The 71,513-nt window shown below is 49.3% G+C and overlaps 1 protein-coding gene across 1 annotated transcript; it reads left to right on the top strand.

Annotated features, from left to right (window-relative positions):
* Positions 1–15,921: 15,921 nt before the first annotated feature.
* On the top strand, positions 15,922–64,548 carry LOC309890758 (olfactory receptor 14C36-like; the record flags this gene model as incomplete). The annotated part of the gene is made up of 3 exons (XM_082785163.1): positions 15,922–16,215; positions 37,758–38,108; positions 64,261–64,548. The coding sequence occupies 3 exons, from the start codon at positions 15,922–15,924 to the stop codon at positions 64,546–64,548; spliced, it is 933 nt and encodes a 310-aa protein (XP_082641289.1).
* Positions 64,549–71,513: the final 6,965 nt, after the last annotated feature.

The raw sequence follows: 71,513 nt of genomic DNA, 5'->3' as shown, positions 1-71,513 counted from the left end.
GCAGTGCTTACTCTAAGCCATGGACTTTTCAGCTTCTTGCTCTGTCCTGCTAGTGGGCAGGCTGGGGGTGCAGCAGGAGCTGGGAGGGGACAGACCCAGGACAGCTGACCCAAACTGCCCAAAGGGGTATTCCATGCCATCTGACATCATGCTAAACAATATATAGGGGTGTCTAGCCAGGATCAGGGGGGCGGCTGCTCGGGGATAGGTGGTGGTTCGGGTCAGCAGGTGGTGAGCAATTTCATTGCGCATCACTTGTTTTGTACACATTATTAGTAGTAGTACTATTATCATTTTTTTCTGTCCTGATAACTGTTTCTATCTCAACCCACAGGCTTGATTTTCTTGTTTCTCTCCTCCATCCCAGAGACGGAGCGAGGAGGGTGACTGAATGGCTGTGTGGTGTTTAGCTGCTGGCTGGGTTAAACCGCAACAGTGTGAAACACAGCCTTTCACTGCCAGGTACCAGGTACCAATGCTGGCCCCAAACTGTGAGGAAAAAAAAAAAAAAAAAAAAAGAAAGTAAAAATGTTACATACAGTAGATGGATGTTGAGGATACAAGACTGCAGGCACCTGTGGGCAGTACAGACACTGACCTGTGGTCTCAAGGCTCCCTGGGTGGGGTGAGGGGAGAGCAGAGGATGTTGTCTACTTTGACTTCAGCAAGGCTTTCAACACTGTGTCCCATAACATCCTCAAAGATAAGCTCAGGAAGTGTGGGATGGACAAGTATTCAGTGAGGTGGATTGTGAGTTGGCTAGATGGCAGAGTTCAGAGGATTGTGCTTAGTGGAGATGAGTCTAGTTGGAGGCCTGTAGCCAGCAGTGTCCCCCAGGGACCTACACTGAGTCCAGTCCTGTTCAACTTATTTGTCAGTGACCTGGATGATGGAATAGAGTGCACCCTAAGGAGGTGTAAAGATGTGCTGTGTTTCAGTCAAAGTGCTCTGTTTTGAGTCAAAGCTCTTCTCAGGCTCTCCTCAAAGCTCAACTCAGACTCTCTTGCTCAGATACCTACCTCAGGGAAGCTGGGGCACTTGCGTGTAATGTTTCTTTAGTCTTAGGTAGTTTCGTTTTCATTGTGTTTTCCTATGTGCATGTATTTCAAAACTGTTTTTCATTCTTTGGAATAGTATTCCAATTAAAATATTTTTCTTCATCTCACTTCTATTTTTTTTATTTTTTTTTTTTTAACAAAAAGACCTCTAACAGGTGCTGGCAAGCTCTTTCTAATTAACCATATAAAGTAACCATATAAAGTAACTAGAACGTAGTCATTTTCTGTGACTCTTTCTTCTCAGAATTTCTCTTCAGGTACAGCAGAGGTGGTGGGATGAAGAGCCCTGCTGCAATGAAGAGGAAAAGCACAGACGTGGCTGAGGACTTGATGTTTTTTTTCTGCAGTAATCTGTAGCAAAAAGTTCTCCTATTCATCTGAACTCAGTAAAAGAGATCAAGGATGAGAAGAGTATGTATTGACAGGAAGGCCACGAAAAGTCACCAGGACAAGGGACATTTTCTGCCCCTACAGAGGACTAACCCTGGGCAAGGCCCAGCTTGGGAAGCAGCCTTGTTGGATGTTGTTGGTGGGCAGTGAGCTGGGAATAAGGCAGTCATGTGCCCTGGCAGCACAGGAGGGAAGGCTGAGGGACACCTCACCGCAGCCTGCCAGGAGCTGCAGGGATGTCAGGAAGAGTCCAGGACCAGGCTCTGCTCTGTGGTGCCCAGGGAGAGGCCAAAGCCACAGGGTGTGAGTCGAAGCAGGAGCTGCTGGGCCTGCAGAGCAGGAAACACTTTGTTCCCCAGCTCAGGGCTCATCCGCAGGAAGGTGGCCATGAGCCCTGCCTGCCCTCCTCCTACCACGCTGCATGCGGTGGCTGCAGCAGAGGGGACCCCCAGCCAGCCCCTGCATGGGGCTCTGCCACCTGCCTCACCCTGGCCCTCTCCAACGCCCTCCTTGCTGCTCTCTGATGCACACCAGCACCTCCCCATGTATGCTGCTATTAGAAAAATGAAGAATATTAAAAAGGACTTTGCATCCCTGGGGAGGTTGTTGAGGGGATTGGCGGTGCAGGTTGTGTTCTCCTCTGTCCTCCCGCTGGGTGACTGGGATGCAGATAGAAGGAGCAGAACAGGACAGGTAAATGACTGGCTGAGGGGGTGGTGTCTGGACCAGGGATTTGGGTATTTTGATCTTGGGCCATCCTTTGAGAGGCCGGGTATGTGGGCTACAGACAGACAACAACTGAGCAAGTGGTGACACCAACTCAGGACATTCAGTGATTCTATGATTCCAGGATCCTTCTGTTTACCCTTCTTGTAGAAGATGCCTTTCATGTCTGCCTTTTCGAAATCCTGAGGAACGTTTTTCATTTATCTGGCCTTTCCAAGGTCTTTGAGAGAGGTCCTGTGGTGATATCTGCAGCTCCACCAGCACCTCTCTCACCCTTCCCACACCAGCTCTAAGCAACCTGAGGACTGACTGGGAGGATGATGAGGATGATGATTGTGTGGGAAAGGGCTTGGTTAAAATCTCTGAGGAGGGAGACCAAAAGTTCCTCTCTCTACAAGAGAAACTGTAATGCATGCTTATGAGTATGTCCTGTTCCTGTTTGGAAAGACTAATGTTATGATTGCTGCAAAAACAATGCTGCACCAAATGCCTGAAGGGAATAAGAGACTGATTTCTTTTTTTGACATACAGCACAGGACTAACCATAGGACATGACCCCTAGCAGGAAGTACTCCGGTCATGCAGAAGGTGCAGCTGATAGTGCTCCCACCTCACGTTCACAAGCTCTGGTCCTCATGGGGGACTTCAATTACCCTGACATCTGCTGGGTAAGCAACTCAGCCAGGCACGAGCAGTCCAAACGGTTCCTACAATGCATTGAGGACAATTTTCTGACACAGGTGGTGGAGGAGCTGATGAGGCAGGGGGTGCTCCTGGACCTCTTTCTTACCAACAGGGTTGGTCTTGTTAGAGATGTGAAGGTTGGGGGCAGCTTGGGGTGCAGCGACCATGAGATGGTGGAGTTCCACATGCAACTAGGCAAAGGAAGTAAGAATAAAATCAGGATTGCTACCCTGGACTTCCGAAGAGCCAACTTCGACCTCTTCCAGGACCTGCTTGGGAGTATTTCATGAGATAGGCTGCTAGAAGTCAAGGGCGCTTGTGAGAGCTGGGCTACATTCAAGCAGCACTTCTTCCATGCTCAGGATCGGTGCATCCCGAGGAATAGGAAATCGGGGAAGGGGGGCAGGAAACCCGTGTGCATGAGCAAGGAGCTCATCAATAAGATCAAAAGGAAGAGGATGGTCTATGAAATGTAGAAAAAGAGCCTGTCCTCTTGGGAGGAGTATAGATGTATTGTCAGGGCCTGCAGGGACACGACGAGGAAGGCTAAAGCCCACCTAGAGATGAGGCTTGCGAAAGAAATAAAGGATAATAAGAAGGGTTTTTTCAAGTACGTAAACAGAAAGAGGAAGACTAGGGATAATGTGGGTCCCTTGCTGAATGAGGGGGGTGTCCTGGTCACAGGAGACTCTGAGAAGGCGGAGATACTGAACGCTTTCTTTGTTTCAGTCTTTGCTTCAAGGACACTGCCCCTAGGATTCCTTGCCCCTGCCAATAGGACAAAGGGTCTGGGAAATGGAGGGCTCCCCCCTGGTCAACATGGGAGTGGTTTGGGAACATCTGAGTGGGCTCAACGCACACAAATCCATGGGTCCGGATGGGATGCATCTGCGTGTGCTAAGGGAGCTGGCAGATGTGATCGCTGAACCGCTCTCTATCATCTTTGAAAGGTCCTGGAGAACAGGTGAGGTGTCTGAAGACTGGAGGATAGCCAAAGTCACTGGTCTTCAAGAAGGGCAGGAAGGAGGATCTGGGAAACTACAGGCCAGTCAGTCTCACCTCTGTCCCTGGAAAGGTGTTGGAGCAGCTTGTTCTGGATGCCATCTCCAAGCAATTGGAAGAGAAGAAGGTTATGAGGAGTAGTCAGCATGGATTCACCAAGGGGAAGTTGTGCTCGACCGACCTCGTTGCCTTCTATGATGGCTTCACCAGCTGGGTAGATAGGGGGAGAGCGGTGAATGTCATCTACCTTGACTTTAGCAAGGCTTTCGATACTGTCTCCCATGGCATCCTACTAGCAAAGCTGAGAAAGTGTGGGATAGATGAGTAGTATCAGTGGACGGCAAGGTGGGTTGAGAACTGCCTGACTGGCTGAGCACAGACGGTGGTGATCGGCGGAGCAGAGTCTGGCTGGAGGCCTGTGACTAGCAGTGTTCCCCAGGGGTCGGTGCTGGGTCCGGTCTTGTTCAACATCTTCATTGACGACCTTGATGAGGGAATAGTGTCTGCACTCAGCAAGTACGCCGATGACACAAAGCTGGGAGGAGTGGCTGACACTCCAGCAGGCTGTGCTGCCATTCAGAAAGACCTGGACTGGCTGGAGAGATGGGCAGGAAGAAACCAAATGAGGTTCAACAAGAGCAAGTGTAGAGTCCTGCACCTGGGAAGGAACAACCCAAAGTAGCAGTATAGGCTGGGGGATGACCTGCTGGAGAGGAGCTCTGCGAGAAGGACCTGGGTGTCCCGGTTCATGACATGTTGACCATGAGCCAGCAGTGTGCCCTGGTGGCCAAGAGGGCTAATGGGATACTGGCGTGCATTAAAAGGAGCGTGGCCAGCAGGTCAAGGGAGGTGATCCTTCCCCTCTACCCTGACTTGGTCAGGCCTCACCTGGAGTACTGTGTCCCCAGTACAAGAAAACCAGGGATCTCCTGGAAAGAGTTCAGCGGAGGGCCACAAAGGTGATACAGGGCCTTCCGTGGGACACCCCCTGCTCTCCTCTCTCACCAGCATGGCCTCTGCCCTCAAGCCCCCGGTGTCCCCACAAGGAGCTGCCTCCTCTGCAGGCAGAGGTGCAGCACAGGAGGGTCTGCTGAGTGTCCATCTGTCCCTCCCTGGCCTTGTCTCCCATGGCAGCAGCACGCTGACATTCCTGCTGACTTCTCCACCTGGCCATGCTGCTGTTGTTCTTGTTCCCAGGCTGGCTGGGGATGGGGGTTTCACATGCCCATGGAGTGAGTCCTCGGTGTGCTTGGGTGAAGGGGAGTACGGGGACAGGGTGGGGGGTGTGGAGATGGGCACTTTGAGCCTGGATTCCATTGCTCCCAGCAGTGTCCAGGTTCTGTAGGCATTGGAACAAGCACCACAGGGAAGCGGTCACAGCACTGAGGCTGTCAGAATTCAAGAAACATTTGGACAACCCTCTCAAGTACATGGACCAATATTTGGGAGTTCATGTACAGATTTAGGAGTGGGATTTGAGGATCCTTGTGGAAACCTTCCAAGTCAGGATATTCTATGATTCTATGGCTCTATGAACCTGTTGGCTAACCTTCCAAGGTACATATTGTGGAAATTTTTTTCTCTCCTGCTCTTTCCTACTACCAAAGAAAGCTCCATCAGGGTGGAAACCACTCCTGAAGTAGGTATCCCAACCCATCAGCCTTCTTGTGGCCTGTCAGCCAACCAGACACAAATCACCTCAGCAGCATCTCCCGAGCCATGGGCCTGCTGCTGGCCTTGCAGATTCTTGGCTAGACACACCCAAGCCTTGAGTCCATGACTGGCCTCCTGCTGTCCAGTCATGGACTCAAGCAGAAGGGACAGGACAACCCATATGGGGGCCTTCTTTCTGTCTGGGTCTTCCTGGGTCTGGAGGAAGAGGGGATGCCACAGTCAGCATGCCAAGCAGGTGTCTTCTGCTGGCCTAGCAGGGCCACTGGCACATGTCGGCCAAAATGTCCGACACCCATGTCGAAGCCAAGGGTGACCTGTCAGCTAGTCTAGATGGAAGTGACCTCATAGGCCCTTTCTGTGACATGTTGCTGCTGCTGCCCTATCCACTGAAGAGACAGAAGTGACCTCACAGTCACTGCCACGGTCACATTCCTCCTGCTGGGGCAGGAGATCCTGAGGCAGAATTGAGGTCATCAGAGCATTCCCACCCTTCTCCTCCTTGTGGCCCACAAGCAGATCAGATCCATGGCCCCTCACATTCATCTTTGAATGCCATGTGACTGCATGGAGTGGGTTTACGTGGTAAGGTTTTGGTAGTGGGGGGCCATAGAGGTGGCTTTGGTGAGAAGGATCCAGAGGCTGCTCCATGTTAGATAAGGGCCCCACTGCTGGCCAGAACTGGGCCAATAAGCAACATTGTTTGCACCTCTGTGAGAGCATATTTAAACAGAAAAAAAAAAAAAAAAAAAAAAAAGCTGTTGCAGAACAGCAGCTGGGAGAGAGAGACGAGTGAGAAATAGCCTTGCAGGTGCTAAGGCCAGTGAAGAAGGAGGGGGAGACGTGCTCCATGTCCTGGAGCATGTTATAAACGGCTCAGGATTCAAATTAGGATTAAATAAAAAATAGGATTTATTGAAAGAATATAAAGGAATAGAGGTAAGCAAACAGCGTTGGGTGCACCGGGAGTCTCCGCTCCACCAGGACGCACACCAGTTACATCAAGCAGCTGATTTTTATGCTCCTAGACTAATACATATTCATTACTACTTCTAAAAAAAATAGATTATTATAATTAGTTTCCGGGGTGCAGTCCCTCCTACTGGAGCATGCGCAGTCTCCTCTGGGGTCTCTTCTGGGGGTCTCTAGGGGTCTTTCATGCTGAAGGCTCGTAGTCTTCCTCTCCCCCTTTTTACTTACTGGTTACCATACCAAGTTTATAGAACATCCTCTTCAAGTCTTGTCTCCCAGCCGTCCTTCAGCTTCTTTCTCCTTCCTCTTTATCTCTCGGCCCCCCCTAACCAGATACCAAAGATCCACATACTATCCCATAACAGTCACTAGTTGCTATCAGTTGTTCTGAAACTCCCAGACACACGAGTAATTAAAACATTCTTCCCCAGCCATTCACAGACACATCTATAGCAGTGTTAGAAATAGAAGTCCGGAATAACAAAAGCAAACAGGTTCATAAATTTAAGAAGTGATAAATTGACTAGAATGAGGGGGAGACTGGGACACACTGCATCTGTGGTTCAAGAATTAAATTGCCAGTGCAGGGCCCAGGGGCAGACAGGATTCAAACAGAATTGTTCTTTATGGACACGAATTGTTAAAACATTCCTCACAATCCCTTATCTTCTTTTTAATATCAACAATTCGTGTCACTTCTGTTGTTAATAACTGGATTTCATCAGTCCGTTCTTGGAGGGTCCAATTCTTAAACATCATAATTGACATATCCCCTTCCTTTTTTAATGAAGTTATTACAAATGTACTATTTATCACCTGGTGTATTAATAACGTAAGGCAAGGTATCATACAAGGTATATACAATAACATAATTACACCACATGACAATAAAAATAACACTCTTTTAACCCATGGTCCACCAGGCAGCCATGAAAATAAATCCCATTCCATATCCTTCCAGGTTTGTGTTTGCTCGCTCACCTCCCCCCTCCTTCTCTGGGATGGGAGAGAGAAATGGGAAAGTGAAGCCTGTGAGTTGAGATAAAAACAAGAAAACAATAACAATAATAATAACAATAATGATGATAATAGTACTACTAGTAATAATGTGTACGAAACAAGTGATGCACAATGCAATTGCTCACCACCCGCTGTCCGACGCCCAACCTAACCCCAAGCAGTCTGGCCCTCCTCCCAGCCTACCTGCTGGCAGGACAGTGAGAAGCTGAATTTGGCTTGGTCCTTGGCTTGGTGTAAGCACTGCTCTGTAACAATTAAAAACAATTAAAACATCAGCATATTATTAACATTCTTCTCATCCTAAACCAGAACATAACATTCTATCAGCTACTAGGAAGAAACACCCTTTTTATCAATCTTTAAACAGCAATTACTAAAGCTAAATTTTCCACAGACTTCTCCTTCTTGTGCTAGTAAATAATCCAAAGCTAGGCAATTTTGATACAAAGCAGTTCTCATCTTTATAACTCATTTAAATCAGTTCTCATCATTTATAACTATTTCTATTACAGCTAATAACCTAATTATTCTATTAAGTATATATACTGAGGTCCTATAGCCCCAGGATCTGTCTTCTGCCCACGTAGCTGGATCATAATAGGCAAACGCCTTCAGTCAAGGAGTTAGGCCCGCTTTCAGGGTCAATTCAGGCTTGTGTTACCGTTCGGCCTGTCAGGGTGATCCAGCTCCTGTAAAACGAATCACAATTTTATATAGGTTTAAAAAAAGAGTTTTTTTTTATGTTATTTTCTCGGGATAACCTGATCTTAGTGTGGGAGAAGTCCGGTCGAGGCCCTCTCACTCGGCAGTCAATACCCATAGGAGTTGCCTCCCTCGGTAGACCATACACACCGCAGTGGAGGGTCCTGCCCCAGTCTTGCCTTCTCCCTTTTCTCCCTTTAGGCTTGTCCCCTTTATTTGGCATCCTTAATTCATGCAGAGCCTCGTTGCCAGAATATTAGTTCTTCCTTAGCTTGAGTTTCAGTTTCCCAGAGGCAGACAGGATTCAAACAGAATTGTTCTTTATGGACACGAATTGTTAAAACATTCCTCACAAGCAGAAGTCCCCTGCGGCTTGTGATGAGGACCATGGTGAAGCAGGCTGACCCCTTCAACCTGTAGAGGAGACCATGGTGGACCTGCACTGACAGAGGTTGTAGTCTGTGGAGGACCCTTGCCAGAGCAGATTCCAGGCCAGACCTGTAGCCCATGGAGAGGAGCCCACGCAGGAGCAGGTAACCTGGCAGGAGCTGCTGCCCATGGGGGACCCAGGTTGAAGCAGTTTGCTCCTGAGAGATGGGCCACATGATATGGAGCAGTTCTTGATATCTTGCCTCCTGACCTTCCCAAATGTGTCCTCATATTTGGGGCAGCTTTTCAAACATTTCTATGACCTGCAAGGACCTGTCTCCCTGCATGGGGACGGTCAGTTTCTGAGACAGAAGTGACCTCTTAGTGGGATGGAAGAACACAGCATGCTGTAGGCAGGCCCTGCACAGAATGCTTAGCAGCCCTGCACAGCCCCTGAGGGGCCTAGCCCCAGTTCATGCCTCCCAGCTTGTGCTCCAGAAGGGCTCCCCTAGGTCCTGTGTCACTTTTCCCACCTGGGTCCCTCAGCTACCCAAGGAAATCTTGGAGGCAGTGTCCACCTCTGACTGGAAAACTGAAACCAGACATTAAAATAGATTGAGGAAACAGTTCAAAGCTGTGCAAAAAATGAACGCTTTCTTGAACAATAGTTTTATGCAAACATTTAGGAAAATACATTTTACATAAACACACATTTACCAAAACACATTTCCCAACAATGCTATTGCTTCTTTCTTTTTTTCTTTTTTTTTTTTTCCTCCATTTCTTCTGTCCTCGAAGAGTACTCTGAGGGAGAGTCATTGAATTAAAGAATAATGCATGTTTAAAAGACTGAGATTGAGAAATACGCTCCATGCCATCTTGAAGGGAGATAACAAAGAGAGTCAACAGTGTTGGCCTAAGTGCCCATCACTGAGGGATGCTGCTGGTAACTGGCTGAAAGGAGGACTTTGTACCACTGATGTCCAGACACCTTGTCCCTGAAAACATCATCCCCTTCTTCAGTCCAAATATCACCAGTGTGGCTAAAGGGAACCCCAGAAAACCATGGCAAAGGCCTTGCTAAAGTGCAGGTTCACCTTGTTCCCTTCTTTCCCCTCCCCTTCTGTTTCAGCAGTTCCTTTGGTTCCTCCAACTGCCTGAAGATGGCTGTGGCAGGACTTTCCCTATCACATTCCCAGGGTTAGAGGTGACAATTGCAGTTCTGCCAATCCTTTTTCTTGCCCTTCCTGAAGAAGTGTTTGATGCCCACATTTTTCAAGTCCCCAGAAATTGCACTGATCCAAATGCCTGACAGCCCGGTCCAGAAAGGTGTGGTGGTTTTACCGTGCTGGGCAGCTAAACCCCACAACCGCTCTCTCACTCCCCCTCCTTTAGATGAGGAGGGGGAGAAGTAAAGCACAGAACAACTCACGGGTTGAGATAAGGATAATTTAATTAAAGGGAAATAATTATAATAATTAAATAAAGACTACCATGAACTAAACAATTTAACTAAGGGGAAATAAAAAGGGAAAGGGGAAAAGGGAGGGGAAAAGGAAAAATAAAAAGAAGGGAGAAAAACAAACAAACAAAATAAATGAAGGCTATATGGAAGTGCAGAGGAAAGAAATTACTCTCTACTTCCCACAAATGAGCGATGATTGACCACGTCCTTGAAGCAAGGCCTCAACGCACGCAGCCGGTGTTTGAGAGGAGGACCGACGTTTCCCAACGAGAGCCCACCCCTCCCCTCTTCTTCCTGTTTCCACCTTTTATTGCTGAGTGTGACACCACATGGTATGGAATATCCCTTTGATTGGTTTAGGTCAGCTGCCCTAGTGATGTTTCTCTCCTCACTTTTTGCCCACCCCCTAGGAGGGTTAGAGAAAGGCCCAATGCTGTGCCACTGCTGCTCAGGAGTAGACACAACACTGGTGTGATAACACTGCTGTTCCAACTACAAGTACAGAGTATGGCACTGTATGGGCTGCTGCAGGGAAAGTTAACATTCCAGCCGGACCCAGTACAAAAGGCAGGGTAGTGTGACATAGCAGAGAAGGGCATCTGCAATGAACCCGGGACAGCCCATCCAGCCTATCCAGGTCCTTCTGCAGAGCCTTCCTACCCTTGAGCAGGTCGACACACACACCTAACTTGTTGTTGCCTGCAAACTTACTGAGGGTGCACTCTAACCCCTCATCCAGATCATTGATAAAGATATTAAAGAGAACTGACCTTAGTTCTGAGCCCTGGGGGACTCCACTAGTGACTGGCCTCCAACTGGATCTAGCTCCATTCACCACGACTCTTTGGGCCCAGCTATCCAGCCAATTTTTAACCCAACGAAGTGTACACCAGTTCAAGCCTTGAGCAGCCAGTTTCTTGAGGAGAATGCTGTGGGAAGCAGTGTCAAAAGTCTTACTGAAATCAAGGTAGACCACATCCACAGCCTTTCCCTCATTCACTTGGTCATAGAAGGAGATCAGGTTCAATCAGGTTCATCAAGCAGGACCTGCCTTTCATAAACCCATGCTGACTGGGCCTAATCACCTGGTTGCCCTGTAAGTGCCGCGTGATGACAGTCAAGATAATCTGCTTCATGAGCTTCCCTGGCCCTGAGGTCAAACTGACAGGCCTATAGTTTCCCAGGTCTACCCTCCAGGCCTTCTTGTAGATGGGCATCACGTTTGCTAGTCACTGGGACCTCCACTGACAGCCAGGAGTGCTGATAAATGATGGAAAGTGGCTTGGCCAGCTCTTCCTTTAGTTCTCTCAGTACCCTCAGGTGTATGAGTCCCCTCAGTACCCATCTGGCCCCATCAACTTGTGTACATCTAAGTGCTGTAGTATGTTGCCAACCATTTCTTCATGGATTATGAGGGCGATGTTCTGCTCCCCATCCCCTTCCACCAGCTCAGGGTACGGAGTATCCAGAGAACAACTGGTCTTGCCACTAAAGACTGAGGCAAAGAAGGCATTAAGCACCTCAGCCTTTTCCTCATCTCTTGTCACTAAGTTTTCCCCTGCATCCAGTAAAGGATGGAGATTCTCCTTAGTCCTCCTTTTTGTTTTATGTATTTATAAAAATATTTTCTGTTACCTTTAACAGCAGTAGCCAGATTGAGCTCCAGATGATCTTTGCCTCTTTCCAGGAGATCCCTGTCTTTTTTGTACTGGGGAGCCCAGAACTGGACAGAGCACTCCAGATGAGGCCTGACCAGGGCAAAGTAGAGGGGGAGGATCACCTCCCTTGACCTGCTGGCTATAGTCCTTTTAATGCACGCCAGAAAAGAATAAACTTAAAGCAGCCATCAGAAAAGATAAACAACATGACATGGGAGACATACAGAAAGGAATGTGCTATACAACACAATTCTGAAATCAAGCACAACAGACCTGAGATTAAAAAAAAAATGAATAAATTCAAATTTGTCATCAGCAACTATTAAAATCAACTAATGTTTATAATAGCTTTCTTTTAACATGCTGTGGTCAGATCTGTCACTGGCTCAAACTTTGTGCTCCATGTTGGGCACCAAAAAGAGTATGGTTTATCCCGGCAGGCAGCTCAGCACCACACAGCCATTCACTCACACACACACCCTGCTACACCCCCAGAAAATGCAGGAAACAATGAGGAGGAGAAAAAAAAAAAAAAAAAAAAAAAAAAGGGTTGAGACAAAGACAGCTTAATAGGACATAAAGGGAAGATAAATAATACAAACAATGATGACGAAGATCATGATGATGATTGCGTGTCCCGAAGCAGTGGTACCCCCTACCCTGGGCAGCCACCCCATATTGATTTTTCAGCACGATATCATGTGGTCTGGAACATCCCTTTGGCCAGTTGGGGTCAGCTGTCTTGCTTCTGTCCCCCCCAGCTTCTCAGGCACCCCCAGCCCACCACTGCTGGGCATCAACTAAGCCATCAGCATGTAATCAGCATTCTTCTCATGCTAAATCCAAAACACAGCATCATACCAGCTACTAGGAGGAAAATTAACTCAATCCTAGCCAACTCCAGGAAACCCATAGACTAAAGGCATGATATCTCTGTGTGAATATCGAAAGGGGAAAGGTGGTGGTGATTAATTGGAAAGTACTGGAGCTGAGCACAATGCAGATGATATAGAATATGGGGTGGATATTGTCCATGTGTTGGCTGGGATAGACTTAGTTTTCTTCCTATTAGATGGTGTTAGATTATTAGGTGCTGTGTTTTGTATATCGGATGCAGTTCGAGACAAAATAACAGCATGCATGAGAAGGAAGAACAAAAAAAGTGGAACCTGGCAGCCTTCCATCCCCTACCCTTCAGTGATTCTGTGCTGCAATTCCATTCAACTACTTCCTCCTGTATTGTCCAAACTGTGCTACAAACTTCTGCTACTGTTATGTTGTGAGAGAGAGCACAATCAGGGTGAGCCATCTGCCTGCAGACATGAACAGCTGACAGAATGGACCATCAGTGTGGAGGAAACCTTGAGAAACTGCAGGATTTTGCCTACAGAAACTTCTTGGCATTTACAAGGAGAAGAGCTCAGTCCTGCACCAAAGGAAGAGGAACCCCACACATCAGGGCAGACTGGGACCATTATGAGTGATCAATGCCCAAGAAGAGGAGGGCCTGGGCACCATGAGGGATGCAATACGAGCAGTGGTGCCTGCTTACCAGGAGCCAGGCCAGCTTCCTACAGAGCTGCCTTACGAGGAGCATGGCCACCAAACAAATCTCAGTTATCATACTCATCTCAGATGCCCTGAGACACCACACAGACATGGGTCTAGAGACAGCAGGAAAAGAGGTGCAGGTGTGAGAGTCCATTGGACAGCATGGTGTGGAGACGAGCAAGGGCTGTGGCAAGGCTGAAAGTCCCAACAGGACGTAGGTCTCTGTGCCTGAGGCTATGGCTCTTTTCTGTGCCACTGAGGCGTATGAGGAGACAACTTATCATTAAAGCACCAGGGCTTCATTGCCTCCTTACCTCCACCCATGAACCAGGCAGGCGTCATAAGATCCTCCCGCACTTGGCCATGCACATCCCCATCTCCTACTGCCCCGGAAACAGCCCTGAGCAAGGTCAGAAGGGAAAGGATTGCCCTTCCCAGGGGCTGGAGGTCCAGGCCTGGCCCTGGTGCTTGGTGACACACATCCAGTTTGTCTACACATCAGTGTCACCTTCACATTGCCTTTGTCTCCTTGTCCTCACTGCCTCCAATGTTCTGCTCTAATGAGCTCCAAGGGAGGCTGTGTCAGTGCTGGCCCTCAGGGGGACACTGCAGGAAACTTGAATGCGACTTGGACTTCTGGAGAGATGCCTTCAATTGTCTCTCAGTGCCTGAGGTTCGTGGACTCATCACTGAAGCCCCCAGAGGAGTGATTCCAATGCCTTGGGCTGGGCCTGTGCTTCTGAGCTGGGCCGGACTCCTGGGACAGAGAGAGCTCGTGGCAAGAGGGCCGTGGTGCAGAGAGACAGCTGTGCCCAGGAGCAGCTCCTTTGCACAACTCAGCATGGCTGGAGGCTCTGACCGCAAGCACACAGGAAGACAGGGATTCCAGGCAGCCTGGAGGGTGCGCGCAGAGGAGAGCTCTGTACAGGAGAAACCTTCACAGCTCTGCCCACAGTAAGTATCTGGCTGCAGGACAGTGCAGGGGAAGTTCCTGGAAGGGGCTTCTGGATGCGGGATGTCTCTGCCTGGCCAGGAGCTGCCAGGATGTCTCTCATGGCTTGTGCAGTGTGGAGGAGAAGGTGCCGCAGGGCAGCTGCAGGGGTGCCCAGGGCTGTGGTGCAGAGCAGGGTCCCTGCTGTGCCCCAGGGGCTGTGTGCTGGGGCAGGTTGTCTGCCGCCTGCCAGGCTCAGCACTCAGCCTGCCTGGGGAGCTGCCCAATGGCTTGGGAAGAGGAAGGACATGGGAAGGGGCTGCCCACAAAGAGAAGGCTCTTTCTGTAATGTCTGCCTGCCTCTTCCTGCTCTGATTCTGGGGCACGCTCTGTGTTAACTGGGTGGTTGGATTTGCACAGGTAACTGAGCTTCCTACTGCATTGAATCACTAACTCAAGTTCATCACTAACCATAAACAGGTTAGTGATGAACCTGAGAGTATTCCTTCCCTTCTCTCTGCTTACAGATTGCACCAGTTTTTTTTTGTTTTTTTTTTTTTTTTTTTCTTTTTTTTCTGAGCTGTTCTTTAAGACCTTCAGACCGGGAGAGGTCCCCAGAACTGTCCCCATCCCCAGGAGGTGTCTGCAGGACAGATATGGGCACACAGCAGGTGGGATGGGGTCTGTGAGCATGGATGGGAGGAGGCGTGGGGACAGAGAAAGAGCTGCTGGCAGGGACAGCTGCAGACAGCAGGGACATGGGCAGGCAGTGAGAGGGAGCTGCTCCCTCCCTGCCATCCCCTGCAGTGCAGGCACCTTCCTTGCAGCAGCCCCTGGTCTCCTCTCTTCCCCTCAGAGCTTCTATCATGGCTTTTATAATATGGGGGGCTGAGAATATGGGATGTCTGAACCCTAGATCTCTGTGTAAGTAGTCACATTCACTGCAGGCCCCCTCCACCTTCCTCCATGGAAGCAGGCACAGAATCATTGAATCATAGAAGAGCACAAGTTGGAAGGGACCCACAAGGATCATCAAGTCCAGCTCCTGGCTCCACAGAGGTCTTACTCCCAAATTCCTACCATATGACAAGGAGCATATTCCAAACGCTTCTTCTACTCTAGAGCTCTTGTCCCTCTGCTGTCTGTGCCAGCCAGAAGGCACAGGGCTGTGAGGACAGGCTCTACCTTACCAACACCGCAGCCTCTGCACTGGGTTGGGTCTGCCCTACCTGCCCATGCCTTCTTCTCCCCCTTGCCCAGCGTGGCAGCTGGTGGTGTCTGATTCTGACAAGGAGTGCTGTGCACGGCAGGTGAAACAGGAAGAGATGCTCCCTGTTCTCTCCGGCCAGATACACACGATCCACCTGCTGATTTTGTCTCCTGGGTATTGAACAGGGAAGACACACAGAGTTGCACAGCCAAACACCCCTCACTCAATAGAGGGAGCCACTTTCCAGGAACTTTCCCTCTTGGAACCTCAAATGGAGCAGAGCAGGCTCACTGGGAACTGATGGACAGAGGAGGCTGCAGTGTACAGGACACTCAGCAAGAACAAAGCAGGGCTCCAGACATGGAGATAGACAATGGTCCTCTTGGAAACAGGGAATGTAAGGCTTTCCTTGGGAATTAACTGAATTGTGCTCACAGACTTTACTCATAACATTCTATTTCTATATATATATTTTTTTCTCATTTGGCAGTGTCAATGTCCAAAGACAGAAAATGCCCAACATCAGCTCTGTGAGCGAGTTCCTCCTGATGGCATTTGCAGACACACGAGAGCTGCAGCTCCTGCACTTCGCGCTCTTCCTGGGCATCTACCTGGCTGCCCTCCTGGGCAACGGCCTCATCCTCACCGCTGTAGCCTGCGACCAGCACCTCCACACCCCCATGTACTTCTTCCTTCTCAACCTCGCCCTCATCGACCTGGGCTGCATCTCCACCACTGTCCCCAAAGCCATTGCCAATGCCCTCTGGGACACCAGGACCATCTTCTATCAAGGATGTGCTGCACAAGTATTTTTTTTATTCTTCTTGATTGGATCAGAGTATTTCCTTTTGACCATCATGGCCTACGACCGCTACATTGCCATATACAAGCCCCTGCACTACGGGAGCCTCCTGGGCAGCAGAGCTTGTGCCCAGATAGCAGCAGGTGCCTGGGGCAGTGGCTTTCTCACTGCTGTCCTGCACACGGCCAGTACTTTTTCTCTGACCCTCTGCCAAGGCAATGCTGTAGACCAGTTCTTCTGTGAGATCCCCCAGATCCTCAAGCTCTCCTGCTCAGATGCCTACCTGAGGGAAGTTGAGGCACTTGTGTTTAGTGTTTCTTTAGTGTTTGGTTGTTTTGTTTTCATTGTTTTCTCCCATGTGGAGATCTTCAGTGCTGTGCTAAGGATGCCCTCTGAACAGGGCCGGCACAAAGCCTTTTCCACATGCCTTCCTCACCTGGCCGTGGTCTCCCTGTTTCTGAGCACGGGCATATTTGCCTACCTGAAGCCCCCTTCCCTCTGTTCCTCAGTGCTAAATCTGGTCATGTCTCTTCTGTACTTGGTGGTGCCTCCAGCAGTGAACGCCCTCATCTATAGCATGAGAAACCAGGAGCTCAAGGAGGCACTGAAGATGCTCCTGCAATATACAGCATTTCACCAGCAATATAAGGTAACCATATATTGCTCATGTGATGCTCTCACATATACCTGGAAGAAGCAGAAACACCTTTCTTCATATTTCGTTTCTTTTCATCCTTTGCAATGTTATTCCCATCAATATATTTTTCTTCATCTCCATTCTTCTACCTTTTTTCTACTCCAAAGACCTCCTGTAGAGTTTTTGCTAAGCTCTTTGTAATTAACTAAATAAAGGAACCATCAAGAACTCATTTTCTGTGGGTGTCATTTCTCATAACTTCTCTTCATGTATAGCAAAGGTTGTGGGATGAAGAACCCAGCTGCAACGTGGAAGAAAAGCTCTGGTGGACCTTGGGGCTGCTGGCACAAACGTGTCCTCACCAGCAGCACCACCCCTTGGGCTGCTTCTCCTGGCCTCCCCCACCCCATTGCCTTGACTTCTTGTCTCCACTGGGCCCCACCCAAATGCATTTCTTGGCTGTCAGCTCTCTCTCACCTGCCCCACAGGATGATAGATTGGGGCGTGTTACCTTTCAGTCTTATAGTGCTTGTGTAATCCACAGTGGTGATGGCACAAAAAGACAGTTTATTCACCAGTGATATATAGCCATCCTTTGGGCTGAGAGGAACCTCATGAAGTTCAACAAGGTCTAGTGCAGGGTCCTGTGCCTAGGGAGGAATAACCTCGAGCACCAGTACAGGCTGGGGGGTGACCTGCTGGATAGCAGCTCTGCAGAGAGAGACCTGGGAGTCCTGGTAGCCAGCAGGCTGACCATGAGCCAGCAATGTGCCCTTGTGGCCAAGAAGGCCAACAGTATCCTGGGCCACATTCAGAAGAGTGTTACCAGCAGGTCAAAGGAGGTGATCCTCCCCCTCTCCCCTCTACTCAGCCCTGGTGTGGCCACACGTGCAGTATTGTGTCCAGTTCTGGGCTCCCCAGTACAAGAGGGACATAGAACTACTGGAACAAGTTCAGAGGAGGGCTATAAAGATGATAAGAGGACTGGAGCACCTGTCATACAAGCACTGGAACAGATTGCCCAGAGAGGCTATGGAGTCTCCTTCTCTGGAGATATTCAAAACCCATCTGGATGCCATCCTGAGCAATGTGTTCTGGGTGATCCTGCTTGACTGGGGTTGGAGTAGATGATTTTCAGAGGTCTCTTGCAACCTCAGGCATTCTGTGATTCTGTCATTCATGTTAGGCCACAACTCCACTGAGAGTGTTTTCTTTGTCTTGTGGATAAACTGGATTAGGTCTCCTTGATTAGTCTGAGGCACAATGCAATGCTTTTTGCCTTCTGCCACTACAGCACAATACGTATGACTTTCCCTTACTCTGTGCATTGACCTGACAAGTCATTTTACACTTTGCACTTTCATATTGCTAGTTGAAAGTGGACAATTTCCCAAAGGCAGGGAAGCTGATGGGTTCTGGCTCAGCCATTTGAAGTGCCCTGCTCTTGAGTCTTTCAGCCTGAGTTTGCTAAAGAAGACCCAGGATGGTAAACGGATGTTCAGGTGTCTACTAGGAACAAGGGAGAGTATCTTGGGTTCCTAATGGCCATTTCAACTTTATGGCAATCCCAAGAACCCATTGAAAATGGGGTTTGTCTTTGAAGGGATTTCATGTGCTGGGCTGGTCTGCAGACAAAGACCACCTCTGGCAGTGAAGGTGCCTTGGGAACTCCACCTGGCTCCACCTGAATATTCCAAAAGGCTCAGGTCTCCTCCAGGTCCTTTATGACATCTGTCAGTGGAGGGAAGTGCCCCAAACACAACAGGGCCTCTGGAGGTGGCACTGGTTGCTTATGGTCTGACAGCAAAGTTCTGCCTGAATACCCATTAATTTCTTTAGTAGTTAAGTAATAAAACAAGTACTAATCACCTCAAATGATTCAGTCCCTTCCATGAAATGTCACACATGAAGTGTAATTTCTATCACACAGAAATGTGAATTTTCAGGATCTATATTAATTGTCAGAGAGGAAATACTGATCTTCACCTGTACTTGCTTTGTCTATCATGGTGTGCTCCCTCAACTTCCAGGTACATCCAATTCTGTTGATTAAACAGACCCTACTGAATGTCCCCTTTCCAGCTGCCTGTCTGGATCTATGCACTTCCCATTGTTCTCCAGGTTTGCCCTCCCCTTACTCTTTGATCATTCAGACCACTCTCACCAACCCAGTTGCTGCTTTGAGCTTCAGGGAGTTGAAGCTCACCCATCTAACAGCAATCTAATTGTTTCCTCAGCAAGATCCTCATCATTTATCATTGAATTCCTATGATATAGATCAATAGGATTAATACAAATTCTACTATTTATAATTTCCTATGTGTCAGTATAAAATACTTGATGTACAGTTTATCCTTTTCGGAAGTTAAACCTCACTGAAGGCGTACATGTTGAGGAGCATTTTTTGTTTTTGTTTTTGTTTTTGTGGGGGAGGAGGGCACATTTCTTGTTATTTTGAAACAAGAAATAACTCTTCTGTGCCTGTCCACAGTTTAATCAGTACCCATGGAGGTATCTGGAAGATTATGGAGGTTAAATGGACATCATAATCAACAGAGTACTGGCATTGCAATTGCATGGAAAGATCACTATTTTTTTCTCCTGCAGTGAACACACACCCTGCAAATTCACATTTTGTGATGACACAAAAAATGTCATTTTGTGTGACATTTTATGAAAGGGATTGAATTATTTCAGGTGATGAGCAGGTTTTCTATTTTTAAATAGTGAAGAAATTCTCCAGCTTTCATGCAGAGCTTTTCTGTCTGACTATAAGCAACCAGTGCCATCCCTAGAAGCTGAGGTACATCTAAGGAACTTCCCTGGACCTGCAGGACACCAGAGCCCTTTGGGGCTTTCAGATGGACATGGGGCACCTCCACTGCCAGCAGTGGTCTTTGTCCCTGCAACTACAGCCCAGCACATGAAACCCCTTCAAAGACAAGTCTGGGGGTTCTTGGGACTGACCTAAAGTTGAAATGGTCGTTTGAAAAATGAGTTCTGCTTGATTCTTAGCAGACACCCAAACATCATGAACCATCTTGGTTCATCTGTGGCAAATTCAGGCTGAAAGACTCAAAGGCAGATCTGTGTTGGTTTTACCTTGCTAGAGAGATGAACTCCACCACAACTGCTCTCTCACTCCCCCTCCTCAGAAGAGGAGGGGAAGAAGAAAAGATAAAAACAAGTGAAAGGTTAAGGTAAGTGTTGAAGGAAGAACAGCTGAAGTCATGATGCACACCAATATGGTCAGATCATGCTCTCCCTTTATTACCCGAATAGCCTGACTTTTATAGCAGATAGTGTCTCACACAAGATTATTGGTCAAAAGCACTCAGACAAACAACTGCAAGAAAACAACCCCACCTGCAAGAAAACAACCCCCTTGTGATTAGCAGTGTTATAAATGAAGTCTCAACTCTGAATTTAGTAACATAAAAGAATATTTATAAAAGGCAAGTAAACAGTGCTGGGTGCACGGGGAGTCTATGCTCTACCAACACACACATGCAACCCTCGAACTTTCCAAATATATATAAGACATTGCTGTGACATATTTACAAGAAACCCGAGTACGCCTATACATATGGATATCCTATCCCTGCTTCATATTATAATTCTCTTTGTGGTGGTCATTGTGGGTGAAGGGCTCACGGTTTCCTCATCACCATTAGCAACCTTTTGTTCCAGACTGCAGGAGCGGCTTCGACTGTCTCCCTCTTCTTCTACACATGCTCTGCCCACCACAAGTTTCCCGAAAGCAACAAAACGTGATTGCTTTTCCTGCATTTCATCAACACTTGAAACCACACTAAACAATAAGTGTTAACAGTTCTAACCAGCAACCCCCCACACAACTTCAGTGCCTTAACAGAGGGAAAAACAAGCAATCCCAGATGGCAGGGTGTCACCTCACCCTTCTTTATTTCCTCTAAACTCTTTACATTCCTGATGACCTCATTGTTAAAGAGTTTGATGTTATCACCAACCACAAGGCTTTCTGACCCCCATTGCCACACTCCCAAATCTCCCCCTTTATTAATATCAACCATTTTTCTGACACGAATTACCACTCCATATATAACAGCAGTCACGTAGATCCCGTCCTTGAAGCCAGCTGCTGGCAAGAATGTTTTTCTAAATTCCTCAGTCTGGTGATGTGGGAACACTGTCATGGGAACTTCTCATAGTCATCCTGGTAGCTCAGTTTGCTCAGCTGCAGCAAGTCATGGGATCTTTGCTGTTTCAAAAATCCCTCAACACGAGTACACCTATACATATGTACAATCAGAAAAGATAACAAACAGTCCTTTAAGTTCCATGACTTAATAGTCTCCATTTTCCATTCCTTTTGAACAATATGTCTTGCTTTAAGTTGTCAAGCAACTCGGCCTTCGGGTCTTATGTATCCTGTTCTTCCTGGATCAAAGAAAAACATATCCATCTCCTTTCCAAGGCCAATAGGGCCTGGGTCAAAAGGCACATCCAGGTCACCAGGGAGCGTAACAGCAAAAACCTTTGATGGTTGTAGCAGCAGAGGGGCCCATGGCATAGCAGTTGGATCTGTAAAGAAGCCCACAGCTCCCTCACTGTCTGGCAAACCACACGTTTCCAACTGTGGTCCCATATGGCTCTTTAAGATCTCAGAGATTGCTCGCCAGGTGTCCAGCAATCCCACCACAACCTCGTCATTTTTAGTTGCAGAGTTCCACACCTTGACCTCAGTTTGGTCCCATGTTTCAGGATCATAAACTGTCTGACTGTTAATAAAGAGAATAAGCTGTAAGGTTACCAGGACAGTCTTTGTTCCTAAGGACGTATGATTCCCCATATTGCGCAACTGCTTACCAGCGCGGGGCAGTTTTGTGTGCGGGTCCACTTCTCTCAGCTTGAGCTTCTGGTGCGCCTATATCCAGCAACTTTCTGCTTTGAGCGGTTTGCTGACTTTGGCTGAACCTATCTTCATGAAGTGATCAATGTGCCTGTTCCCGTCCTGGTCTCTATCCTGCTAGCCTGTTCCTTTTCATTCCTTCTTTCTACTTCTTTATTGATGACATAGACATAACTTCATCGTGTTGCCTTTTTTTTTTCATCTTGAGGACAGGCTCCCCTCTTATACCCTTCACCCCACAGCAGTTCTTTTCAAAACAACTTTTCATTGGTCAAATAAATTTGAACATAACAGCAAACACCCAGAAATTTCCATACCTTAACGGCTGGAGAAAAAGCAACCCGAGACTGCATGGAGTCTCCTGAATCACCCTTCTTTGTTCCCTCTAAACTCTTATATTCCTGATGGCCTCATCGTTAAGAGTCTAATGTTATCTCAACCACGGGGCTTTCCAACCCCCATGGCCACACTCCCACGTGTCCCCCTCCTTTATTGTGTTCATCTGATTTGTGTCAGTATGGAAAAATGCTAGGGCCGCATTGCATGTATTCTCCCCCTTATTTATTGTGTTCATCTGATTCGTGTCAATATGGAACAATGCTAGGGCCGCATTGTATGATGAATGTGACCTTCTATCTTACATACCCTTGTATAACCACAAGTCTAAGAAAAATAGAGTGGTTAATGTATATAGTTCTTGTATCTTTCAAAGGAATGTTTTAGCAATTCGTGTCAATAGAGAGCTTGAAGGGAAATGTATTTGTAGGCTTCTCCTTGGAGTCTCTGATATCTGGGGGGTTTCAGAATAACTGCTAACTATTATGACTATTGCATGGGACACTATGCAAGTCTCTGATATCTGGCCAGGAGATTAAGGAGACGGGGAGAGCTGAAGGACGACTAAAAGACAAAGCTTGCAGGGGATGTTGCACAAGTCTCTGACATACAGCCAAGTTGGACAAAGGAGAAGGACAAGAGGGAGGAAAACTATGAGCCTTCAGCACGAGAGACCCCCTGAGACCCCCAGAGGGACCACCGGAGACTGATACACATGTTCCAGTAGGAGGGTTTGGATTCCGGAAACTAATTATAATAACCTTGTTTTTTTTAGAAGTAGTAATGAATATGTATTAGCCTAGGAGCATAAAAATCAGCTACTTGATGTAACTGGTGTGCGTCTTGGTGGAGCAGAGACTCCCAGCGCACCCAGCACTGTTTGCTTTCCTCTATTCTTTTAATAAATTGTAAACATTGATTATAGTCCTATTTTGAAGACTGAGCCATTTATTACATTTATTAATATCAACAATCTTCTTGACACGAATTACCACTCCATATATAACAATTATTTTATTTACTTTCACCCAATCATCTTACATTCTTATAGAACAAGACTTCCGGTGTGGAAAAGAATAAAGAAACCATGAGAACTTCACTCATCTCAGCTGCCATCTCTTCCCATCTCCTCTGGAGCTAGGGGAACAGCCCCAGCTTGCAGGAGGGGCTCAGGGCCAAGAGCCCAGCTGCCACATGGAGGAGCAGCCCCGGTGGCCAGGGAGCAGCACGGAGCCCACTCTTTGCCCAAAGTGAGTCACACGGTGCAAGCTCCCTTGGCTGACAGGGTAGACAGCCTGAATAGCATGGTCTCCTCTGAACGGCCACCTTTGCTCTAACAGCAATGTGTGTGAGTTACAGAATCTTCTTCAAGTGACCTCACAAACAGCCCATTCCTTTTTTGTTCCTTCCAAGGTGAATTCCATATGACTCCATGTCCTGGTTTCAGTTAGGACAGAGTTAATTTTCCTCCCAGTAGCTGGTAGGGTGCTATGTTTTGTATTAGGATGAGAAGAGTGCTGATAACATGCTGATGTTTTAATTGTTGCAGAGCAGTGCTTACACTAAGCCAAGGACTTTTCAGCTTCTTGCTCTGTCCTGCCAGCAGGCAGGCTGGAGGTGCAACAAGAGCTGGGAGGGGAAAGACCCAGGACAGCTGACCCAAGCTGCCCAAAGGGTAGGGGTGGCTAGTCAGGGTGGGGGCTGCCAGCTGCTCAGGGCTGCTCACCCTCCCCCAGAGAGGGAAGGGGGAGGGTGAGTGAACGGCTGTGCAGTGTTTAGCTGTCGGCTAGGTTAAACAACAACACTCCATGTTCTGCTTTCAGCTAGGATAGACTTAAGCACTCCTCTAAGCACTCCTGCTTAGATGTCTACTTCAGGGAAGCTAGGGTTCTTCTGGTTAGCGTGTGTTTAGGAGATGGATGCTTTGTTTTCACTGTGGTGTCCTATGTGCAGATCTTCAGAGCGGTGCTAAGGATGCCTTCTGAGCAGGGCTGGCACAAAGCCTTTTCCATGTGCCTCCCTCACCTGGCCATTGTCTCCCTGTGTCTTAGTACCATCATGTTTACCTGAAGCCCCCCTCCATCTTCTCCCCACCCCTAAACCTGGTGGTGTCATTTCTGTACTCCGTGGTGCCTCCATGTGAAATATGTTCATCCAATTCGTGTCAATATGGAACAATACTAGGACCTCATGATGTAATGTGACCTTCTGTCTTACATACCCTTGCATAAATAACCACAAGTCCAAGAAAAACAGAGTGGTTAGTGTATATAGTTCTTGTATCTTGCAAAAGAATGGTCTAACAGTTCGTGTCTATAGAGGGTTTGAAGGGTAAACCTTGATACTTGGGTCTGGGAGATAAGAGAATAGGGGGGAGTTTTTTGAGATAGCCGCTGACTATTGCATGAGACACAACTTTCTGACATCTGGCCCAGAGACTACTAAATAAGGAGAGGGGGGAAGCTGAAAAACGACTGAAGGACAAAGCCTGGGAGGAAGACTATGAGCCTTCAGTACAAGCAACCTCCAGGGGGACCACTGGAGACTGATACACATGCATCTGTGGGATGGTTTGGGTCCCGGGAAACTAATTATAATAACCCTGCCTTTTCCAAAAGTGCCGATGAATATGTATTAGCCTAGGAGCATAAAAACCAGCTGCCTGATGTAACGTGTGCATCTTGGTGGAGCGGAGACTCCCGGCACACCCAGCGCTGTTTGCTTTCCTCTATTCATTTAAGAAATTGTAAACTTTAATTACAATCCTGTTTGGGACTCAGTCATTTATAAAGTCAGAGAGACTTTACCCTCACAGCTCATTTGATTGCAGCACAGGTCTCAAACTCATGGGTAACCTGTGTTATGACCTCAATGGTCAGTTCCACCCCTTGATCTTGAGCCCATCTGTATGTGGCATCCCTCCCTAGACGTCCTGATGTTTCATGGGCCCATTGAGCTACAAACAGCCCACCCTTACATCCCCAGTCCAGGTCCAACTGAGCCACTTCAATTTTCAAAGCTCAACCCACCTCTGCATTTTTCTGATGTTCCTCGGTGGCATGATTCTTAGGCATGTGAGCATGATGTACCTTTACATCCAGGTTTTCTACCCAGGCAGCATTATCTTGCCACAGGGTAGCAACCCAGACAGGTTTACTTCTGCACTACCTGTTGCTCTGTTTGCATTGCTGCAGCCACTCCCACAGAGCATTTGCCACCATCCATGAGTCAGTGTAGAGATTTTTCTCTTTCGGCAATCTCTAGGGCTAGTTGTATGGCTTTTACTTCTGCATACTGACTCGACTCGCCTTCCTCTTCCATGGCCTCCACAACTTGTCATGTAGGACTCCACACAGCAACTTTCCATTTCCAATGGCCCCCTACTGCATGGCAGGATCCGTCAGTGAACAATACATACTGCTTTCTGTCTTCTGGCAACTCATTGTATGGTGGTGCCTCTTCAGCATGGGTTACCTCTTCTGTTGCCACTCCAAAATCTCTGCCTTCTGGCCAGTCCATGATCTCAACCAGGATTCCTGGGCTTTCCCATTTAAGCCCACTGTGTAATAAAAGCTATCAACTTACTCCACGTAACATTAGTCACACAGTGTGTAGTGGGAATTTTCCCTTTGAACATCCAAAGTAACATGGGTAGCCATGGTGCCAAGAGGAGCTGTGCTTCTGTACACAAAAATTCTGAAGCAGCTCGAACACCCTGACTATCGAGCCATGAGTATCTCTTTTTCAGCTGGGGTGTAATTGGCTTCTGATCCTCGATAGCCCCAGCTCCAGAAACCCAGAGGTTGATCTCTGTTTGGACAGTTTCTGCATATATGCGATGCAGGTCTATAGGGAAGAAGAGAGACTTTCTTCATACTGCCAGAGTTGGCTAACCAACTCATCCACTGTGGGTTCCTCTTGGTCTTTCCTGGTGTCGTGGTTTAACCCGGCCGGCAGCTAAACACCACGCAGCCATTTGCTCACCCTCCCCCCTCCCTCTCTGAGACGGGGGAGAAAAATGGAAAGTGAAGCCCGTGAGTTGAGATAAAGACAGTTTAATAAGACAAATAACACAAAATAATAATAATAATAATAATAATAATAATAATAATAATAATAATAATAATAATAATAATAATAATAATAATACAATGATGATAATAGTACTACTAATAATGTGCACAAACAAGTGATGCACAATGCAATTGCTCACCACCTGCTGACCGATGCCCAGCCTAACCCCGAGCAGTCCGGCCGCCTCCCCCGGCTAGCCACCCCTATATATTGTTTAGCATGACGTCAGATGGTATGGAATACCCCTTTGGCTAGTTTGGGTCACCTGTCCTGGGTCTGTCCCCTCCCAGCTCTTACTGCACCCCCAGCCTGCCCATTGGCAGGACAGAGCAAGAAGCTGAGATGTCCTTGGCTTGGTATAAGCACTGCTCTGCAACAATTAAAACGTCGGGGTGTTATCAGCACTCTTCTCATCTTAAGCCAAGACATAGCATTCCACCAGCTACTAGGAAGAAAATTAACTCTGTTCTAACTGAAACCAGGACACCTGGTCATTACTGCCAATGAGCTGGCATATGATGATGGTGTACTCTGCACGAACTTCTGCCGCATGGGTCATGTGCACTTGACTTCCTCTGGATCTTTGGATAGCTGTTTGTTGTCTAGGTTTCTACAAATCACCTTCAGCATTGTTAATTTCCTCAGGTACTGGGTACCCCTCTGCATGGTGATCCACTTTCCTGGTTGACATACAAGATCTTCCTTCAAGGGATACCTTTCCTTGATGCCTGACAGGATTAAGTTTCCTGTGCCCTTTTGCAATGTCTTTGTCAATCACCCCTCACCTACAGGAGGATCCAGGCTGCTTGGCTTCCCTGCCTTCTAATTCCAGGCTATTGGCCCTGTTCTCCCACCACTAGAGCAGCCAGGTGACAATGTGCTCACCGAGATGATGGCTGAAATCATTTCCAATACCTCATAGCTTACCCTGAGAAAGGGATCACTTGGTTTCCAATGCTTATATGATTTCTTCTGCTTTGTCCTCCTGCTTCCAAGATGGACCACCTTGAAGAAACCTGAAACCTGCTCACATCCACTGTTTTCTTTTGCATGTAGAGTCAACAGATACTGGCTTAGGTACATTCTCTAGCCCAGCGATGTGGCCCATCCCAGGGCCTATTGCAGGTTTGGGAGTGGCTATGGGACCTATTATAGGGATGTGTTTTACCTTAAGCCCATCTCAGGAGCTGGAGTGCCTGTAGGGCCTATTGCAGGGTTTGGAGTGGCTTTGGACAGTCTCTGGGCCTGTCACAGGGGCTGGAGTGTGCCTGCAGGAAAAGTCACAGGGGTTGGAGAGGTGTGGACTGTAGCTTCATAAGCATACCTTAATCACCAGCATATTGCAGTGATTTGTATCTCTTTGGAATTGCCGGGGTGATGACACAAATTTCTAAGCATTTCACAGGTTTTTTTTAGGATTCTGAACTTGCTCAGAGGTGAAGTTCCAAAGCACTGGATGTGCTCACTGCTCTAGGCACCTGCACAGATCCTCAAACTCTCCCTGCCACTCCTAACTTTCCTGCCTCTGGAAAGATCTCTGGATGGCACATTTAAGTAATTGTTTAAACTTAAACAAAACCTGAATTACATTCAGGAGACCTAAAAATAGGAACATGCTGGTTTGACCATCCCAAGAATATTCAAAGCTTTGAAAAGCTATTGTAATTAGCCTGGAAGAAAAGCATGAGGTGAAGGAGAAAGGGAGAGTGAAGAAGTGGGGAAAAGCATCCCCCACCACCCTGCATAGATTTACTCCCTGAGGAGAAAAGGCAAAGACTAATTATTAATAATTTCCAAGAGATGAAGAGATGGTTTCTGAGGTATTGAGGGGGCAATAATTTGATCCTATCAGAAGTCGGTGTTATTTAATACAGCAAAACATTAACCTTAAACCAGCCTCCAGAATTCATAAAGAGCATGACATGGAAGACAGAGAGTTACTAATGTGCTATACAACACAGTTCTGAAAACCAGCACAACAGACCTCAGATCAAAAAGATCAATATTGTGATCAGCAACTGATAAACTGATCTAATGCTTATAACAATGTATTTTTAAAACGCTGTGGTCAGATCTGTCATCCTGTCATCTCAACCTTTGTGCTCCACACTAGGCACCAAGAAGACTTGCTGTGGTTTGACCCTGCAGGCAGCTCAGCACTACAAATCTATTCATCCAATGGGACGGAGGAGAGAACTCAGAGAAAAAAAAAAAAAAAAAAAAAAAGTAAAACTTCATGGGTTGAGATAAAGGCAATTTAATAGAATGCAAAAGGAATTATTATTATTATTATTATTATTATTATTATTATTATTATTATTATTGGCACCAATCGACTAAGGTCATAATATTTTTGTGTGTGTATCAAAAGACAGGAAAGGTGGTGGTGATTAATCGGAAAGTGACAGAGCTGAGCATGACATAGATTGTATGGAATAAGTGCTGGATATTTTCTTAGTTTTGTCTGAGATAGAGTTAATTTTTCTTCCTAGTAGCTGGTATGGTGCTGTGTTTCATTACAGAATCACAGAATAGTTTGGGGGTGAAAAGACCTTACAGATCACATAATTCCAACTCACCTCCCATGGGCAGGGACACCTTCCACTAGACCAGGTTGATGAAAGCCCCATCCAACCTGGCCTTGAATGCATCACGGAATGGGGCACAGATCTAATAGATCCTTGTCCTTCTTACATAGGGAGCCCCAGAGCTGAATGCAGTCCTTGACATGTGGCCTTACCAGGGCCAAGTTCAGAAGGACAATCACTTCCCTACGTCTGTTGACCACAGCATCATTGGTACAAGGCAGGCCTTCTTGGCCAACTTAGCACACTGCTGGCTCATATTCAGCCGACTATCCACCAATATCCCCAGGTCCTTTTCGACTGGTGTTGTGGTTCCGCTCGAGTGGGCAGCCGAGCTCCACCACAGCCGCTCTCTCACTCCCCCTCCTCAAAGAGGAATGGGGAGAAAATATGTGAAAAGGGCTCAAGGATTGAGATAAGGACGAGAAAATCACGCAATAATTATTGTAACGGGCAAAACAGACTCGGCATAAGGAGATAGTAAGATTTATTGCCTACAACTAACAAGCGAGAGAAGTGAGAAAACAAAGGAAAAAAAACAAAACAAAAGCACCTTCCCCCCCCATCCACCCTTTTCCACCTCCTCCCCCCGAGCGGCACAGGGGAACGGGGAATGGGGGTTATGGTCAGTCTACAGCACTTCTTCTCTGCCGCTCCTTCTCGGTCTCTCTCGTCCCCTGTGCTGTGGGGTCCCACCCACGGGATGCAGTCCTTGATGAACTGATCCGGCGTGAGCTTCCCACAGGCAGCAGCTCTTCCAGAACTGCTCCAGATATGGGTCCGTACCACGGGGTCCATCCCTCAGGAGAAAACTGCTCCAACCTGGCTCCCCTACGGGCAGCAGCTCCTGCCAGATCACCTGCTCCTGCGTGGTCTCCTCTCCACGGGCTACAGGTCCGGCCCGGAATCTGCTCCGGCAGGGGTCTTCCACAGGCGGCAGCCTCCGTCGGTGCAGGGCCACCTGCTCCACCGTGGTCTCCTCCACGGGCTGCAGCGTGGAACCCTGCTCCACCGTGGTACTCCATGGGCTGCAGGGGGACATCCTGCTTCACCATGGTCCTCACCACAGGCCGCAGGGGACTTCTGCTCCGGCGCCTGGAGCACCTCTCCCCCTCCTTCTACACTGACCTTGGTGCAAGGCTGTTCTCCCACTCCCTTGACTCTCCCGGCTGCTGTGTGGCGCAGCGTTTTTTTCCCTGTCTTAAATATGCTCTCACGGAGGCGCAAACAACATCGCTTATTGGCTCAGATCTGGAAAACAATGGGGCCCTTCCCAAACATGGGGCAGCTTCTAGATCTTTCTCACAGAAACCACCCCTATAGCCCCCTGCTACCAAAACCTTGCCACGTAAACCCACTACATTCCACCCCTCGCCTCTGTTAATAGCATATTTAAGACTACTCACAACATACTCTTACTTTACAATTATCACAACAACCTTCACAAAATTCACTTAAATCAAAACGAAAAAGAATTCACCACACCAAAATAAACATAACATCATCACAGCACCGACAAGGTGGACATTTTACACACACACCACCCCTCGTCCCTTCACCACACTAACATATCACAGTTACTGCTTTCTTAAATTCTTCACAACTTGTACATTCCTAACAATCATCCTGCACATATTTTTGCCCGTTACTTCTACTAACTATCATCCTTATCTCAAATTCCTTGAGCCCCACGTTGGGCGCCAAAAAAGACTGTCGTGGTTCCGCTCGAGTGGGCAGCCGAGCTCCACCACAGCCGCTCTCTCACTCCCCCTCCTCAAAGAGGAATGGGGAGAAAATATGTGAAAAGGGCTCAAGGATTGAGATAAGGACGAGAAAATCACGCAATAATTATTGTAACGGGCAAAACAGACTCGGCATAAGGAGATAGTAAGATTTATTGCCTACAACTAACAAGCGAGAGAAGTGAGAAAACAAAGGAAAAAAAACAAAACAAAAGCACCTTCCCCCCCCATCCACCCTTTTCCACCTCCTCCCCCCGAGCGGCGCAGGGGAACGGGGAATGGGGGTTATGGTCAGTCTACAGCACTTCTTCTCTGCCGCTCCTTCTCGGTCACTCTCGTCCCCTGTGCTGTGGGGTCCCACCCACGGGATGCAGTCCTTGATGAACTGATACGGCGTGGGCTTCCCACAGGCAGCAGCTCTTCCAGAACTGCTCCAGATATGGGTCCGTACCACGGGGTCCATCCCTCAGGAGAAAACTGCTCCAACCTGGCTCCCCTACGGGCAGCAGCTCCTGCCAGATCACCTGCTCCTGCGTGGTCTCCTCTCCACGGGCTACAGGTCCGGCCCGGAATCTGCTCCGGCAGGGGTCTTCCACAGGCGGCAGCCTCCGTCGGTGCAGGGCCACCTGCTCCACCGTGGTCTCCTCCACGGGCTGCAGCGTGGAACCCTGCTCCACCGTGGTACTCCATGGGCTGCAGGGGGACATCCTGCTTCACCATGGTCCTCACCACAGGCCGCAGGGGACTTCTGCTCCGGCGCCTGGAACACCTCTCCCCCTCCTTCTACACTGACCTTGGTGCAAGGCTGTTCTCCCACTCCCTTGACTCTCCCGGCTGCTGTGTGGCGCAGCGTTTTTTCCCTGTCTTAAATATGCTCTCACGGAGGCGCAAAACATCGCTTATTGGCTCAGATCTGGAAAACAATGGGGCCCTTCCCAAACATGGGGCAGCTTCTAGATCTTTCTCACAGAAACCACCCCTATGGCTCCCTGCTACCAAAACCTTGCCACGTAAACCCACTACAACTGGGCAGCTGTCCAGCCACCCTTCCCACAGCATCGCATGGGGTTGTTGTGCCCCAAGTGCAGGACCCAGCACTTGGCCTTGTTGAACTTCATGCAGTTGGCCTCAGCCCATGGATGCAGCAATCAACAAGACAGAAGTCACCTCACCAGCATTTTTAAAGCCATGGGCTGGCTGCTGCTCTTGCAGCTTCTTGGCTAGACACAGCCAAGCCTTGTGCCTCCTGCTGGCCAGTCATGGACTCAAGCAGAAGGGACAGGACAACCCATACTGGGGCCTTCTTTCTGTCTGGGTCCTCCTGGGTATGGAGGCAGAGGGGATCCCACAGTCAGCATGCTAAACAGCTGCCTTCTGCTGGCCTACCAGTGCCACTGGCAGATGTCAGCCCATAAGTACAGATCCCAGGGAGAAGTCAAGGGTGACCTGCCAGCTACAGACAGAAGTGACCTCACAGTCCCTTCCTGTGACACGTTCGTGCTGCTGCCCTATGAACCACAGAGGCAGAAGTGGCCTCACAGTCCCTGCCACAGTCACATTCCTCCTGCTGGGGCAGGAGATCCTGAGGCAGAGTTGACCTCTCTAGTCCCTTAGAGACTAGGGCTCACTTTTCTGGGTTATAAATTTAGCAAATGTGTTGTTCTGCTTGTGGTGTGTCGTGGTTTAACCCGGCTGGCAGCCAAACACCACGCAGCCGTTCGCTCACCGTTCCCCCTCCCTCTCTGGGACGGGCGAGAGAAATGGAAAGTGAAGCCCGTGAGTTGAGATAAAGACAGTTTAATAAGACAAGAAAATAATAATAATAATAATAATAATAATAATAATAATAATAATAATAATAATAATAATAATAATAATAATAATAATAATAATAATAATAATAATAATAATAATAATACAATGATGATAATAGTACTACTAATAATAATATGTACAAACAAGTGATGCACAATGCAATTGCTCACCACACGCTGACCGATGCCCAGCTTAACCCCGAGCAGTCCGGCCCCCTCCCCCTGGCTAGCCACCCCTATATATTGTTTAGCATGACGTCAGATGGTATGGAATACCCCTTTGGCTAGTTTGGGTCACCTGTCCTGGGTCTGTCCCCTCCCAGCTCTTACTGCACCCCCAGCCTGCCTGTTGGCAGGACAGAGCAAAAGTCTGAGGTGTCCTTGGCTTGGTATAAGCACTGCTCTGCAACAATTAAAACATCGGGGTGTTATCAGCACTCTTCTCATCCTAAGCCAAAACACAGCATTCCACCAGCTACTAGGAAGAAAATTAATTCTGTTCTAACTGAAACCAGGACATGGTGTCAGGTGTGTGGTTAGGTTATGGGCAAGCATTGTGGAACAGTTTTTTGTTTTACATCTGCCTAGAAGTCTGAGTTTAATAGAGCATATTAATGCTAGTATTGAAGGCAGGGATTAGGGTGAGCACAAGAGTAAAGGTAAGGGTGAAAGACTATGGGCCGAGTTTTGCTTCATGGAATACTTTGAGTTCAAGCATTAGAATAGGCGTTTCCTGTCAGGGTGTTGGAGTAGCATTTAGGTTTAGGGATTACTCTTTAAAACTCTTTAAAATTGGGTACTCTTTAAAATTGGTTACTCTTTAAAATTGGCTAATGGCCTTACATCAATGTTTTAATTCAGTGTTAAAGCAGCATCAACATTACCTGAAGCCTCTTACCTCTACAAAATCATTATGGAAGATCGCTCACCCTTCCCCCTCCCTCTCTAGGGATATCTGGATCAGCCCCTGGCTTTGTGTTTCATGGATTACTGAGGGCAGATTGAAAGACATCAGTCAAGGCAGGGAGGTGCTCAGGTGAGAGCAATGTAGGGAAGCGAGGTGGATATTTATGTCCTGCAGGGAAACGGGTGCAGATGTGACAGCATAGGACAGCCTGTGGTGGTTATTTTCAAGGATCTTTTGCAAGATGAAATCCCCTGACAGAGCCAACAGCTTTGTGTGCTGGGCTCTGGCTCTTGTCTCTGTCAGTGATGCCTATGAGGAGACACCTCATCCTTACTGCAATAGGGCCTCAATGCCTCCTCATCCCCCTCCAGGAGCCTGGGAGATGTCCTCCTGTAGCCTTGTACTTGGCACTGCCCTTACCCACTGTGCACTGACCCAGGAAGAGCCCTAAACCTTGCTGGAGGGACAGCATCTCCCTTCCCAGAGGCTGGGGTTAGGGCCCGACTGTTGGACTTCATGGGACACATCAAGGTTTCCTCAGCATCAGGGCCCTCTTTCCTGGTCCTTGGTCTCCCTGTCATCACTGCCTGCCCTTTTCTGCTCTAACAAGTCCATGGGGAGGCTTTGACAGTAATGTCTCTCAGTGGGACCATTAGCACTGTGAGAGGCTTTGGAGTTTGCATCAGACTTGGACTACTTGAGAAGGTGCTTCAGCCATCCAGATAAAGCTCCTCTGCCAGGCACAGCATTGCTGGGGGCACTGCGTGCAGCTGGCATGGGGAGAGGAGAGAAGGGGAAAGAGATGTTCAGGGCAGCCTGGAATAGGAAGGCAAGGGAGAGCTGGCAGAGGGAGAAATCTTGCCAGCCACCTCCCCATGGTAAGTCTCTGAGTGCAGGGCAATGCTGCTGCGCACCCTGCCAGGCTCTCCTGGAGCTGGCCCAGCCCTCAGCTGATGGGAGCTGTCAGGAGGACGCTTGGTGTTGGAGTTGAAGGGCATGCAGGGCTTGCATGCTGCAGGGTCAGCGTGCAGGGCCCGAGGGCTCCCTTCTCTTGGGGCCGGTTGCAGGCTGTGTAGCTGGGGATGCAGGCGGGGGTGACCAGGGCTGTGGTGCAGAGCAGGGTCCCCGCTGTGCCCCAGAGGCTGTGTGCCACGGCCGGGCCTCTGCTACTTGCGAGGCTCAACAATCAGAGTGTCCAGGGAGCTGCCCAGGGGCTGCGGGGAGAAGCTGCGGGTGGAAGGAGCCCCTCTGGTACCACAGGGCAGGGCAGGGTCCTGCTGCTGCCCAGAGCCTGCTGCCTGGGGCAGGCTGCTCACAGCCCCACACCTCCCCAGGACACTGCACTGCAGAACGACCTGGCAAGAGCTACCTGAAGGCAGTGTACTTTATAGAATCTGCTTCATTTTCCAGCCCATGTGCTGAGGCAGAAGGATGGTAATGGAGTAGGAGCATCTGTAGTAGAGACTAAGGCTCCTTGAGCATTGCTGCTGCTCTGAGGCACCTCACACACCTCAGCATGCAGACAGTACTGACACCACCTTTGTTGTTTCTTAAGGAGTTATTTGACCTTCTCCTGTCCTGCAGACAGGGACATGTCCTTGCCCAGTGGACTTCTCAGATCACTCAGTGTTCCCTTTCACCTGTTGCTGTAGACCAGAACTGACTGCTGCAGAGCCCACAGCACAGCCCCCTGCTTCCTGTGGCACCCTCAGAGCATCAAGCAGAGGTAAGCCAAGCAGCTGCAGAAAGCTCTTCCTGTGGAAGGAACGGGAAAGAATGTGTTGTGTGTGACTGTTCTATGAGACATGTATAGGTCAGAGAAGTCCTTAGATTTTACAATGTCATTTCTTCTTCTGGACAGGCTACCTTGCTCAGGGCCAATAAATGTGTAACAGCAACTCCATCACTGAGTTCCTCCTGCTGGCATTCACAGAAACGTGGGAGCTGCAGCTCCTGCACTTCGCGCTCTTCCTGGGCATCTACTTGGCTGCCCTCCTGGGCAATGGCCTCATCCTCACCGCCGTAGCCTGCGACCACCACCTCCACACCCCCACATACTTCTTCCTCCTCAACCTCGCCCTCCTTGACCTGGGCTGCATCTCCACCACTCTGCCCAAAGCCATGGCCAATTTGCTCTGGGAAACCAGGGATATCTACTATCAAGGATGTGCTGTACAGCTCTTCTTTTTATTCTTGTTGATTGGAGCAGAGTATTTTGCTCTTACTGTCATGGCCTACGACCGCTACGTTGCCATCTGCAAGCCCCTGCACCATGGGACCCTCCTGGGCAGCAGAGCCTGTGCCACCATGGCAGCAGCTGCCTGGGGCAGTGGCTTCCTCCAAGCTGTGCTGCACATTGCCAATACATTTTCACTACCTCTCTGCTGTGGCAATTCCCTCAACCAGTTCTTCTGTGAAATGCCCAAGATCCTTAAGCTCTCCTGCTCAGACTCCTACCTAAGGGAAGTTCAACTGAATACTGTTACTGCTTTTCTATTGTTGGGGTGTTTTGTTTTCATTGCTCTGTCCTATATGCAGATCTTCAGGGCTGTGCTGAGGATCCCCTCACAGCAGGGACGGCACAAAGCCTTTTTCACATGCCTCCCTCGCCTGGCTGTGGTCTCCCTCTTTCTCAGCACAGTTATCTTTGCCCACCATCAATGAAAATTGAAGCCCCCATCAATTTTCTCCCCTTCCTTGGATGTTGTTCTGGCATTTCTGTACTTGGTGGTGCCTCCAGTAGTGAACCCCTTCATCTACAGCATGAGGAACAAGGAGATCAAGGTTGCCATGTGGAAAGTGATGACTGGGTGGCTTTCTTCCGCAATATATTGCCTGCCGTCTTCTGTAAATCACTTGTAATGTAACTCTTGATAGGCGAAGCCAGTGGGTATTATGTTCTTGTGTTGTTGTTGGTGTTCTTTTTTTTTCTCAATTTTATTTTATCAAATATTGTCCAGAAAGAAATATAATTCTTCATTTTGCTTGAGTATATAAACGAATTAAAGTGACTTTTTGTCTTATATCCTTCCTCTGAGACGTTTTCTGTGGCTGCCGAGGCAGTGCCTATGTTCAGAGGTGGAGGGGAAAGGAGTCGTGGCCCAGCAGTCCAGCCCAGGAGCACCAGCGCTGGGTCCATGCAGAGCTACTCTCCTGCCACTGCCACCCTCTCCTCCTGAGCCCTGCTGGTGGTTTAAGGCCTGGCTGCTCCTGTAGCTTGGTGCCAGTGCGGCTCTGAGGCTGTGCTGGGCCTGCAGGCAGGGACAGGCAGTGGGCACATGAGTGACTCAGTGTGTTGGGTCTGTCTGAGCTGGAGTCACCTTTTCCCTGCAGCAGCCCACACAGTGCTGTACTCTGCACTCGTAGCTGGAACAGCACTGATATCACTCCAGTGTTGTGTCTATTGCTGCATAGTGCTGGCACAGCATCAGGACTCCTTCCAAGCCCCCAAGAGCCAGCAGGCTGGGGGTGGGCAAGTGATGGGGAGGGGACATTGCTGGGGCAGCTGACCTAAACCAACCAAAGGGATATTCCATAACACCTGATGTCACACTCAGCAATAAAAGGGGGGGCTCTCGTGGGGGAGGGGGCTGTTCCTCCTGAACAACCACTACGCGTTTGAGGCCCTGCTTCCCAGGATGTGGCCGAACACTGCTCGTTGATGGGAAGTAGAGAATATTTTTTCCTCTCTCTGTGCTTCCGCGCGGACTGATTGCTTCTTTTGTCTCTGTTTTTTCCTCCCATTCCCTTTCCCTTTAATTAAACCTTTCTTATCTCAAACCTCGAGTTCTCTGTGTTGTATTTTCTCCCCCTTCCTCTTTGAGGAGAGGGGGAGTGAGAGAGCGGTTGTGGTGGAGCTCGGCTGCCCACTTGAGTAAAACCACCACACACAGCTGGCCTCCTGAACATCATCTCCCTCCTAAAAGGGCCATGCCTAAACATTCACGTCTGCTTTCAGAGTTGCCATCATATCAGAACATACTCAAAGAGAGTCCCAAAGTCTCCCTGGGACATAGGATGTGCTGGGAGAAGAGCAGAGCCTGGCCAGGTGCAGGAGAGACACAGGAACAGAAACCCTTTGCAGCTGCTGCTACCTGCAGGCACATCGTACACACATGGAGAGAGGAACAAGAGCAAGCACAAAGGCCATCAGCTATCCCTAGGGGTGTCATGAAGGCCAGTGGGGCAGAGTGTCTTTAGGTCCCTTCATCCTGAGAGTAACAACCATGGGGCATCTGCCTGAATAGCACAGAACAGTCCAGGTGGAAGGCACCTTTAGAGACCATCTACATTGTTTATACATTGTACATACAGACACGCATGAGCTGCAGCTCCTGCACTTCGTGCTCTTCCTGGGCATCTACTTGGCTGCCCTCCTGGGCAACGGCCTCATCCTCACCGCTGTAGCCTGTGACCACCGCCTCCACACCCCCATGTACTTCTTCCTCCTCAACCTTGCCCTCCTCGACCTGGGGCTGCATCTCCACCACTCTGCCCAAAGCCATGGCCAATGCCCTCTGGGACACCAGGGCCATCTCCTATGTAGGGTGTTCTGCACAGGTCTTCTTTTCATTCTTTTTTGGTCCAGAGATTTATCTCCTCACAGTCATGGCCTACGACCGCTACGTTGCCATCTGCCAGCCCCTGCACTATGGGAGCCTCCTGAGCAGCAGAGCTTGTGCCCAGATGGCAGCAGCTGCCTGGGCCAGTGGCTTTCTCAATGATGCCCTGCACACAGCCAGTACATTTTCCCTGCCCCTCTGCCAAGGCAATGCTGTGAACCAGTTCTTCTGTGAAATCCCCCACATCCTCAAGCTCTCCTGCTCAGATGCCTACCTCAGGGAAGTTGGGGCACTTGTGATTAGTGTTTCTTTAGGCTGTGGTTGTTTTGTTTTCATTGTGGTGTCCTATGTGCTGATCTTCGGGGCAGTGCTGAGGATGCCCTCTGAGCAGGGCCGGCACAAAGCCTTTTCCATGTGCCTCCCTCACCTGGCCGTGGTCTCCCTGATGGTCAGCACTGTCATGGTTGCCTACCTGAAACCCCCCTCCATCTCTTCCCCATCCATGGATCTTATTATGGCAGTTCTGTACTATGTAGTACCTCCAGCAGTGAACCCCCTCATCTACAGCATGAGGAACCAGTATCTCAAGGATGCAGTAATGAAACTCTATGGAAACTTGCTGTTTTGGAATCAATATTGACTGTGAGTTCCCTGATTATTTCAGGAACTTCGAGGAAAAAATGTTTTATTATATTTCTCTCTATATTTTTTTTCAAATTATTTGTTTTGATTTAAATAATATTATCCTTAACCTGCTACCTGATTTTTTATTTTTTTTTCTTTCATTTAAAATACCCAATCTTCTAATTATCTAAAGAAGCAGGTTTACCATGTAGATAAACACACACAGACAATAAATAAATAAATAAATAAATAAACACATCAGAACTACATTGTTATCAGCTTCCATCTCTTCCCATCTTTCTGGAGGTGGGGGAGCAGCCCCAGCATGCAGGAGGGGTTCAGGGCCAAGAACCCAACTGCCACATGCAGGAGCAGCCCTGGTGGCCCTTGGGGCTGCCCCTCACTGCCCGCTGGGCTCTGCCTCTCTGCTGCCTTTGGGTTGGCGCTGCTGCTTCCCTGGAGCCATGGCCATGCCCAGCAGCAGGACTTGGCCTTGTCACTGCTGCTTTCTATTTTGTTCCTCATTGCTTTCTTGAGCTCTTGTATCTGTGTTAGTCTTGAGCTCTCATATGTCTTGATGACAGTCCTGTTGTCTCTGCAGTGGCATCCCAGTGGCTGCAGGCAGCAGCAGGCACTGTGCAGCCCTGGGTCACAGTTGCCTCCCTGCTTGCACCAGAATAACAAAAGGGGCTGCTCAGGGCAAACCCAGAAACCTGGACACTTCTTCCAAGCGTGCTATCAGGAATAGAGCCAAGGGGTTGCTCCTTGCTCTTTTTTTTTTTTTTTTTTTTTTGGAGTGAAGGACACAGGATGAAAAACCCAGGGTGTTCTGTGAGGAATCAAGGGCTGCACCAAGAGCTCTCTTTATGGTGTCACTGCCAAAGTAGACAACTGGATTCATCTGCATGGGACTGCATCTCTGGCAGTGGGGCTGATGGCTGATGCAGGCCTGCAGAGGAATCTGGAGCTGCCAGGATCTGCAGGGACAATGTGCTCAGTAGGTAGTGATTAGGACCTCTTAAAAAGAGTGACCATCCAAAGACCAATTATTTAGGGGGATTTTTTAGGGGGAAAGGTAAATTTGAGGTGTTCTTGTCCCAGTAAGGTCTCTGCAATGCCAGAGGAGGCAGAGAAGAGCCAGCAGCAGAAGGCCCATAAGACTGCAAAGTAACAGTGGAGACGCTCTCTGTAGGCTGCTGGGCCAGGTCTGGTGCAGCACTCACCTGCCCTTTGTGCCCTTAGAGACACCCCATGGTCCTGCCAAGCACTGCCCTGTGCTGCTGAGCCATCAGGGCAGATAGAAAGGGACTCAGCAGAAGAGATTCTCATGGAGTTGAGTTTGCTGCCCACCCTGAGCAGCATGGGTAAGGGGGAGACCCGCAGGGGTCCCAGGGCACCACAGCCCCTGGCTCTCACAGCAGATCCACCAGCTCGGGGCCCTGCAGGGAGCACAAGGGGGGAAGCAGCAACGGCTGGCCAGACAGCAGAGACACACTGCCCTGGGCACCATGTTATGTCCCATGTGGACTGACCAGAGCTCAAGTGCTCAGTCTGGTGTGAGCAGGCAGAGGAGAGCTCTGCAACCCCAGGGCACGCAGCATCCTGAGCAAAGGAGTCTGGTGAATGATTCCTTGCAGCCCGGGGGCAATGGCAGTGACCCCATGAGCTGGGTCTGCCTCCCAGCCTGCCCAGCACGACCTTGCAGAGTGCCCCCATGCCCTGAGCACCACAGCTCCCTCATTCTGCAGAGCAGCACCTCTTGTCGTGTCAGAGATCTCAGCTTTTGCCTAAAGTCCACGGCTGCTTTCAGTTTTCTACACAGAGGCAGCCGGTGCCTCCAAGATCCCTAGGGGAAACTGAAGCATGCATGAGGGCCTGGGAAGTTAGCCTGAATCCATAGGAGCCATTCTGGAACCAAAACTTCACATCAGGAAGATCAGTTCTGTGGTGGTGCAGAGCTGCTGGGCACATTGTACAAGGTGCTCCTAGACATGTTTGTGTCCTCTTCCATTTTGCCTTAAGTGCCACTTCTGTCTTATGAATGCAGTAGCCTACAGAGGTGAGACAGATTCTCTGAGATCATGAAAGCCATTGGAAAACTGATCCCAACAAGATTACTGCTATGGGGAGGTCAGCTGAACCCTGGCTAGGAGTGATGTGGGATTTAGGGGAGGGAAGAGGAGCTAGGACAGCAGAAATTAATGATTTGGAAGAGGAAAAAAAGTTCAGGTAATGTTAATGCTGTTCTAACACTGACTTCAAAAGTTCATGTGAGGTCCTTCCAATGTCTCAACCTGTAAACTTAATCCCTAACCCTAAATACTACTCCACACCCTGACAGGAATCCACTACTCTAATGCCAGACCTCAAAGTATCCCTTGAAGCCAAAACTCAGCCCATAGTTTTTTCCCTTATGCTTACTCTTTTTGTTTACTTTGATTCCTGCTCTTAATCCTAGCATTGAAATGCTCTGTTTAACCCTAGACAACTTCTTAACAGACCTAAACAAAACCCTAAACCACAAAGCTTGCCCATATTCTAATCACAGACATCACAACTTAAACAGAACACCAAACACTTCCACTAATTTTTCCTTAATCTCTAACTCAGAAAGGTGAATCTTAGTTCCTAATCCCATACATGACCTGTGCATTAACCTCCTCACCTTCAAGCCCTCTCCTAACCCTTAACTTTAGATGCTTGGCCCCTTGAGGCAGGACAGGAACCATGAGGTTGCTCTGCAGTCACATGGCATTCAAAGCCAAGTGAGGGCTGACATCTGTCAGAATCACAGAATCACAGAATCACAGAATTTCTAGGTTGGAAGAGACCTCAAGATCATCGAGTCCAACCTCTGACCTAACACTAACAGTCCCCACTAAACCATATCCCTAAGCTCTACATCTAAATGTCTTTTAAAGACTTCCAGGGATGGTGACTCCACCACTTTCCTAGGCAGCCTGTTCCAGTGTCCAACAACCCTTTCAGTAAAGAAGTTCTTCTTAACATCTAACCTAAAACTCCCCTGGTGCAACTTTAGCCCATTCCCCCTCGTCCTGTCACCAGGCACGTGGGAGAACAGGCCAACCCCCACCTTGCTACAGCCTCCTTTAAGGTATATGTAGAGAGCGATAAGGTCACCCCTGAGCCTCCTCTTCTCCAGGCTGAATAAGCCCAGCTCCCTCAGCTGCTCCTCGTAGGACTTGTTCTCCAGACCCCTCACCAGCTTCGTCGCCCTTCTCTGCACCCGCTCAAGCACCTCGATGTCCTTCTTGTAGCAAGGGGCCCAAAACTGAACACAGTACTCGAGGTGCGGCCTCACCAGAGCCGAGTACAGGGGGACGATCACCTCCCTAGCCCTGCTGGTCACACTGTTTCTGATACAAGCCAGGATGCCGTTGGCCTTCTTGGCCACCTGAGCACACTGCTGGCTCATATTCAGCCAACTATCAACCATCACTCCCAGGTCCTTCACTGCCTGGCAGCTCTCCAACCACTCATCTCCCAGCCTGTAGCTCTGCTTGGGGTTATTGTGCCCCAGGTGCAGGACCCGGCTCTTGTCCTTGTTGAACTTCATGCAGTTGACCTCAGCCCATAGGTGCAGCCTATCCAGATCCTCCTGTAGAGCTTTCCTACCCTCGAGCAGATCGACACACGCGCATAACTTGGTGTCGTCTGCAAACTTACTGAGGGTGCACTCAATGCCCTCATCCAGATCATCGATGAAGATATTAAAGAGGACCGGCCCCAGCACCGAGCCCTGGGGGACGCCACTAGTGACTGGCCTCCAACTGGACTTGGCTCCATTCACCACAACTCTTTGGGCCCGGCTATCCAGCCAGTTTCTAACCCAACGAAGTGTGCGCAAGTCCAAGCCACGAGCAGCCAGTTTCTTGAGGAGAATGCTGTGGGAAGCATTTCTTGAGGAGAATGCTGTGTCAGTGACCCTGCTAGGCCAGCAGAAGGCACCTGTTTGGCATGCTGACTGTGGGATCACCTCTACCTACATACCCAGGAGGACCCAGACAGAAAGAAGGCCCCAAGATGGGTTGTCCTGTCCTTTCTGTTTGAATCTATGACTGGCCAGCAGGAGGCACAAGGCTTGGCTGTGTCTAGCTAAGAATCTGCAAGGCCAGTAGCAGGCCCATGGCGTGGAAGGTGCTGCTGAAGTGACTTGTGTCTTGTTGGCTGACAGGCTGCAAGGAGCCTGGTGGGTTGGGATGCCTACTTCAGGAATGGTTTCCACCCTGATGGAGCTTTCTTTGGTAGTAGCAAAGAGCAGGAGAAAAAAAATTGACACAGACTGCATCTTGGAAGTTACGCACTAGCCACAATGAGGAAGAAATGTCCCTCAAAGGGCAGTGCTGTGGTGCCAGAGGTCAACCAAAGAGTGTCTGTGATCAGACCACAGCTTTGTGTTTCAAGTAACAGCTGGTGAGGGTTGATAAGACATTGGTGAAATGATGGAAATGCTGGGACGAGAGCAAGGTGGTGAACAGAGATGGGTGTCTGCAGATTTCAAGGAAATAGGGCAAACTGTGGGACAGCATAGGAAAGCCTGCAGAGGAGAAGGAGGAGGGTGTTAGCAAGAACAGAAGACCCCAAAAGCCCAGAGGTTTTTGTCCCCTTGGCTAGAGCTTATGAGGAGAGATATTATATTCATTACAATGGGGCCTCACTGATTCCTTGCAACCCTGTGTAGAGGCTGGGAGGTGTCATACCAGTGTTCTTCTTATGGCATCACACTGCCCAGAACATCCCACAGATCCCCAGGAAGAGCACTGAGCCAGACGTAGGGGTGCAGGATCTCCCCTTCCAGCAGCTGGAGTCAGGCCTTGGCTCGATACTTCAAGAAAAGCAACTAAGAGTTTTCTCAGCACAGTGCTTTGCCTGTCTGTAATGATGACCTCCAATTATCTGCCCTAACATGTCCCTGGGGAGACTTTGTTGCTTAGGGCCCTAAGTAGGACTCATTAATACTTAAGTCACTTCAACTTTTCCTCCTGACTTTACTTACTGAAGCAGTTGCATCACTCTCTTCTCAGTATCTAACCTTCATAGACTCAGCACCAACATACACCATGGAACTCATTAAAATGCAGAAACTCCTAAGCAGCCATATCTCTCCCACCACTTTCTTCAGGTCTTCAAGACATGTAGAGTTAATTGGAGAGCCTTCATGGTGTAGTTGAGGAGGATGATTTCAAACAGCATCTAATAAAAATCTTTCTTCATTTTAAAGGCTGAATTTTGTTGTGTTTCAGTTTAGAGCATCATTGTCCTCGTTATATTGTTCTAGGGTTTCTCTTTTGAAGCCCTGCTTAGGTGGGAAGAACAGGGGTTTTCCTATTTCAAAACAAACAACAGAAAATCATGCTGCAATTTGCAAAAAAAAAAAAAAGTAAAAAATTCACGTTCCTTATTTTGTTGCCTCCAATGATGTTTACCTTCCCAAAAGAATGACTGTACATTATGTATTTTACAGTGATTAATAGGAAATTTTCAATAATTGTGTTAATATTAATCCATATTATACTAATTCAATGATAAATGATGAGGGTCTTACTAAGGAAACCATTAGACAGACTGCTGAGAGATGGGTGAGCTTGAACTCACTGAAACTCAAAGCAGCAACTGGGTCACTGAGAGCGGTCTTAATGGTCAAAGAGTAAGGGGAGGGAAAACCAGGAGAACAATGGGAAGTCCAGGTCCAGACAGGCAGATGGAAAGGGGACATTCAGCAGGGTCTGTGTAATCAAGATGGGTTTTGTGCCTGGAAGACGAGGGAGCACACCATGATAGACAAAGCAATGAGAATGCAAGTGCAGGTGATCATCACAATTTCTTCTCCTGCCATTAATATAGACCATGGAAATTAGCATTTCTTCATGAAAGAAAATATACTTCATGTGAGACATTTTACAGAAGGGATTGAATCATCTGAGCTGATGAGTAGTTACTTTATCATTCGAGTACTAAAGAAATAACTGTGTGTTCAGGCAGAGCATTACTGCTTGACCATAAGCATAACCAGGGAAAACCTCCAGTGGCCCCGTTGTGTTTGAGGCACTTCCCTGCACTGGTAGGTGTCAGAAAAGACCTGCAGGAGGCCAGAGCCCTTTGGGAAAATCAGGCGGAGCCAGGTGGAGTTCCCAGGGCACCTCCACTACCAGCCGTGGTCTTTGTCCCTGCAACTGCAACCCAGTGCAACACAGGAAACCCCTTCCAAGACAAACCTCTTCTTCAGTGGGTTGCTGGGACTGACCTAGATTTGAATTGGCCGTTGGAAACCTGAGATACTATTCCTTATTCCTACTAGACACGTGAACATCGATTTACCTTCCTGGGTCATCTTTAGCAAACTCAGGCTGATAAACTCAAGTATAGCATGATTCAAATGGCTGAGCCAGAACCCATCAGCTTGCACAACCTTGGAAATTGCCCCCGTCCAACTAAGGTTTTGAAAGGAACAAATGTGGAATGACCCATCAGGTCAAAATGCAGAGTAAGGGAAAGTCACACATATTGTGCTGGAGTAGCAGAAGGGAAAAAGCATTGCATTGTGCCTCAGAAAAATCAAGGAGACCTAATCCAGTTCATCCATGAGGAAAAGCAGAAAGAGAAGGACATTGAATTTGGCCTAACATGAAGAAGGATGTACATCACTGGTGAAGGAACTGGCATTTGTGCCATCAACAATGTGGATTACACATGCACCACTACACCTAATGGTAACCTGTCTGCCCCAGCTTGGTATTCCCACAGGGCAGGGGAAGGGAGATGACAGTGAAGGAAGGCATTTGGGTTTGGAAAGTGGGGCCCAGAAGAGACAAGGAGTCAAGGCAGTGGGGTGGGGGAGGCTAGCAGAGGCAGCCCAAGGGGTGGTGCTGCGTGTGAGGACACATTTGTGCCAGCAGCCTGAGTGGGCAGCAACTGTGCGCAGGTGAGGGGAGGCCAGGAAGCGCATGCCAAGAGTGCTCCTGCCAGCAGAGACAAGGCTGGGGCTGAAGCCAGGGGAAGAGGCAGGCCCAGGGCAGGGGGCTGCAAGGGCCATGCTGAGCTCCCTGCCCCTGCAGCAGCTGCACTGGCCTTCAGCAGATGTGCTGGCCGGCACGCACGGGGAGGTGCTGACATGCATCAGAGAGCAGCAAGGAGGGTGCTGGAGAGGGCTGGGGCCAGGCAAGTGGAAAGAGCAGGAGAGAAAAACTACCACAAAGTGCACCTTAGAAAGTTGGGCTCTTGCCATGAGGAGGAAGAAATGTCCAGGGAAACAACTGATTTTGCTGCTAGAGGCAGAGGCAAAGAAGGCATTAATTACTTTAGCCTTTACCTCATCCCTTGTCACCAGGTTTCCCACCACATTGAATTAAGGATGATGATTCTCCTTAATCCTCCGTAATTAAAGTGTTTATATATACAGTTTTTATTGCCTTTGACAGGAATAGACAGGATGAGCACCAGCTGGGCTTTGGCCCTTCTGATTTTGACCTGCAGAGCCCCATAACATTCAGGACACCTCTCCAGACAGGATTCCTGTCAGGGTGTTGGACTAATATTTAGGTTAAGAGATTAATGTTACTGTTCAAAGTAGTGTAAGAGCCATACATGACTGTTTGAAGTCACTGTCATAGCAGCATCAACATGACCTGAGCTCTCTTACCTCTACAAATGTAAGCTTCCAAGCTCCTCTTCCTTTCCTCTTCCCTCCCCCAAATCTCACATCTCTACTTGCCAGGCTATTCCTGACCTCCCTGTATGTCGTCTAACTGGGATCAGCTTTGTGATGGCTTTCATTATACCAACGTATCCTTCTTATACTGGGAGTCCCAGAGCTGAATGCAATACTTCAGGTAGGGTCTCAAGAGAGCAGAGCAGAGGGAGAGAATCACCTCATCCATTCTCCACTCAGCCTGTATTTGTGCTTGGGATTGCCCTGGCCAAGGTGTAGGACCTTCTACTTAGGTCTGTTGAACTTCATGAGGTTCCCACAAGCAAACTCTCAAGCCCGGCTGGTTCCTTACTTCCAAGAAGGAACAAGACAACACATAGCCAGGCCTTCTTCCTGTAAGGGTCGTACTGGGTGTGTAGGCAGAGAGGATCTCACAGTCGGCATGCCAAACAGGTATCTGCTTGTACTGGGTCTGGCTGGGATGAAGTTAACTGGTCCTGCAGTGGCCCAAATCTTGTTGGGCTCTACTCAAGGTAAAGTTGCTCAAAGACTCCCCCTAGACTGGTATCAGCCACAAATGAGCTGAAAATGTGCTCTATGCCATCATAAAGGGAGATAACAAATAGGGTCAATGGTTTTTACCTAAGGCATCCCTTAGCATCACTGAGGGATGCTGCTGGTATCTGGCTGTCAGAAGAACTTTGTCCTACTAATGTTCAGCCCTGTCCCCTCCCCCCCCAATCATCCCTTTCTTCAGTCAAAATATCACCAGTCTGGCTAAAGGGAGACTCCAGGAGACCATTGTAAAGACTTTGCTAATGTTGCTAATGTCCAGGTTCACCACATTCTTTTCTTCCCCCTCCCTGACTGGTTCAGCAACCTCTGTTTTCCTCCAAGTGCCTGAAGATGGCTGTGGCAGGACTTTCCTCATCATGTCACCAGGAGCAGAGGTGTCCTGGTTTCAGTTAGGGCAGAGTTAATTTTCTTCCCAGTAGCTGGTAGAATGCTATGTTTTGTCTTAGGATGAGAAGAGTGCTGATAACACCCCTATGTTTTAACTGTTGTAGAGCAGTGCTTACACCAAGACAAGGACGTCTCAGCTTCTCGCTCTGTCCTGCCAGTGAGCAGGCTGGGGGTACAGCAAGAGCTGGGAGGGGACAGACCCAGAGCAGCTGACTCAAACTAGCCAAAAGGGGTATTCCATACCATCTGACATCATGCTAAAAAATATATAGGGGTGTCTAGCCAGGGGGAGGAGGGCCGGACTGCTTGGGGTTAGGCTGGGCATCGGTCAGTGGGTGGTGAGCAATTGCATTGTGCATCACTTGTTTGTACACATTGTTATTAGTAGTACTATTATCATCATTATTGTTATTATTATTATTGTTATTATTATTTTCCTGTCTTAAGAAACTGTCTTTATCTCAACTCACAGGCTTCACTTACCCATTTCTCTCCCCCACCCAAGAGAGGGAGGAGGAAGGGTGAAAGAACGGCTGTGTGGTGTTTAGCTGCCGGCTGGGTTAAACCACAACAAGAGGTGACAATTGCAATTGTCCCCATCTTTTTTCTTGTCCTTCTTGAAGATGCATTTGATGCCTGCCTTTTCCAAGTCCCCAGAAAACTCTATGATGCAAATATTCGGCAGCCCAGTCCAGAAAGGCAGGGTAGTGTGACATAACAGAGAGGGGCATCTGCAAAGAATCTGTGTAAGAGGCATGACAGAAATCTCACTGGGACACTGGGGGCTGTTTCTAGAGTCACACAGGACAGTGTCAGGGCTCTGTGAGGTGTCCACATCTGAGCTGGCCTCCGGTGCGCCTCATACACACAGGGCTGCTGAGAGACACAAGTCCCTGCCTTGCACACCCAGGGGCAGTGCACTGCAGCACTTGCAGTGTCCTTCTGGTTCCTGCACCAACTGCCAGAGGTTGGGAGGCATCTCAGCCCTGCAGTAACTCACCCTGCTCTGCCCTCATCCGAGATACCCCAGGACATGAGGAATGGGCACAGGGACCTTGCTTCAAGGAAGCCCATCCCAGTGCTGCCTTTAGGTGGCTTCCCAGGGGACGTTACTTGGACCTGTGGTATTCTCTGCCCCACCAGCCTTCAGGAGACTTGTAGGAATAGCTGATGGCCTTTGTGCTCACTCATGTTCATCTCTCTACATGCATATGATGCGGCTGATGACACCAGCAACAAAGGGTTTTTCTTCCCATTTTTCCTCTGCACACAGAGGGGGACCTGCTCTTCTCCCATGACAGCCCATCTCCCAGGGAGCATTTCCCAGGTAAGCACGTCTGCGCTGGCATGGACAGCCACAGTGGAAACCCTTCCATGCAACCCACTTTCTACACAGTCCTGAGATGCTGCACTGCCCCTGCACAGTATTTAAAATGACCACAAAACCAATAGAATAACCCTTGGGTCTGTAATGTGTTACATTATCAGTCAAATGCAGAAAACGAAGGGCAATATCTCGATTTTGAATAACATCATGGCATCAGTTTCATCAAAGTATCCTTCAGCTCCTGGTTCCTCATACTGTAGATGAGGGGGTTCACTGCTGGAGGCACCACTGTGTACACAAATGATACCACCAGATCCAAGGATGAGGAAGAGATAGATGGAGGCTTCAGGTAGGCAACCATGACAGTGCTGACCATCAGGGAGACCACAGCCAGGTGAGGGAGGCACATGGAAAAGGCTTTGTGCCGGCCCTGTTCAGAGGGCATCCTCAGCACTGCCCCGAAGATCAGCACATAGGACACCACAATGAAAACAAAACAACCACAGCCTAAAGAAACACTAATCACAAGTGCCCCAACTTCCCTGAGGTAGGCATCTGAGCAGGAGAGCTTGAGGATGTGGGGGATTTCACAGAAGAACTGGTTCACAGCATTGCCTTGGCAGAGGGGCAAGGAAAATGTACTGGCTGTGTGCAGGTCAGCATTGAGAAAGCCACTGACCCAGGCAGCTGCTGCCATCTGGGCACAAGCTCTGCTGCTCAGGAGGCTCCTGTAGTGCAGGGGCTTGCAGATGGCAGTGTAGCGGTCATAGGCCATGATAGTTAGAACTGAATACTCTGAACCAAAGAAGAAGACAAAAAAGAAGAGCTGTGCAGCACATCCTTGATAGGAGATGGCCCTGTTGTCCCAGAGGGCATTGGCCATGGCTTTGGGCAGAGTGGTGGAGATGCAGCCCAGGTCGAGGAGGGCGAGGTTGAGGAGGAAGAAGTACATGGGGGTGTGGAGGCGGTGGTTGCAGGCTACAGCGGTGAGGATGAGGCCGTTGCCCAGGAGGGCAGCCAGGTAGATGCCCAGGAAGAGCGCGAAGTGCAGGAGCTGCAGCTCGTGTGTGTCTGCAAATGCCATCAGGAAGAACTCGCTCACTGAGCTGATGTTGGACATTTCCTACTTCTGGGCATGGGGTCCTGCTCATGGAACACAAAAACACTGATACTTCAAAACAGAGTTCTTAGAAAAAACATATCCATTTCTCTTTTAAGTCCCCATTTCTCATTTCAGAGTAAAACTCATTCCATTTCTCATTTAATCCCTCCCAAATGATTCTCCACTTCCATTCAGACTTTTGGCAGGTCCCTTTCATGACTTCTGGTTTGTGCTGCTTGAGAGTGTCACTGAAAGCAGGGGACTTGCTGTGGGCAATATGGGAGTCGGTCCTGCCCTTAGCAAGTGGTAAAGATTATATAGTGATTTTTATTTTTTCTCTTTTGTTCTAGCAGCCCCACGGTACTCACAGTAAAACCTTGTGTGTCATCAAAGAGGCGCTGCCTTTAGTGCAGTGTCCTTGAAAGACCACATCGAGTCTGTCTGTCAGTCCTAGTGTCAACTGCCCTGTGCTGGTGTCTCTTTGACCTACAGGAAAATTGCACTCTTATATTTGCCTGAAACAAAACAGGACACTGCTGAGAGCAGAGGAATCCAGGCTCAAATTGCCCATCTCCAGACCCTTCACCCTGTCCCTGTCCCCCCCTCCACCCAAGCACACCAAGGGCTCACTCCATGGGCATGTGAAACCCCCATCCCCAGCCAGCCTGGGAACAAGAACACCAGCAGCACAGCCAGGCGGAGAAGCCTGCAGATGTGTCCTGCCACACGTTGCCCTCTGTTGTTGCGCTCCTCAGTGCCTCCAAGCCCTCTCTCCTTCTCTCCTCACCCCGCGCCAGCTGTGGTCAGAGCTCCCAGCCCTGCTGCGCTGTGCAGAGGAGCTGCTCCTGGGCACAGCTGCCTCTCTTCAGTGCTTGCCAGGATCTCCCCAGTGGTCTCGAGGAGCCCGGCCCATCTCAGCAGCACAGCACCCAACCATGGCATCGCTTGCTCTGTGCCCTTGGGCTCCCTCGAGTTGTCCCCAAGGCCTCAGGGCTGACAGCTCCCGAAGGCAGCAGGGTCTCTGCTGGGGTATGGTGTCTGAAGCAGACTGAAGTCATCACAGGCTGCTCCTTGCTGAACTTGAGAGAGACTGATTTTAGAAGTGTGATTTATGCTATTAAAGTTTGATTGTCAAACATGAGTACAAATGATTCCCTCCCTTAACTCCTATTGTGTTCCCACTGTATGGCAGGACACTTCAGCCATGACTGCCAGGGATTGTTTCACCCCTCTGAATGTGTCCTAACAAGAGAGGGGGGACCTGAATGCTCTAAAAGGTTTTCCATGAAGGGAATTGGACACTAAGACACCATTTGTTGATTTTTCCCAGCAATCCACATGGAAGATCCTCTACCCATACAGAAATCTCTTCTTCCTCTCTCACATGACCAGCACGGTGACTGGGATGTGGAACACACTCATCATTGTGCTGGTTTTTGAGAGCCAGCACCTGCAGAGGCCTGTGGCCTTCTTCCTTGGGGGATCTGTCCTCCTTGCAGACTTTGTACAGCTCCACCACCCTGTGCCAGATGCTGGCCAGCTTCCTGGCTGGGGACAGCATCCCCTTTGCTCACAGAGGTGGGAGCACTATCAGCTGCACCTTCTGCATGAACAGAGTGCTTCCTGCTGAGGGGCCATGTCCTACGGTCAGCCCTGGGCTGTATGCCATCCCTGTTCTCTGCAAGGCTCGAGAAGTGGAAGGTCTGACTCCAGAAGGCAGCTGTACCTGAACCAGGGGAATTTCTGTCATGTACAAGAATTACTTCCCCTCCTCCCAGCTACAGTTCTGTGGCCCCAGTGTCATGGACACCTTCTGTGGTTTTGCAACATTTCTGGAGCTGTCCTGCAGAGCCACAGTGATACTCATGGTTTTGATTTTGTAATCTTCCTGTTCCTAATCATGCAGTTTTCATGTGCGTGTGTCTTGTTTTGGCAGACTCAAAGCCTTATCCATCTGCTCTTCTGTCCTCACAAGTGTCATTGTTTTCTATGACACCATCATCTCTCTCCATGTGAAGCACAGAACAGCTCATAATATAAGCTACTAATACAATCACCAAGTCAAAAAAAAAAATAAAAATCAGTATCTTATGCCCTTCAAACATTTGGTAGAGCATTTTGTTTACAGCAATCATATCATTAGTCTTTCCACACAGGAACAGGACATTCTCATAGGCATGAATAAAAGTTTATCTTGTAGAGAGAACTTTTGGTCTTCCTCCTCAGAGATTTTAACCAAACTCTTTCCCAAACCATCATCATCCTCCCAGTCAGTCCACAGGTTGCTCAGAGGTGGTGTGAGACTGACCTAGATTTGAATTGGCCATTGGAAACCTGAGATACTCTCCCTTATTCCTACTAGACACGCGAACATCCGTTTACCTTCCTGGGTCATCTTTAGCAAACTCAGGCTGATAAACTCAAGTATAGCATGCTTCAAATAGCTTAGCCAGAACCCATCACCTTGCCCCACTTTGGAAATGGTCTCCATCCAACTAAGGTTTGAAAGGAACAAATGTGAAATGACCCATGAGGTTAATGTGCAGAGTAAGGGAAGGTCACACACATTGTGCTGGAGTAGTGTGGTGCTTTTTTTTTTTTTTTTTTTTTTTGTCTCTCTCACTACCCCTCGTTAGATGAGGGGAAGAAGTAAAGTAAAGAACAACATACGGGTTGAGATAAGGATAATTTAATTAAAGGGAAATAATAATAAGTATTATTATTATTAAAGAAAGATTATTATGAACTAAACTGTTTAACTAAAGGGAAAAAAAGGGAAAAGGGAAAAGGGAGGGGGAAAGGGAAAAAAGGAAAGCAAACAAACAAAACAAATAAAGGCTATGCGGAAGTGCAGAGGAAAGAAATTACTCTCTACTTCCCACAAATGTGTGATGCTTGACCACATCCTTGAAGCAGGGCCTCAACACATGTAGCTGGTGTTCAGGAGGAGGACCAGCGTTTTCCCAACGAGAGCCCACCCTTCCCCTCTTCTTCCTGTTTCCACCTTTTATTGCTGAACCCAGTACAAGTAACAGAAGGCAAAAATATTGCATTGTGCCTCAGAATAATCAAGGAGACATAATCCAGTTCATCTATGAGAAAAAGCAGAGTGAAGGACATTGAGTTATGTCCTAACATGAAGAAGGATTACATCACTGGTGAAGGAACGCTCTTTCTGTGCCACCATCAATGCAAATTATACAAGAACAATATTAAATAAAGGAAACCTGTTCCACAGTGCCGCTGTCACACCACAGGACAGGGGAGGGACCTTGTTCGGTTTCAGCCTCTTTTTCAGAGAGGCTTTGCCCTCTCCCTGCTCACCAAGGGGCACAGCCTGGCACAGGCACTCCTTGAATGCCTGGCAGGTCCTGGCAGGCTGCAGGGAAAGGAAGAATGCCCTGGACCCCCTTCCTGATCTGCCCAGGCCAGCAAGGGCCCAGAGTGGCCTTCTCTCCGCTGCCCCTGCAGCTCTGGGTTCCCTTCACACAGCCCTGGCTCTGCAGCACCAAGCCCTGCTGGGAGCCCTCCCCTGCATGCTGCCACTGCTCCCTGACACTGCTGTTGCCCTCTGCCAGACACTGCCCAGCCCAGCCCAGCCCCTGCCCACCTCTCTTCAGCTCCCTGCCCTCTCCCCAGCCCTGCCCAGCAGCCCAAGCTGGGCTGGCCACAAGGCAGTGCCCACCTCAGGCTGCTGCAGGGCTCTGGGCACGGCCACCAGAGCCCCAGCCCCTCGCAAGGCACCGCAGCTGCCGGCACAAAGACGGCTCTGGGCCTGCCCAACAGCCCCCACACTGGGGCCAGCCCCGGCTCAGGAGATGGAGGTCTGTGAAGCTGCAGGAGCCCTGGTCTTCTGCCTGGGAGATCCCCAGCACAGAGTGCCTGTTTCCCGCAGGGCCAGCCCCACTCCCCAGGCCAGCACAAGAGGCCTGGCCCAGCCACAGAGCAGATCTAATTATGGCACATGAAGCTCCAGACTGCCCCACTGAGTAGTGATGGGCAGCCCCAAGGGCCACCAGGGCTCTTCCTAAATGTGACAGCAGGGCTTTTGACCCCGAGCCCCTTCTCTGTTGAGATAATGAAATGGGATCTGAGAGCTGTGAATATCCCATAGCTTCTTTATTGTCTTTATCTACACTGGAAGATTGGTTCTTAAAGTACCATAGATGACTGGGTCAAAATAAAAATTAACATGTAGGAGGAAAAGAAGGAATTCCCTTAATTTAAAATAATATCATGCAGTTAAAAAAAAAATAAATAAAAAAAAAAATAAAAATTTTAGAAAGCATTTTGTGAGAAATTTTCTCAGTACTGTTAGGAAGGTGATATATTATTGATGCTTAAGAAGTATGTATGAAAGTAATTTCCTTAGTGCATTTTTCAGTTCCTGGTTACTCATGCTGTAGATGAGGGGGTTCACTGCTGGAGGCACCACTGAGTACAGAAATGACACCACCAGGTCCAGGGATGGGGATGAGATTGAGGAGGGCTTCAGGTAGGTAAACATGACAGTGGTGACCATCAGAGAGACCATGAATAGGTGAGGGAGGCAAGTGGAAAAGTCTTTGTACCAGCCCTGTTCAGAGGGCATCCTAAGCACTGCCCCGAAGATCTGTACATAGGACACCACAATGAAAACAAAACAACCAAATCCTAAAGAAACACTAATCACAAGTGCCCCAACTTCCCTGAGATAGACATCTGAGCAGGAGAGCTTGAGGATGTGGGGGATTTCACAGAAGAACTGGTCCACAGCATTGCCTTGGCAGAGGGGCAGGGAAAATGTAGTGGCCGTGTGCAGGACAACATCGAGAAAGCCACTGGCCCAGGCAGCTGCTGCCATCTGGGCACAAGCTCTGCTGCTCAGGAGGCTCCCGTAGTGCAGAGGCTTGCAGATGGCAGTGTAGCGGTCATAGGCCATGACGGTGAGGAGATAGTACTCTGAACCAAAGAAGAAGACAAAAAAGAAGAGCTCTGCAGCACATCCTTGATAGGAGATGGCCCTGGTATCCCAGAGGGAATTGGCCATGGCTTTGGGCAGAGTGGTGGAGGTGGATCCCAGATCAAGGATTGCGAGGTTGTGGAGGAAGAAGTACATGGGGGTGTGGAGGCGGTGGTTGCAGGCTACAGCGGTGAGGATGAGGCCGTTGCCCAGGAGGGCAGCCAGGTAGATGCCCAGGAAGAGCACGAAGTGCGGGAGCTGCAGCTTGTGTGTGTCTGCAAATGCCATCAGGAAGAACTCGCTCACAGAGCTGATGTTGGACATTTGCTGACATTGGACCCAGTTGTCTGTTGAGGAGGAGGAGACAGAAAAAAAGTTAAAACAGAATTATCTGAGGAAAACTGGAAATGAAACAGGAGAATGAGGGAAACTCAAGTTCGGTCTACTGTTCAAGTTCAAACTCATGAGCTTTGCAGTGTTGTTCCAAACAGCTCATCTGAATGATGAGCAGAGCTGCAGATATTTTGCTGATTTATTTTATCAGAGTTGCCCTGATATTGCTTAGGAGATGTATGAGCCAGTTGAATGCCCTGATAGTTCATGTACACTCATAGTGAAACCTTTTGGATGCCAGGAGGCAACAGGACTGTCCCTTGGTGAAGATCAAGCAGAGCAGCATTGTCCATCAGTCCTGCTCTGAGCTGCCCTGTGTCACCCCTCTGTGAGCTGCAGGACGATCCCTCTCAGGTGTTTCCCTGAGAAGAATCTGGAGACAGCTGAGAGCAGAGAAGCCCCAGTCCAAGTGCAGCTGGACAGAATGTTCAACTTGTCTCCAGGTGAAGGTCTCAGCCAGATGGAGCTTAGGAGCTTCTCCTCGTCTGGGCTCTGCCTACGGTGTTGGCCATGCCTGCCCCACAACCCATGGGTTGCAGGGGGAGAGGAGGCCAGGGACGGGCTGCTCCAAGTGAAGGTGTCTGCACTGCAGGGCATGGCCATGAGGTGCCCGAATCTCCCCTGCCACGGTGTTTCTGGCAACAGCTCCTTCTGCCCCTCTCTCTGCTGCATGCAGCTGTCCTTGCCAGGAGCTGCTGCTCTGCGCCCACCTCTTCTTTCCCCCTGCCCGTGCTCACAGACCCCATCCCATGCGGCTGTGCTCAGCGCTGCCCTGCAACACCCTGCCACCAACAGGGTCCTGCCAAGGGGCACCTCCATGGCTGCAAGAGCTATGGGGCAGCTGACAGAGAGCTCAGCATGGGTGGCCACGGCAGGGTGTTCTGGGCTGACTGGGGGCACCTGCCTTAAGGCAATCCAAGGGGCTTCTGCCAGACTTCCTCACCTCACACTGCAATCCAGCAGGACTCTCAAAGCCTACTGCATTGCCCACTGCCCTCACAGAAACAAGACCCAGCAGGAGGAGACCCTTCCAGGATGTGCAGCTGCATGGCCTTGCAGCCAGACACCTTGTCAAGAGCTATGCAGATTTTTCCTGCAGGCAGCTCTCAGCATCCTCCCACTCCCAACTGCCTCCAAGCCCTCTCTCCTTCTCTCCTCTCCCCGTGCCACCTGCGGTCAGAGCCCCTAGACCTGCTGCGCTGTGCAGAGAAGCTGCTCCTGGGCACATCTGTCTCTCTGCACCACGGCCCTCTTGCCACGAGCTCTCTCTGTCCCAGGAGCCCGGCCCAGCTCAGCAGCACAGGCCCAGCCCAAGGGAGTGGAATCACCTCTCTGGGGGCTTTGGTGATGAGCTCACAAACCTCATTGGCACTGAGAGCCAATTGAAGAAGTCTCTCAAGTCAGATGCAAGTTTTCTGCAGTGTCCCCCTGAGGGCCAGCACTGACACAGGCTCCCTTGGAGCTCGTTAGAGCAGAACATTGGAGGCAGTGAGGACAAGGAGACAAATGCAATGTGGTGAAGGTGACACTGATGTGTAGGAAAACTGGATTTGTGTCACCAAGCACAAGCTCTAGACCTTGACCTCCATCTCCTGGGAATGGAGATCCTTTCCTGTTGCACACTGCTTGGAGATCTTCCTGGGGTAGTAGGAGATGGGGATGTGCATGGCCAAGTGCAGGAGAAAGGTACAACCCCTGCCTGATTCATGGGTGGGAGTGAGGAGGCAATGAAGCCCTGGTGCTTCAGCGATAAGCTGTCTCCTCATGGGCGTCAGTGACAGAGACAATAGCCATAGCCATGGACACAAAGACCTTGAAAGACAGCTCTCTATGACGCTGGCCAGGTTCCTAGTGAGCAGGCACTACTGCTCTATGGCATCCCTCATGGTGCCCAGGCCCTCCTCACCCTGGACACTGCTCACTCAGAAGGGTCCCAATTGGCCCTGATGTCCCCAGTCTGCCCTAAGAGCCCCTTAGGTACCTGTTTTTCACTTTCTATGTTAGAGATTAAGCAAAGTTTTAGTGGGAGTATTTGGTATTCTGCTTGTGGTATCAGGTCTGTGTTTAAGGTATGGACAAGCTCAGTGGTTTAGGGGTGTTTTCAGTCTGTCAAGAAGTCTAGGGTTAAATACAGCATTTTAATGCAAGTGCTAAGGGAAGGCATTACGGTTAGGAGGAGAGAAAATGGGTTCCTTTCAGAGTGTTATAGTCACATTTAGGTTTAGGGATTAAAATTACTCACTCAAGTAAGGTAAGGGCCATATGTGACTGTTCTAAATCAGTATTACTGCAGCAATAACATTAGATGAACCCTCCTACCTCTACAGAACCATTAATTTCTGCTGGCCAAGTTCTTCCACAAAATCACGCTTCCTACCCATAAGTTTTGTTTCCAAAATGGCTTCTTTGGATCCAGGGCTACTTTTCACAGGCCCTCACGCATGCTTCTGTTTCGGATGTGCAGGGATGGGATAAGGAAAGCCAAGTCTCAGATGGAACTGATCTTCTCAAGGGATGCAGGGAATAATAGAAGAGGATTCTGTATATACATTGCTCAGAAAAGAAAGGCCAAGGAGAGTGTACCCCCTCTGACGGATGAGAAGGGTGAACTGGTAATGACAGACATGGAGAAGGCTGAGGGACTCAACAACATCTTTGCCACAGTCTTCCCCGCCAGTCAGGCTTCCCAATGCTATCATTTCCCTGAACCCATGGATGGAGGCTGGGGGACAACATCCCACCTGCTGTAATTGAACAGCAGGTCCAAGATCACCTGATGAAACTAAGCAAGTACATGTGTATGGGGCCTGATGACCCTTGCATCCCAGGGTCCTGAGGAAACTGGCTGATGTAGTTGCCAAGCCTCTCTCTGTCATATTTTAAGAGTTCTGGCAATCGGGTGAAGTCTCTGGTCACCTGAAAAAAATGAAAACCTCACTCCCAGTTTTAAAAAGTTTAGAAAAGAGGACCCAGGGAACTACTGAATGGTGAGCCTCACCCCTGTGTCTTGCAAGATCATAAAAAAGATCCTCCTAGAATCAGTGTCAAGGCACATGCAAGACAAAGAGGTAATCTGAGACAGGAAGCATGGCTTCCCCAAAGGGTAAATTATGCTGAACCAATCTGCATCCTGGGCTGCAGCAAGAGAGGAGTGGGCAGCAGGTGGAGGCAGGTGATTGTCCCCCTCTGCTCTGCCCTTGTGAGGCCCCACTTGGAGTCCTACGTCCAGATCTGAGGCTCCCAGCACAAGAAGGATGTGGATCTTTTAAATGGGTCGAGAGGAGAGCCACAAAGATGATCAAGGGTCTGGAGCACCTCTCCTATGAAGAAACTCTGAGAGAGCTGGGGCTGTTCAGCCTGGAGAAAAGAAGGCTCCAGGGTGACCTCTCTGAGGCCTTTCAGTACTTAAAGGGGGCTTATAAAAAAGATGGAGAGTGACTCTTTGCTCAGTCAGATAATGAGAGGACAAGGGGAAATGGTTCTAAGCTAAATGAGGGGAGATTTAAATTAGAGGTTAGGAAGAAGTTCTTCACTCAGAGGGAGGCGAGGCACTTGAACAGGTTGCCGAGAGACCTTAGAGGTGCCCCATCCCTGGAGCTATTCAAGAGCAGGTTAGATGAGGCCCTGGGAAACCTGGTCTCATGGGGGGCATCCCTGCTAACGGCCAGGGGTTGGAAATAGGTGACCTTTAAGGTCTCTTCCAACAGGAGCCATTCTCTGATTCTATGGTCTCACTAGCTATACCTCAAGCATGACTCCCATTCCATCAGCCTTCCTGTGGTCTGTCACCTGACCAGAACAGAAGGTGCCTTGCCATCATCTTCAATGCCATGTGCATGCTTCTGCCCTTTACGGTCCCTATCTGTGACACATTCCTGCTGCTAGTCTGTCAGCTCCAAAGACAGAAGTGGCCTCCCAGCCTCCTTCACAGCTACATGCCTCCTGCAGGCCCAGTAGATCCTGAGGCACACCTGATCCCATCACAGCATTCCCAGGCAGCTCCTCCTTGTGGCCTCTGATCTGATCACATACCTGTCACCTCACATGCCTCTTCCATTGCCATGGGTTTGCTCCAGGACCTCATAGTTCCTGCCGTGCTCCAAGGGGACAAGCAGCTGAAGTTAGGGATAGGAGTGGGGTTGAAGACGAGATGTGCTATGTGCGTGGTGGAGGGCTTTGGGAGTTAGGTGTTCATTTTAACATTTAGGGATTAGAGGTCACCTTCTAGGGTTAAGGGAATAGTAGGGCTTTGAGGGAGGGATCAGTGTTCTGCTCAAGATGCCTGCCGAAGGTGTAGGGGAAGAGCAAGCTTTGTGGGTTAGAGTTCAGTTCTTGGTGGAGGGCTAGGCTTAAGACTGGCATTTTACTCCTTGGTTAGGTTTATTCATCCTCCTGCTTACTCTTCTAGTAGAAGATGAGTTTGACATCTGTGTTTTCAAAGTACAGAAGAACGTCTTTGATCAACCTGTCCTTTCCAAGGTCTTTGAGACAGGTCTTATGATGATGTCAGCAGCTCCACCAGCACCTCTCTAATTCTTTTCACACTATGTCTAAGCAACCTGAGGACTGACCAGGAGAATTATGAAGGTTTTATATCTTTATGGGCTTCACACGGATAATGGTAGCAGTTTCATAGATAATCATAGAAACATGGGATCATAGAATCATAGAATGGTTTGGGTTGGAAGCGACCTTAAAGATCATCTTATTCCAACCCCCCTGCTGTGGGCAGGGACACCCCCTACTAGATCTGGTTGCTCAAAAATCATTCCAACCTGTCCTTGAACACTTCCAGTTATGGGACATTCACAGGTTTTCCAGGCAACATGTTCCAGTGCCTCACCATCCTCAGAGGAAATTGTTCCATATATCTAATTTAAACCTACCCTCTTCTAGTTTAAAGTCATTTCTCCTTGTCCTATCACTACACTCCCAGTCAAAGACTGTCTCCCCAGCTTTCCTGTTGGTCCTCTCTAAGTACTGGAAGGTTGCTGTAAGGTTTCTCTTGTTCCTTGTCTTCTCCAGGCAGAACAGTACCAGTTCTCTCAGTGTGCCTTCATAGTAGATATGCTCCAGCCCCTTGATCATTTTTGTGGCCCTCCTCTGAACTCGTTCGAATAATTCCATGTACTCGAACTGCCGTGTTAAACCACAGCAGTCTTTTTGGCACCCAGTGTGGGGCACGAAGGGTTGAGATAATGACAGATCTTACCAGAGAGTGTTAAAGTTAAATTGTTATAAGCATTAGACCAGTTTAATAGTTGCTGATCACAAGGTTGACGTTTTGGATCTCAGGTCTGTTGAGCTTGCTTTCAGAAATGTGTTGTATAGCACATTACTTACTGCATGTGTTCCTGTTGTGATGTTTATCATTTCTGGGTCTGGTTTAAAGTTATTTTGCTATGTTGTGTATCACTGGCTTATGAGTCAGGAAAATTACTGGTCATGTGACAAATCTGTTATTTGTACTGAGCATTGCCATCACCTCCATACCTCAGGAACCGTCACTCAGAAACTATTAAGAATTATGCTCTTGACCTTTTTGCTTTAGGGAGCCAAAATGGGGGGAGAAAAGGGAGGGACACTTCTCCACTTCTTCACTCTCTCCTTCACCTCCCCCTTCTCCTCCAGGCTAATTGCACTAGCTCTACAAAGCTGTGAACATCCTTGGCATGGTCCTATTGTGATGTCTCCTGAATGTGTTTCAGCTTTTGTTTAAGAATAAACAACTCTTTAAGAATGCCCTCCAGAGACCTGCCCCAAGGCCAGAGAGTTAGGAGTGGCAGGGAGCATGGGAGGATATGGGCAGGCACCTAGAGCAGTGGGCACCTCCAGTGTTTTGGAACTTCCCCCCTGAGCACATGCAGAATCCTTAAAAAATGTAGAAGTGCTTGAAAAGGAAGGGCTATCACCTTGGCAATTCCAAAGGGACACAAATCCCTGGAATGTGCTAGGACTTGGTTTGTGCTCACTGAGTTTCAGCCAGTGCCACTCCAAGCCCTGTGACTGGCCCTGCAGCTACTCCAACACCTCTGTCATGTCCTGCGGCCACTCCAGCCCCTGTGACAGGCCCCTGGTCTAGTCTAGGGACTAGACCAGACCCCCCATGTCTGCTCTTGCTAGGCCAGAGCACCAACTTGTGCCAGGGTCCGTGGCCTCTGTATGCAGGAGTAAACAATGAATATGAAAATCAGGCTCATTAAAACGGAAAGGAACTACTGCCCAGAAAAGAAAGGAGGGAGAAAAATGTTGATCTATGAAACCTTGACATAGACTTCCCCATGAGAGGGTACTTCCAAGATCCAAAAGGGTACAGGTGGGGTTTTGGGATAGCTGCCTTGGGGACAGAGGATATTAAAGAGTTGTCTACCTCACCCAGTCCCTGGGAGGACCCTTCTATTTGCAAAGCGGTTGAAGGTCAAAGAAGAGCAGCTGCAGATGAACCACAATGCAGAACCACAATGTTCTACCAGTTCTACAGGACTGGGCAGTCCTCCAAACAGTGTAATGAATACTAGGAGCAGGACTAGAAGGACCCTGTCTCAGGGGTGAGGAAGAGGAAAATTGGGTGTATTGGACTTTGAGGATTATTGGCCTGACACATCAAATGCAAGAGTTAACTGTATTGGAGGCTGAAGTGAGTCTAACTGTGAAGGAGTGGCAAATGCAACCCATTGGGACTGGAATGGAGGCTCTGTGTAACCTTGACATAGACTACTTCAGGAGAGGGTACTTCAAAGATCCACAAGGGTAAGTGGTGGGCTTTTGCCTTAGCTGTCTTGGAGATGGAGTATACGTTGCCCACTCTTTCACAGGACCCTTCTGCTGTGGAGGTGTTGATGGCCAATGAGCAGCAGGTGCCAATCACTACCACAACAGTGCACCTGAGGTAGTATTGCATTGACATAGACTCCCTGACTCCCCTGCATGAGCTGGTTCATTGACTGGAGAGCCAAGGAGTGATCAGCGACACTTGCTCACCCTTTAACAGTCTCATATGGACAGTGTAAAATTCTAATGGGGAGTGGAAGATAACGGTGGATGTCTGTGGCCTGAATGAAGTCCCACCATGGCTGATTTTGATGTAAAACAAAGCAAGGTCAAAGGACCTACACAGGAGATCCTGAGGCAGGCTGGCCAGGTTCAGGGGGACCCCTGGTTGGGGACAGGCTGGGTACCGGTCAGTGTGTGGTGAGCAATTGCACTGTGCATCACTTGCTTTATAAAACTACATTATCATCATCAGCAGCAGCATCAACATCTCTTCCTTTCCTGTGCTATCAAATTGTCCTTACCTCAACACATGAGCATTTGGGGGGTGAGGTGAGCTATGTGGTGCTGAGCTGTCTGCCAGGATAAAGCACAACATGCTTGACAACCACGGTCTAACAGCACAAATCACACTTTAAAAAATCTGTCTCTGACATCTACAGAGAGAAGCAGTCAGTGATGTCTTCAGTCTGCTTCAAACACCATACCCCAGCAGAGACCCTGCTGCCTTCGGGAGCTGTCAGCCCTGAGGCCTTGGGGACACCTCGAGGGAGCCCAAGGGCACAGAGCAAGCGATGCCATGGTTGGGTGCTGTGCTGCTAAGCTGGGCCGGGCTCCTGGGACCAAGGGGAGATCCTGGCAAGCACTGAAGAGAGACAGTTGTGCCCAGGAGCAGCTCCTCTGCACAGCGCAGCAGGGCTGGGAGCTCTGACCACAGCTGGCGCGGGGTGAGGAGAGAAGGAGAGAGGGCTTGGAGGCACTGAGGAGCGCAACAACAGAGGGCAGCGTGTGGCAAGACACATCTGCAGGCTCTTGACACCGTGAGTCTCTGGCAACAGGGCAGTGCAGATGGGGTTGCCAGAGGGGTCCTCTACAGCTGGCACACCTGATGGCTGATAGCATCACTCAGGACAGGTCTCTGTTTCTGCAGTGCTTTAGATAATGGCATTATGAGGGCATTTCAAGAGGAAGATCAAGGTGAGGCTTATCTGAAGGGTAAGGCTTTTTTCTCCAGTCTGTGCTTTCAGACTCCTGCAGTAGAGGGGAGGCAGATTTCATGGTAATGGACTGTCAAGATTGTACAGGAGACAATCCTATACAGGCTCCTGGAGCATTGGATTGAGAAATCAGTATGTCCGTGATTAAATTGGTTAAGAACCTTCCCAAACATCATCTCCTGGACTGCACCAAGATCATATTGTGGTCCTCTCAGGTTTTATCCTAGCTGGTCTTTAGGAGCTAAAAAAGCCCTGATAGCTCCTGTCTTTGGGAGGTGTCTGCAGAACAAAGCAGAGTACACAGCATTTGCAAAGAGCAGAAGCTGCCTCCTCTGCAGGCAGAGATGCAGTACAAGAGGGTCTGCTGAGTGTCTGTCTGTCTTTTCTTGCCCTTGCCTTCCCTGGCAGCAGCATGCTGGCATTCCTCCTGGCTTCTCCACCTGGCCATGCTGCTGCTGGTCTTGTTCCCAGGCTGTCTGGGGATGGGGGTTTCACATGCCCAAAGAGTGAGCCCTCAGTGTGCTTGGGGGAAGGTGAGTACGGGGACAGGATGAGTGGTGTACAGATGGGCACTTTGAGCCTGGTTTCCTCTGCTCTCAGCTGTGTCCTGGTTCTTTTCAGGTGAGGATGTGAATATCATTGTCATACAGTTCAAAGAGATGCCAGAAGAGACCAGACTTGATGGACAGATTGTCTTTCCCCTCTGAATTACATTCTGAAATAAAGGGAGTGTCACTTTCTCTGAAGATCCAGGTTTCACCTGGAGTGTAGCAGGAAGGAAAATATACAGAAAAGAAAATCCTACAGCCCTGCTTCCTCTCAGGAGAACTGGGAGCAAAAATGTGGATAATCACATATCAGGAAAGAATTGAATCTGGCATTACCCTATGTCCCTCTTTATCTGTTACTGTAGAGTAGGAATACCTCCTGCATTACCAAAGCAGAGTCCTCTGCTCCCAGGGACACCCTCAGGCAGAGTTGGGCAGAACTCATGAAAGGGACTTGCCAAACGTGCTTGAATTAGGCCTTACAATAGGATAATTCTGTTGTATTTCCTTACTGTATTTTTCCTCCTTAGACAGGACAAAAGCCCAGAACCAGCAAATGTGTAACAGCAGCTCTGTGAGTGAGTTCCTCCTGCTGGCATTCGCAGACAAGCGGGAGCTGCAGCTCCTGCACTTTGCGCTCTTCCTGGGAATCTACCTGGCTGCCCTCCTGGGCAATGGCCTCATCCTCACTGCCGTGGCCTGTGACCACCGCCTCCACACTCCCATGTCATTCTTCCTCCTCAGCCTTGCCCTCCTCAACCTGGGCTGCATCTCCACCACTCTACCCAAAGACATGGCCAATGCCCTCTGGGACAACAGGGCCATCTCCTATCAAGCCATCTCCTATCAAGGATGTGTTGTCCAAGTACTCTTTTTAGTCTTCTTCATTGGAGCGGAGTATTCCCTTCTCACCGTCATGGTTTTGTTTTCATTGTGTTGTTCTACGTTCAGATCTTCAGGGCAGTACTGAGGATGCCCTCTAAGCAGGGCCGGCACAAAGCCTTTTCCACGTGCGTCCCTCACCTGGCCGTGGTCTCCCTGTTTGTCAGCACTATCATATTTGCCCACCTGAAACCTCCTTCCATCTCTTCCCCATCTCTGGACCTGGTGGTGTCATTTCTGTACTCAGTGGTACCTCCAGCAGTGAACCCCCTCATCTACAGCATGAGGAACAAGGAGTTTAATTACGCAATGAGGAAACTGTTTGGATACATGCTTCTTCAGAGTCAGTAATGCTTTTCATTTCCCAGTTTATTAAAGAATTTATTAGGAAAATGTTTTGTTAATTGGTTTTTACAGTTAATGTAAGTTTCTTGGTTTTGATTTAAATAAAGATATTTTTAACATCCTGTAATTTTTTATTTTAATTTCTTTTATCCAGTCATTTAATATAGCTAAAGAAGCAAGCTTAATGCATGCATAAAGACAATAACAAATCCCTCAGAATATCATTCATCTCAGTTTCCCTCTCTTCCCATCTCCTCTGGAGCTGGGGGACCTCCATCTCCTGAGCTATGGCTGGCTGCAGCGTAGGGGCTGCTGGGCAGGCCCAGAGCCGCCTTTGTGCCAGCAGCTGTGATGACTTGTGAGGGGCTGGGGCTGTGGTGGCTGTGCCCAGAGCCCTGCAGCAGCCTGCGGTGGGCACTGCCCTGGGGCTAGCCCAGCCTGGGCTGCTGGGCTGGGTTGGGCTGGGCTGGGCAGGGGAGAGGGTAGAGAGGTGAGGAGAGGTGGAAAGAGGCTGGGCTGGGCAGTACACAGCAAAACACTTTGTTGACTTTGATGAGTTTGCCCTATTTCTTTGAAGTCTGCAGACACTTATCTCTGTTCACCACCTCGCTCTTATCTCGGCGCTTCCATCATTTCGCCATGCTCCCACGCTACGTGCGGTGGCTGCAGCAGAGGGGACCCCCAGACAGCCCCTGCATGGGGCTCTGCCACTCATCTGGCCCCAGCCCTCTCCAGCGCCCTCCTTGCTGCTCTCTGATGCACACCAGCACCTCCCCATGTATGCTGGACAGCACATCTGCTGAGGGCCAGGGTGGCTGCTGCAGGGGCAGGGAGCTCAGCATGGCCCTTGCAGCCCCCTGCCCTGGGCCTGCCTCTCCTTTTGGACTCAGCCCCAGCCTTGTCTCTGCTGGCAGGAGCATTCTTGGCATGCGCTTCCTGGCCTCCACTCACCTGCGCACAGCTGCTGCCCACTCAGGCTGCTGGCACAAATGTGTCCTCACAAGCAGCACCACCCCTTGGGCTGCTTCTGCTAGCCTCCCCCAACTCACTGCCTTGACTCCTTGTCTCTGCTGGGCCTCATCTTCCTCACCCAAATGCTTGGCTATTAACACCCTCTCCACTGCCCCATGGAATGACAGTGCCATGGTGGGATGTGCTTTCCAGTGGGCCGTCTACCAGACACAGTAATGAATACGATGAGCAGGACTAGAGGGGTCCTGCTTCCAGCCAGGGGGAGGCAGGGAGGAAAGAGACATTTGGGTTTACTGGACTGTGTATATTTAATGGCCTGGTGCATCAGATCCACAAATGTATCAGGCTCTGCTGGACACCGGTGCACAGTGTACCCTGATGCCATCAAGAGTTAAAGAGGTAGAACCCACCTGTATTTCTGGAGTGACAGGGACATCCCAAGACTTAACTGTACTGGAGGCTGAAGTGAGTCTAACTGGGAAGGAATGGCAAAAGTACCCCATTGGGACTGGCCCGGCAACTATGTGCATCCAAGGCATAGACTGCTTCAGGAGAGGGAACTTCAAAGTTCCAAGAGGGCACCACCGGTGGGGCTTTGGCATTGCTGTCTTGGAATTCATAAGACACTAAACAGTTGTCTACCTTGCTTGGCCTTCCACAGAATTCTTCTGTTGTGGATTTGCTGAGGGGTGAAGAACAGCAGGTGCCAGTGGCTACCATGGTGGTGCACCTGAGGCAACATCGCACTAACCGAGACTCCCTGATTGCCATCCATGAGCTGGTTCATTGACTGGAGAGCCAAGGTGTAGATGTAGAACTTGGTAGCGTGGTTTAGTGATGGACTTGTCAGCACTAAGGTAAAGTTGCATGACCTGGGTTACATGTACTTGAGCAGTGTAAGGCACAATGTAATTCTTTTTGTCTTCTGCATCTACAGCACAGGAAGTATGACTTTGTCCTACTCTATTGACTGGGCAGGTCTTTTCACATTACTCAATTTAGGTTTCTGTGGCTGGAAGGGGACAATTTCCTCAAAGAGTCCAAGCTCATGTTTACAGCTACAGCCACTTGAAGACATATTTTCTTTAGTTTTCATCCTGAGTTTTCCACAGAAGACCCAAAAGAGACCATGGATGTCTAGGTGTCTACTAAGATTCATTTAGAATTTCTCAGGATCCAACGGTCATTTCAAATTTATTGTATTTTATTTTATTATTATTATTATTATTATTTTCACTGAATTATCTTAGAAAGGTTTTCATGTGCTGAGCTTTGCTGGAGTTACAGGGACGAAGACCACTGCTGGCAGTGGAGGTGTCAGACCTCCAGACTCTGCTTTTCCTCCTGATACAGGACTCCAAAGAAGTCACTCTGGATCAGTAGCAATAGGATAATGCTTCTCAAAACTGAAATGCAGAAAAATTCAGCCTTTAAAATGAAAAAGAAAAAACTTTGTATTAGTTGCTTTTTGAAATCTTCTTCCTTAACTACATCATGCAAGCTCTGCAATTAGCTGCACAAGGCGTGAAGACGTGAAGAAAACTATGGAAGAGATGTTAGGAGTTTCTGCATTTTAATGAGTTCCATGGTGTATTTTGGTGTTGAATCTATGAAACTCAGGTACTGACAGGAGAGTGATGTAACTGCTTGAGCAAGTAAAGTCAGAAGGAAAAGTTGAAGTGACTTGGAGTATGAATGGGCCCCACTGAGGGCTGTTACTAACAAAGCCTCCCCAGAGACTTGTTAGGGCAGATAATTGGAGGCCATGATTACAGACAGGCAAAGCACCGTGCTGAGAAAGTCTTGGTTTGCTTTGGTGAAGAAGAAGAGACAAGGCCTGACCCCAGCTACAAGTAGGAGAGATCCTGCACCCCCACATCCAGCTCAAAGCTGTTCCTGGGGTCTGTGGGATGTGGAGGGCAGTGGGATGCCATGAGAAGAACAGTGGTATGACACCTCCGAGGTGCTCCGAAGCACCACAGCACTACCCTTTGAGGGACATTTCTTCCTCCTCGTGGCCAATGTGTAACTTCCAAGGTGCACTCTGTGGAAGATTTTTCTATTCTACTCTTTCCTATAACAAAAGAAAGTTCCATCAGGGTGGAAACCACTTCTGAAGTAGGCATCCCAACCCACCAGGCCCCTTGAGGTCTGACAGCCAACCATACACAAGTCACTTCACCAGCATCTTCCAAGCCATGGGCCTGCTGCTGGCCTTGGAGCTTCTTGGCTAGACAAACCCAAGCCTTGAGTCCATGACTGGCCTCTGTCGTGGTTCCGCTCGAGTGGGCAGCCGAGCTCCACCACAGCCGCTCTCTCACTCCCTCTCCTCAAAGAGGAATGGGGAGAAAAGATGTGAAAAGGGCTCAAGGATTGAGATAAGGACAAGAAAATCATGCAATAATTATTGTAACGGGCAAAACAGACTCAGCATAAGGAGATAGTAAGATTTATTGCCTATTAATAACAAGTGAGAGAAGTGAGAAAACAAAGGAAGAAGCAAACCAAAAGCACCTTCCCCCCCATCCACCCTCTTCCACCTCCTCCCCCCGAACGGCACAGGGGAACGGGGGAATGGGGGTTATGGTCAGTCTACAGCACTTCTTCTCTGCCTCTCCTTCTCGGTCACTCTCGTCCCCTGTGCTGTGGGGTCCCACCCACAGGATGCAGTCCTTGATGAACTGATACGGCGTGGGCTTCCCACAGGCAGCAGCTCTTCCAGAACTGCTCCAGATATGGGTCCGTACCACGGGGTCCATCCCTCAGGAGAAAACTGCTCCAACTTGGCTCCCCTACGGGCAGCAGCTCCTGCCAGGTCACCTGCTCCTGCGTGGTCTCCTCTCCACGGGCTACAGGTCTGGCCCGGAATCTGCTCCAGCAGGGGTCTTCCGCAGGCAGCAGCCTCCGTTGGTGCAGGGCCACCTCCTCCACCGTGGTCTCCTCCACGGGCTGCAGCATGGAACCCTGCTCCACCGTGGTACTCCATGGGCTGCAGGGGGACAGCCTGCTTCACCATGGTCCTCACCACAGGCCGCAGGGGACTTCTGCTCTGGCGCCTGGAGCACCTCTCCCCCTCCTTCTTCACTGACCTTGGTGCCTGCAAGGCCGTTCCTCACTCCTCTCACTCTCTCAGCTGCTGTGTGGTGCAGTGTTTTTTTTTCCCTGTCTTAAATATGCTCTCACAGAGGCGCAAAACAACATCGCTTATTGGCTCAGCTCTGGAAAACAGTGGGACCCTTCCCAAACATGGGGCAGCTTCTAGATGTTTCTCACAGAAACCACCCCTATGGCCTCCTGCTACCAAAACCTTGCCACGTAAACCCACTACAGCCTCCTGCTGTGCAGTCATGGACTCAAGCAAAAGGGACAGGACAACCCATCTTGGGGCCTTCTTTCTGTCTGGGTCCTCCTGGGTCTGGAGGCAGAGGGGATCCCACAGTCAGCATGCCGAGCAGGTGCCTTCTGCTGGCCTAGCAGGGCCACTTCCAGATGGCAGCCCAGAAGGAGAGATCCCAGGTCTATGTCAAGGGTGACTTGTCAGCTGCTACATCCATGACACGATCCTGATGCTTCCCTACCAGTATCTCTCCTGGCCAGGCTTCTTCTCACTTCCCCATATCAGTCTTCTTTATATGGGCAGTTTTCTGATGGCTTTCATGAACTCACCTGTCTGTCTCACCTCTGTTGGCTAGTCTGTTCCTGAGAAAGAAGCAGGTCCCCAGCTCGCATGGAGAAGAACACAAAGGTCTGTAGGTCTGCACAATGTGCCCAGCAGCTCTGCAACACCACAAAAGTGTGCTTCCTACCTACAAGTTTTGGTTCCAGAATGGACCTATGGACACAGGAAAAGTTCTTCTAAGACCCTCATGCAGGTTTTTTGTTCCCCCAGCCATCTGGGAGGTAGTGAAAAAAACTTCTGTGTAAAAAACTGACAGCAGCCCTGAAGGATGATTTAGACAAATGCTGAAACCTCTGACATGACAACACCTATTTGTAGTGGGTTTACGTGGCAAGGTTTTGGTAGCAGGAGGCCATAGGGGTGGTTTCTGTGAGAAACATCTAGAAGCTGCCCCATGTTTGGGAAGGGCCCCACTGTTTTCCAGAGCTGAGCCAATAAGCGATGTTGTTTTGTGCCTCTGTGAGAGCATATTTAAGACAGGGAAAAAAAAAACACTGCACCACACAGCAGCTGAGAGAGTGAGAGGAGTGAGGAACGGCCTTGCAGGCACCAAGGTCAGTGAAGAAGGAGGGGGAGAGGTGCTCCAGGCGCCAGAGCAGAAGTCCCCTGCGGCCTGTGGTGAGGACCATGGTGAAGCAGGCTGTCCCCCTGCAGCCCATGGAGTACCACGGTGGAGCAGGGTTCCATGCTGCAGCCCGTGGAGGAGACCACGGTGGAGCAGGTGGCCCTGCACCAACAGAGGTTGCCACCTGTGGAAGACCCCTGCTGGAGCAGATTCCGGGCCGGACCTGTATCCCATGGAGAGGAGACCATGCAGGAGCAGGTGACCTGGCAGGAGCTGCTGCCCGTAGGGGAGCCAAGTTGGAGCAGTTTGCCACTCAGCGGGAGGAGGTGGAAGAGGGTGGATGGGGGGGGGGAAGTGCTTTTGGTTTCTTTCCTTTGTTTCTCACTTCTCTAGCTTGTTAGTAATCACAGAATCACAGAATTTTCTAGGTTGGAAGAGACCTCAAGATCATTGAGTCCAACCTCTGACCTAACACTAACAGTCCCCACTAAACCATATCCCCAAGCTCTACATCTAAACGTCTTTTGAAGACTTCCAGGGATGGTGACTCCACCACTTCCCTGGGCAGCCTGTTCCAGTGCCTCACAACCCTTTCAGTGAAGAAGTTCTTCCTAACATCTAACCTAAAACTCCCCTGGCTCAACTTAAGCCCATTCCCCCTCGTCCTGTCACCAGGCACATGGGAGAACAGGCCAACCCCCACCTCGCTACAGCCTCCCTTGAGGTACCTATAAAGAGCGATAAGGTCGCCCCTGAGCCTCCTCTTCTCCAGGCTGAACAAGCCCAGGTCCCTCAGCTGCTCCTCGTAGGACTTGTTCTCCAGGCCCCTCACCAGCTTCGTCGCCCTTAATGATCAATAAATCTTACTATCTTCTTATGCTGAGTCTGTTTTGCTTGTTACAATAATTACTGCATGATTTTCTCATCCTTATCTCAATCCTTGAGCCCTTTTCACATCTTTTCTCCCCATTCCTCTTTGAGGAGGGGGAGTGAGAGAGCGGCTGTGGTGGAGCTCGGCTGCCCACTCAAGCGGAACCATGACACTATTCAAGACCTCTTCCTCTATGGGGCCTACCAGCTACTTAGGAAGAGAGGATCTGTGTGCAGAGGAGGAGCATCTGCTGTCCTGTCATGGAGACCAGCAGATGTGAGTGTAAAGGCACAGATCCCAGCCAGGATTCAAGGGTTGACCTGTTGGCTACTTCAGAAAGAAGTCAACTCACAGCCACTTAACAGCCATTAGCTTCCTACTGGACTTACAGCTTCTGAGGCAGCACTGCCCTCGTAATACCACACCTACAAAACACCCCTTTTTTGGCCCAGAATCTGCCCAGGTAGAAGTGATCCTCCAAGCTCATGGCATACCTGCTGGGCTCCCAGCCTCTCTGACACTCAGGACCCAGTTCCATGCCAGTCCTGTGAGGGCAGGAGGGACCTTGCAGGCAATGTTCCAGCCCCGTGCCTGTTGGCGGTCTCTCACCTCTTAGTGCACAGTGGAGATCACATTTGTATCTAGAAGCCATGAGCCTGAAGCTGGCCTAGAAGACACTCAGGGGAAGTGCCCTCTCAGCCCCAGCCCCAGCCCTAGCCCCAGCCCCAGCCTGTGGTACTGCTCTGCAGAGAGAGGGGGCTGTGTTGTCTGGGGCATAGGGGCACTCTGCAGGGCTGTGCTGGGCAGGCTGGGAGGCAGGCCCAGCTCATGGGGTCACTGCCATTGTCCCAGAGCTGCAAGGAATCACTCACAACACTCCTTTG

This window comes from Aythya marila (genome assembly GCF_965140915.1).
Source record: "Aythya marila genome assembly, contig: HAP1_HAP1_SCAFFOLD_186, whole genome shotgun sequence".
NCBI classification, from domain to species: domain Eukaryota; kingdom Metazoa; phylum Chordata; class Aves; order Anseriformes; family Anatidae; genus Aythya; species Aythya marila.
This window is presented reverse-complemented; position numbering and strand designations above follow the sequence as displayed.